General features: G+C 36.4%; 1 long non-coding RNA gene across 1 annotated transcript; it reads left to right on the top strand.

Annotated features, from left to right (window-relative positions):
* The first annotated feature begins 280 nt into the window (after positions 1-280).
* On the top strand, positions 281-12,668 carry LOC127471532 (uncharacterized). Its single transcript, XR_007904684.1, has 4 exons — positions 281-656; positions 6,024-6,190; positions 9,720-9,774; positions 12,411-12,668. It is a non-coding gene; the product is annotated as an uncharacterized LOC127471532 (long non-coding RNA).
* The last annotated feature ends 48,280 nt before the right edge of the window (positions 12,669-60,948 follow it).

The raw sequence follows: 60,948 nt of genomic DNA, 5'->3' as shown, positions 1-60,948 counted from the left end.
ACTCATCACAGCTGGTGATGGCAAGGCTTAATTTGCTCAGAGTAAGCATTTTTCTGTTCTGATAATAAACTACTACTCAGTGGAAGGTATCTGGGAACCTCACTGAGAAGCATGAATTTGAACAGAAGGCAATTTTTATGCCGCTAAATGTGAAATCATAATGTTTTTGCTACTTAAACCAAGCTTATTTCACAGCACAGGAAAAAAAAGAGAGAGAAAACACGAGATACTGAGTCACTGAAGTGAATCAATCTTTAAGAAAGTCTGAGGACTGCTGTTAACTTAAAAAATCTGCCTAAATATTTTCTGTGTAGAACATATTTTTATGTGCCACTGTATAAAATGGTGGCTGTTCTTTCTCAAAACTAGATTTGCTTTTCTTTTAATTACTTGTTTGTGGGGATATTTCAAAAGCCAGCTCTGCAGCACACAAAGATGGGAAGAAAAGCAAGTAAAGGAGGAAAGCTTCTCTCTGGATGTTCTGGAGATGTGCAAGATGCATAACCCGGTTTTTCATACAAAGCACAGAAAAGCCCCAGACCTCCAGAGGGACGAGGAATTGGAAGTTAAAAAGGCTACTTGGTGGTCACCAATAGAAACTAATCACCATTTAATCATCTGCTGATGGTACCTGTGCAGACAGTTTTTGACACAAGGTAAGTTCCTTTGCCTGCCAAAGTGTCTTCTCTTCAGTGAACAGAGTTTAAAGGCATGATTAGCAAAACACTTCAAGAAGGAAGCCTCACATCTCTTCAGAGGAATCTGTTTTGAGAATAATCATCAGAGAATTTACAAAGCCAGCTTTGTCAGAAAGAGAGAGAAAACAGCATTCTAAAAAGTTCTTCCTGTTGAAAGCATTGGGTTTGAGTACCTGGGGTTTTCAGCTTGGTTAAACTGCGCCCTGTGAAAGACACACAGGACTTGGTTTAAAGCAGATTTGCTGCTCTGGCCCTCCATCAGATGGAAGATTTAACTCCTCAGTTGGGAAATGTAGAGCATGACTGTCCCAACACACATAAATTAGTATCAGCAATATCAGCAATGGACAGAACACCTGACCCAGGCTTACGCCAGAACAAAGCTCCTTTCCTGAAAAGGAAGAGGTTTTACTACTGTGAATTGGGAATTCTTTTAGGGTAAATGTGATGAGACAAGCAGTGAGATTCCTTTTCACTTTCAGGAAAATAGCAGTGAGATTCCTGTACATTTTCAGAGAAATAGCAACTTGTAGAAACACTCTGCTCTCCCTGTGCCCTGTTTCTTCTCTGCCTTTAAAACTGCAGATCAGAGAAACACAGATTGAGGTCAGCAGAGCGTAGAAAGTGGCTGCCTGTGGCAGAATTTGGCTCGGAACATGAGATTTCCATTCTCATCTCTTCTGTGGTGGTGAGGAAGGTAGACAGTTGCTAAAGTCTATAATGTTATATGTGGTGGTTTTTAGGGCTTGTTAATAGTTTTGATGTTTTATAAGTGTTTTGAACTAAATGAGATTACAGAAAAAAGTCCATTCTAATTTAATCAAATTAAATGTAATTAGATTTTGTATTAATTTTTTCTATGTCAAATTTATTACCTTTAGGAGGATTTGTAACATAGTATAAATTGTAGCTCATAATAAGAAGTTAGAGAAATAGTGAAATGAGTTTTTATTTTAATAGACTTTACAGTTATGTTAGTGATTAATTTCTCCTTTAAAAAGATTTTTTCCTTTACTTGACAAGTCAATGTTTACGAACATAACTTTTAAATTTAGTTACTGTCACATCACTCTCAAAATCAATACCTGTAGGTTTTTATTATGAACAACATTTGTGCTAATTTTAGTCTTATGACACAGAGAAGAAAAAGAAAATCGAGATTGGTTTGTTTCTTTCTGCTTCGCTAGATGAAGTAGAAATTCTGTCTGTTCCCCAGTGCATTAACCAGCACATGAATTCCATTTGTTAGGAATATCTTCCTTTTGTAGCCAAATTTTCAGAAGACTGGCACAAACCCAGATATAGATCCAGTGAATGCATGAGCATTTTCCCTGTATTTGTGTTGTTAATGGAACAAGTTGCATGTTGCTATTCTATAGATGCTGATCAGCTAAAATGAAGGGATTGTCCTACCCATGATTCCATGAAATCAACCTCAGTTAAAACAGATTAAGGCCATTGCAAAATGCTGCTGATAAAAGCAGCTTGTGTGCTGCTGTTCTCAGTCACAAATGTGACTTTGGTTGGCTGGAGGTGATGTGGTGATCGTTTCAGGCCTTACCTGGGCTGTCCCCCTCCCATTTTTTATGAGTGAAGACCTTTCACCATTCTCCAGATCACCTGCAGAGAACCAGAGCTCCTCCCTTTCATTTCTTCTGCTGCTTCTCCTGCACAATCTGAGAGTGAACCAGATATTAACCATAAACCCCAACATTCCCATTTCCAGCTGACCACTGATTATTTAACTCCAGTCAGGTTATCAGTGGTCACTTTAACTTATTTCTAGAACAGGAAGGAATATTTTTGCTGGTTTTCCTGTGTAAATTTCTTAACTTGCTGTAAAATGCTCTCAAAATTGGATTCATCAACTCTTGCCAGGCCACAAATTACTGCAGATGAATAATAGATGTTCTACGCTGCCAGGTTTGCTTCTTTCCTGCAGGTGAGGCAGCCTCCTGTATTACCAAGTCCTCAGCCTGGCCCTGCTTCCAAGTGGCTGCTCTGTGCAGTCCCTTCAGTTAGTGATGAAAAACAAACAGTCGCCAAGGTACCATAGGTAGCACAAATTCATCATCCATTTCTCCATTTCAGGGACGTCCTGCATTTTTGAAACTATTTTCATTCCTTTTGGAGCCTGGAGACTGCTGAAGTAATAATAGCTTACCCTAGGAGCAGATTTCTTAGTAAACACTATGCCATTGTGAAGAAATAGCTATTATTGCATTCGAAAGGAAACCAAGGAAACAGATTTATTGGGCTTTTTTTGGTTTGATGGTGTGGTGTTTTTTGTTTGTTTGTTTGTTTTCCCAGAATACTTGTCAATTAATTAAAATAAATAGAATTTGGGGGGGATTTTTATCCACCCATTGTGGCACAAATGAGTGTAATTTGCCTTTTATGTGTAACTGTATTGGTATTTAGAGATGTTTTTGTTCTCAACTCGGTGCCTCATAATGCAGCTTGCACCTCTGTACCTCAAAAGCCAAAATTACTATCCCTTGAGAAGAACTTTCACCTGTGTTTTAAAAGTCAGAGATCTTTGCAAGGAGGAAACTCAAAGCTTATTTTGGAACTTATGTCTGTATCTTTCCCTGTAGTTTAAAGTATTCACAGTCAGTAGCAACTGGAGATCTAAGAAAAGCATTTCTATTTTGATACCTCCACAGTTGAACATATCTCTGGGAATTTTATGCGTTTTGGGTACTTATGCTACATATAAAAATAGGTGTAACTGAATCAATATTATGAAAAAAATGACATTTTGTCTATAAATATTAGTGGAAGAGTTTCAATATTTGGTTTCACACTGCTCAAGCTAGTCCATGAAGTCTTAGAAATTAGTGTAGAAGTGACTGATGGCACGTAAAGTAATCAATGCATTTTAGGCATCCATAGTCATATCTGCCTCTTTTCACCTAACTGGGCATCGATGGAATGCACCCCAAGTTTCTTCCCCAAACGAAAATATTGATCTGTAAAGGGAGAGATACTTTAGTCCTGCAGTGACTGAACATTAATGGCTACAATAAATAACTGCTTCTTAGACAATTGCTGTCATTATCAAGTGACAATTTATTGCTGCACGTCTCATTGTGCACTGCAGTTTGAATCCTTCAGGATGCAAAGCTGCTAAATCAAACCTCACTTATCAATAGGTATAATTGAAAAGGCTTCATACAGACTGCAGTTGAAAATCAGCACAATTTGTTAGCAATTAAATGCCAGCTGTCCTTTGGATTTACTGATACAGATACTATTTAGTGGTAATAGCAAAGGTATTATCTCTGGATCAATTCTCCTTGTTTGTTAAATCTGATGATAGTGCCATCATAAGAAAAAAATGCTTGGAAATATAATTTTCTTGGTAAGAAATACAAATGATTTCTGTCTCTTTTCCTTGCAATAAGGTATTCCCAACACAAGCTGCTAAGTAGCTGATATAATCTGTGGATGTATGAGTGAGCAGCTGAAAAGTACTGGCAATGTGGTCTTATATAGGTCTTAATTATAAGATGCCTTTCACACCTCTGATCAGCTGTGAGAATTCTTATATTAAGTCTAATTACTGCAAGTATTCCAAACCAAAGGACCATAATCTCACTAATTCAATAAAATATCTTTCTGTACGAGCAAACTACAAGTGATCTTTTGCAGGGTCTATTAATAGTTACAATAAAGAAGCAGAAAAGGTGTTATAAAAATATAGATAAAAATGGATAAAAAGGTACAGAGAAAGTCACTTCCTTTGCTTGCATGTTGATTATTATGAAAACTTAGGAAAATATATCAGGTGGTCTAAGTGTTGAGAAGTCTAGAGAAACTTGGATTCTTTTGAAGAATCTTCAAGGCTTTTGGATTGTGAAGCCAATATATAAACTTATTTGCTTCCTGTTGATCATGGGGTTTGACTTTATTATTATTTTAGGAGAATATAGGAGACCTATTACAGCTGGAGTTGTGAGTTATTGCAAGGTTATTGCAACACACATATTTTGGATATTTAATGGAGAACCAAAAAGATGAATTAAATTACAGGGCTTCTTGTGAGTTCTTGTCTATCAACTCAGAAAATAATTTTAACCTGTCAGGGAAAAATGAAAACCAGAGTCCTAGTCAACAAGGTGCAAAATTGTTGCTTACTGTCATGGTAAATAAGCTCATTTTGCACTGCTATTTAGGATGACTGGTTTGCATCTGCTATTTAGGATATTGGTTTCAGTGCAAATGAGGCATTTTTCAATTTCAGAAAAAAATCAATTGAGATATATTTTAGTTCTTTTATGCAGACAAAATATATAGGTGGACACATATGCAGTGATCCTGAGTCATAGCTTCCTACTGTGCCCCAACAGGTGACACGGCACTGGAATGGAGAGAGACTTCTACTGAACTTGTTTCTAGGGAAGCAATTTTTTAACAGCAAATGCAGATTTCACAGAGTCAGTTTTGAGTTTCTGGAGTTGTTTCAAGAGGAGGAATTTCCTAACTGAAAAAGCAGATTTCACATAAACAGTGGGAGTTTTGGTTTGTTTGTTTGTTTGTTGAGAATGCATGATTGTTGATATTTGCAGTAGAAATCAAGGAGCTCATTGACCTGATTCCTTCCACCAAGACAGAAAACTCTGAGAGACTGAGTAGGCAGGATATCCCAGCTTGCTCTTTGTCAGCTACCAGGTGGACAATGGAGAATGGAGAATTGTTCCATTAGTAGACCAACCAAATTCAAACGTGTTATTCCACTTCACTAGAAATTCCAATACAACAATCAAAAAAATTTTAATTGACTGGAAATGTAGCCATCCAGCAGCCTGGTTCTATCCCTTGTTTATATTCATGGCATTTGCTTGGCCAGGACTTTTGCTTCTGATTGCTTTTGCATCAAAGCTGGCCTTGGCTCAGTGTCAGAAGTAGAACATGGATTGGCAACTTTTCATAGCAGTCCAAGCTCATACATTTCTCCTTTGCCTAGCCTCATAATCCTTGGTATGTCTGCCTGAGGTTTGTTCCTGGTGCCCCTGTCTCCACAGCACAGGAACAGTTTGGGTGTTAGCAGACAGCAGAACGAACTGATCACAGCTGTCAGGATCCCAGAATACATATTGACAATTTGTGCACTGTTAATCAAATTCATGTATTTCAAACTCTGTTATCTAAATAGAGTTGCCCATCTTGTCCCTAACATTATTGTCCAGGGATTGGATTGTGTCTGGTTATGCATTTAATTGTATTTGAGAATACTCAGGTATGTCTTTTAGAAGGATAGAGCTTAAATGTTTTGATTTTTGATAGAAGTTTTGATTTGATCTCTCATCTCCAACTTTACAGTGTCTTCCTGCTATCAGTACAAAACTTCAAATAACAAAACTTGTGGAAGCACCTGGACTGAAATTCCCCAGGAATATCAAATGTGCTGAGTGATTTAGATCACTGATTCCACCAGTCTCAGAGGAATGTATATTGAGCAATTACAGTGGCCTAATCCCTGCAGCTAAGTAAGATGTTTCTTTGTTTCCTTGTTTCTTTCATGTTTTCTTCTAATACCATTGCAAAAGATAAGCCAGCAGTCTGAAGACATACAGCTTTAGCTTGTATCTCCTCCTGAAGCTAATTTATCCTCTACAAGCTGATCAAATGAAAAGTTCTGATAATTGTGCTATTCCTGCTCTACCTTCACCCTTTGTGACTTGCAATATAACCCTCCTTTCCCAGGGCTTTTGTGACTGTGGAAAGGATATGTCATATTGGCAGGAAGGGACAGCTATGGAAGGATAAACACATGAAGGAATTGCTTCCTACAGTGATTCTTAAAATCCTACTTAACATTTATTGCACGCCTATGTAAAAAGGGGTTTCCATGCTGGTATACTCTGCTGACAGAGACAAGTTTCCCACAGATGAAGTCATGATCTTGTTTCCTTTCTGTGCATCTCTAGAGACACATGACAAACTTTTTACCTTTGGACATGGTGTTAAAGAACATTCTATTGTTAGGAAGAAAACAGATACATGATACCACATTTTTGCTAATGAACAGTTTACTTGCATGTACTAAGGAAAGATTTGCTAACTGGTCTCCTCTCAAAAAAATTTTAATTTGAATCTATTATCTCTTTCTAAGATAATTTCATGTTAGCTCAATATCTACTATCCTTTATTTACAACTTGTGCAATTTTAACACCTACCTTTCTTGTAAGTAGAACTGAAGGATTTTATATTCAATTGGAGTAGGAAAGGCATGTGCTGCAAGATGGGACACTACTGACAGTGACAGAACTGCTGACCTTTCTCCTTCCCTCAGCCTTTGATTTTATCTGCTAACTCAGCTAAGCACCTTTCTAATTAAAGTGACCACAACGGAGGAGAGTTTTTACATTGCTTGATGTGGATATAAATAGCACAACTGCTATGCTGGAACTGAAATTCCTAATTTGCTGCTTCCCTGACCATCCAGTCAAGTTGTGTTTTGAGCTCAAACACACAGCACAGAGAGAATAGATCTGTAACAGAGGCATGAAGAATGAGTGCTGAATGAGTTTCTATCTTCTCTCAATGGCTGTTGAAATCTACCTTGACAGAAACAGCATCAATTTCCATCCTGGGATTTAGAAGTGATTGGGTCTTTGTTGTAAGTGGCCCATTTCTGAAAAAAAAAAAAGTTTAAATAAATAAAAGAGAAAATCCTGCAAGATTTTTCCCAAACTTATGTCTTTTTTACTTTTTTTTTTTTTCATCTGAAAATCAAACACCATTCAGGTGTTTTCAATCTGTAAGTAACAATCTTATACAGAACTGGAGCATGTAACAGTCACACTTAACTACATTACACGCACTTTCTCTAGGAATTACGGTCTGTAATTCTGGCTCCCCACACTTCATCCTCCACCTACCTGTGAGCTGAAGTTATTGTCATGAATAACTGAAGGATAAGCAAGTGAGTTATTGTTCCTTGAGAGCCACTAAGCTTGGATTTTGGTTATTGGGAAGGGCAAAGTACGGCGTGTTCCATCTCTCCCTTGAGAACAGTGAATCTCTGCTGATCATCTAACCTGGTTTCTGCTGAAGTCAGAAGATATTCCTGTAAGCTTCAGTGAAGTAACATAAGATTTCAAATGCATGTTTTCCCCATTTTTTTAAAGGCTTTTAAAGAAATCCTCTGAGCAATTTAAGTAGCTGTCCAGCTTTTGGCTGGAACTGAGTTAGTTTTCTTCCTGGCAGCTGGTACCGTGCTGTGGTTTGGATTTAGGATGAAAAGGTGTGCTTTAGTTGCAGGCAGGGGTTAAACCATGGCAGTAGCAAATTCCACATGCTCCTGTGTTGCCCTTTTCAAAACTAGAACTCCTGAAAATTTCTATTACAAACAGTAATTTTACTAATTGGGGAAATGAAGTACAGCAAAGCTACTTCATCATTTTTCTCAGTCAATAATTAATTTGTTGTTACCACAGACAATGTTAGCGTGTTTAATTTTTAGTAACTCTTTAATTGCTTATGACCCTAAGAATTTTCTCTCTGCTAACAATGTACTGTAGTTTATTTCTGTTTATTTCTGTGTCATTGCTCAGAATGTGTCATTTCCCGTTTTGTAATAGAACTCTATTAATTTATCACTTATTTATACAGAATTATTTTTCTTCATTCTTCATCTCTATTTAGCCGCTGCAAATATATTTTTGTTCCTCTCTTTTCGTATTTTATTCAGCAATTTTATGTAAATGACATGACATTTTTCCTTTTCCTGCATCTGAATTACTGAAGATTTCCTCAAGTGTTTTGGTCCTAAATGTATGTTATGCTTTCTCCATATTTTTGTGCTTATTACTGTGTTCTCTTCAATCACAGTTTTACAGTTCACTTTATTCTTTATCTTTTGTATTATATTTTCCAGCTGCAGTGCTTTTTGCTTCCACTCCTGGTTTTAGACACTATAATTACCATACAGACGTGATGCTATGTTATTAGCTTCCTTTATTATATTATTTTACCTACCTTTAATTCTCATTTTTAGTTTTGGCTCATACTAGTAATGTTCTCCTCCTGTTCCAAGACCTGTAGAGCATATTATGATTCTAGAACATCTCTCCCCAACCTGCTCTGTCTGTTTCTACTTCCCTTCCCCACTGTCGTGTCGTAGCTGATACCATCTTGCTGAATAAATTATCAAGATTGTTCTACAAGATATCTGTCATGTGGTGTGTGACCTCTTTTAAATCTGAGATTTAGCTATGAATTCCATATTAGTCCTACATGAGCTGCTCTGATGTAAATGTATAGGAACTGGTGTCTGGCAGTTTCTTCTGAAGACTTCCCGTCTTTGTTCTGCTTTTCCATCCTTGTATAATTTATCACTTTTAGGACACAGTGACTTTGAAAAGGATGTTTTGCCCCAATTACAGCTTGATTGAAGTCAAGTTCAAATAGATGTTCTCAATACACAATCTTGTAAGGAGACTAGTTATTACATGTTAGGGAATAAACACACATGGACACACGAAAAATGTGCAGGTTTTTCCTCCACCTTTATATTTTCACAATTAATAAATGGTAGAAGTGTCACATTATGATTATGATAATCAATTCAGGATTTTTACCTCATTCAGGAGAAGGTAAAACTGGAAATCTCTTTTAAAACATTCTCTAAATATTTTCTCAAATGTTCTAGATTAAGAGAATATTTGTAATGTTTGGCTTTTTTTAACACCTTAAAGTACATTTTTTAACAGTGAAACAGAAGACCCAGCGGTGACACAGCTTTCAAGGAGAAACATTAATTTTAGTGTTTTCTTTTTCTGTTATGAAAATGGTGCAATAATCTCAGACTTTCCATAACTGTAAGAAACATTAAAAAGTGACAGAGTAAAAATATATTGGAGGAAGATGAGTGAAAAGTAAAGCTTTTCAGTTATCTGGCCTCTCTGGGCTGTTTCTGAGAGCACAATAATCAATCTGATATTTAATCCCATGTGCTGCTCTTTCAAGTGTAAAGTTTCTAAGACATTTCTGCCTCTCTCTGTGTGTCACAGCTCTTCACACAGTTGATGCCAAGAAGGGGTAATGATTAACTTGCCTCCTAATAAGGTTTGTATTTGTTGTGTAACTTCAGTTCCTGCACTAAGTTCTGAATCATGTTGTTAGAGTGAAGCTCTTGCTAGATGGACTTAAATTCAAGCCAGTTTTTGTTTCATAACTGAGAGTAGCACATTTGGAGTCCCTATATATAGTCTGTTCTTGATAGTATGACTGTTATTCATTAAACCCATGGAGATTTCTTAGGTCCAGATTGCCACTCAATGCACAAAATCTCCTCCCTTCACATATAGTCATATATACAAAGGATTAAAATCAATGTTCTCTGGTTTTTATTTGTGACAGTGGGACAAGCACATCAATGCCTCCTCAAATGTAAAACATCTGTTGTCCTATCCTAGGCTTTGGAATTCACAAACGCAAAAGTGAAATACGGAGGGAAGGTCTTATATTTTATTCTGCAAAGGAAGAGTATTTTTAATGTATTTGTGTATAAGAAATAAGTGAAAAATTGGTAACTAAGTAAATTCATGGACTGAGAAAGGATTGAACAGCAATGATTTTTATAAATTTTCATTTGCTTTAAAAATTATACTTTAACCTTTCAACTTAACTGTAGCTTAATCACTTATTTTACATGGGAATTAGTAGGCTCTGAAAATGTCCCAGAAGATGTTTGAAGGCACTCAGGTGCTGCAATGAAAAGCACAATAAGCTGGATACAGGTAAGGACTAAGGCAGAACTATGCAAGTGTTAGTTTATGATCATCCCAATTCCCACCCCCCAGTATCTCTCCTTTCTCTTCATTATTAGATGAAGGCCTTATCCTTTATGAGGTCTCTTTCTGCCCTTTCTGAAGCTTTCAGAGATTTGTTTTTATTACAGGAGCATTTAGAATTTAATTTCTTGTAATTGTGACTCTGTATTAACTGGGTATACTTTATGCACATGAATATGTCTCATTATCCCTGTATCTTTCCCCAGAAGAATTATACAAGGGACAATATTCACTGTGCTCAACTAGGCAAAGCAAACTGGTAATTTCTGTGCCAGTAATTCTGAAAAAATATAAATCCACCACACAGAAAATCCAGTCTTGAACAGGCAAATCTTTTACAGGCAGTTTCACCCAGATTTCTTGGAAGCATTATTCTCTTGATATATCTTGCAGACATATCAAGCAGACAAATCAGTTTGATTTTTAAAAGTGTAGAGTACTGTGTGGGTCTGTGTGCATAGGTCTGACATCCAGGAAGAGAAAAGAATGATAAAGGACAGCTAATTCTTAGTTTGAACAAGTGTTTTTCCATATGTTGAAAGAATATGTTTGATCACAAAGTGAATAATTTACAGAAAACTTTAGAGTTTTTTCAGGGAAAAGGATGTATTTTGGGGAGTTGGGAAAAGAAATCTCTGCATATTATCAGAATGTATTCAAGCCTGAAGAATGACATTTCATACAGTATAAAGCTCTGAAGTGCAGAATTCAACTACGGGAGAGTTTGGTATAGATATGCAAAATGTGGCATTTCACATAAAGAATCAGAAGTGCACCAAAAGATAGAGAAACGTGTGTTTTGTTATAATTATTAGATGGAGCTTGATTAGATAACAAGGTAAGTGGAGATTATAGTAAAAGTGTGGTGTGACATAATGCAAAAATGCCTGTAGTGGTACAGATGTATAAAACTGAGCAGAAGAGTATTCCCAGTTCATAAGAATTTGCATGCAAATTCCAGAAAATATTAGTTAATGTTTAAGGGCAAATACCTGTGGTTTATACAATGCAGCAGAGAAGCAGTGGATGGATTTGCAGGAGCCTCACAAAGAATACAAAGGAAAATAGGAATTAGAATAGAAAGATAATGACTTTTACCACACTTTAAACCAGATTGTGCTGTTCTCCAACACCCACAGTAAAAGAGGAAAACAGCTGGGAGGTGGAGGAACAACAGACTCTGCTGAGTGAAGACTCTTACAATATTTAATTCCTCCACTGCACAGCACCTGCTGTGTTAATGCACACCAGTGTTGTCAATGTGCTGGTGCTGGAGTGCACTGTGTTCACCAACACAGTGGGTGTTTCCTATCTGCAGTATTTGGCAGTAGGCAGGAGATTTCTTGGGCTGGAGAATGTTCTTTTCAAGCTTTCTGTCCTAGTTTCACAACTCTCTTTCAGTCTGCATCTTGCAAGTTCTTTTTTTCCTCACTTCCAGTGCCTTACCATTTTTTTTTAGTTTACTCAGATTTCACAGCTCACACCTAAGTAGTCTTACAGAAAATTGTCACCAAATGTTTTCATTAACAGTATATAGTCTAAATCTCCTTTATACCTGTCCATGACCTTTGTGATCTCACAGGAACATCTTAGATCCTGATGAGCTCTATTGATGAAATCTAGTGGCATTTTTGCCCACCTAAAGTAGCCTGGGCAAAATGTCTTCTCAGTTCAGATGGATAGGTTGGATATTAGGAAACATTTCTTCACTGAAGGGGTGGTCAGGATTGGAAAGGCTGGGAACTGGTGGAGTCACCATCCCTGAAAGTGTCCAGAAATCATGTAGATGTGGTGCTTGGGGATGTGGTTTAGTGGTGGGATTGGCTGTGCTTGGTTAGGAGCTGGGCTGGATGATTATAAAAGGCTTTTCCAACCTTAACAATGCTGATTCAGCATCTCCTTCTGCAGGTTTATGCATCTCTGAATACCCACTGAGTCCCCCAGTGGCTTCCCAAAGACTTGTGCAAATCAGATCTTTCAGTTCATATCAGTTTGTATTTGACCTTTATTCTTCCTTGTCCATTAACTGAATGAGGTAAGTTATTTTTATTGTTTGTTTGGCTTTTTTAAAAAATTTGTGTTAAATTTCAAGGCTGTTTTGCTTCCTCAGAGCCTGAAAGTTACAGAAACAAAAATTTTAGAAACTTGTGCCCAGCAGAAGCACCTTCCCCCCCTCTCTGATTCAGGCTCTTGTTCTCAAAGTAATTAATTACTGGAATATCCAGCAGTGCAGGTTGACATGCTTGTCTCTCTCTCAGAGTAACTTCTACAGGCACAAGCAAACGAAACAAAATGGCCAATGCACAGTAATTAGTCAAGTGTTTAGAGCAATTCTGAATCAGCTGAGTGAGATAGTACCAATGTACCACAGTATTTTTGATCTGTAGCCTGGCAGTGCAAAGCCAAAATAACATTATTGTCAAGTGAGATGAAAAGTTCCTTGATGTTGAAGCAAAATACCTGGTCCAGTGTGTTCAGTCTGTACTTTGAGTCTGTGTAAGGCATCAGGATATAATGAAAGTGGAGCAAAGGCAGTTATGACTTTCTCAATTGATCAAATCATAATAGAACAATAATATCAATCTTTATCAGTCTAGTGATGTCTCTTGTACTTTTATGTTGTGCAAATAGGTTGATAAGGGTACAGTTGCCTAAGAATTACTAAGGAAATGCATGTAAAACTCAGTTTTAGAGACCCAGATTGACCCTTTTTAGATGATAAGAATCAGTGCCATCAATAACCCTTCTTTAAATAGTATTGAATATTTTATGATATAACAGAAATTGGTTGAACATTTCAGCTACATACAGACTATAAAGAAGTCCATATGGAAAGCTTGAAAATGTTTGTCAAGTGCTATAATTCCTTGACTTTCACACTGGAAAAATACTTGAATTAATTTTACAAGGTTAAGATATTCAAAGTCATTTGGGCCCTCAAAAGATTATGAAAATTGAGTTCTATTAGTATACCTAATCTGATCAATACTCATCAGTATCTTTACTTAAGTCAGTAATTACTAAAAAATTTTAGATCAGTAATTTATTTTATCCTAATTTAAAGAGAAGCATGAAAAGTGCAGCACCTGCTACATTTATTACAGCAGTATACAAAATTTTGTTTCTGTCATTTCATGTAACCCCTTTTCCTTCCTGAAGGTTTTTTTTTTTTTTGAAAAGGAAAATGAAAAACCTTTAAAAAAATTCTGCTCAGAACATAAATGGAGTGGCTCATGTCCCATTTCTTTTTCTCCTTTCTTTTGACTCTTCCATAGTAACTAGCGATTCTGAATTTCTGAAAACTGCTCTGCTCCAATTATATCTTGTTAGTACTGAGGAAGGGAGGGAGGGGAAGAGGAATTGCTCATTTTTTGAATCAACACAGATGAACTCCCTGAATTCATTCCAGAGGCTATACCCTTTTTGCAGGGAAACAATGAGAATGACTTTCAGTGACACTACCAACAAGATTTCTGGATTGCTTGGTTGTTTATTTACCAGCTTAATATACAGCAGTTACAGTGGTATTTTCCATCTGTCCAAAGTGTTTTGGGGAGAGAGAGAAAGTGAATCCAATGCTTACTTCCAAGGTAAAAATCGATTTTAACTAGAACCAATGCATTTTATATTGCTGTGCAACTCAAGACTAACTTAGTATTCACGATGCTTTTCTTCATGCAGTACTCATGTGGTGTGTTTTATTTGCAAAGTGTCATGCACAGGAATAAAGGCCCAGAGGAACAGAACCCTTCTACCTCATACAAAAAGTAAATTAGTTTTTCTTAGCATTCTATCTCTTCATCATTTGGAAAACCTGCTGCCAAGTGAAATTTTCTCCTGATGTCCAGTGTATTTTGTAATAAATTTGTAGCTTGTTTAAAAGGCAGCTGCAGTTTGCACATAATCAGCAAACATCTGCAGTAACTCAAAAGGAAAAGGCAAACCATTAGCACTAGACAAAATGATCAGGGAATATCAGGTACAGCAGATGTAAATGTTATTAATAACTGAAAAGCAAGTAAGCCAGGTTGCTTTAGGACACTCAGTAGTGTCCAGGAAAAATAAAGGTTGTTGCCTGTCCTGACACACAGAACAGCTGTTAGAGGGATGCAATAATGTCCACAGGAGAAAGTCGAATGACAGTTCTCAAGATTGATGGAAAATGTTTGGTTTTGCTAACTTCAAACAGTGTAGATGCAATTTTGTATGGTATCCACATTGGTGAACATTGATGAATATTATAATTGTCCTCACGCTGATAACATGTCCCTAAGATCAGAATTTGGCACTCTCATGCTCTTGCTGTAGAAAGAGAACTATTTCCACACACACAGATGACTGTAATATGCATTTTGTTCATTTGTTAAAGTACATAACACCCCAGATATCCAGCTTTTATTAGCTTTTGCATTTTCAAAGTAGTAGACAAAATCTTTGCTTGGACTCTGAATCTGCTTTGGAAAGCCTGTTTATTTTGGTTTTGTTTTTTTCCTTGGAGGTGCAGTAGGTTCTTAGTGAAGTTAAGTGACTTTCCCTGCAGCATAACAGTTGGGAGGGGAGAAAAAGAAAGAATTAAGACAGAGTTTTCTGGTTCCCAATTTCGTGTTATTATCCATCAGACCAAGCCAGCTCTCCTCTCAGCACTCAGCATGTTTCAAAGTGCTTTCCTGGGAGGATACAACTGATACAGAGGGGGAAATGTGACATTTGGGTGCGTGCTGTGTGTGGCCATCAGGTCTATCACACTGTTTCTAACAGAGCCTGAGAGTCACACCAAATCAAAGCAACCATTAAATCACTTAGTAAAATTCACAGGGGAGGTCATCATGTCCACACCGGCTCTTTGTCCTCTTTCCATTCCTCCTACTCAGTAGGCAAACAAATATGGTCTGTGTGAATACACATCACAACAGACTGACAATCAGTGAGCAACCAAAACAAATTACTGACAAAATCCCTCTGACAACTTAGTAGCAAATCTAAACACCACAAACTTTACTATGACAAATATAATAGAGAAAAGAAAATGCTGATTTCATGATGCTACCATAAACTAAAGGAAAATAATTAATTGAAACCCTAAGCAGGAAATTACATCAATTTACCTTCTCTTCTACTGTCCTCATTTTAAAATTCCTTTTGTCTGTCTGTCTTAACTCCATCTCACATAATTTTTCTCATTTTTTTAACATTCTGATGATTTTTCTTTCTTCAAGATCATTTTCTTGTATGCATAGTTATACCCACTCTTCCCATATGCATCAAGATGCCACAGTTATGCCTCTTACTAATTAATCTTCTCTGTTCTGGTTTTAAATTTTAAACACCAAAAGACCTTGGAAGTCTTGAAAATCTTACTACTTAATGGTTCATATTTAACTCATGTTTAATTGCTTTTATCTTGAATGTCAGTCCTTCTGACTGGTTGATCTTCCTTTGGGTTTCATGATCAGTTTGGTTTCATGACGAGTTACAGCATTGCAAATATTTAGTAATATATTTCAAGTTCAAATGAAAATTCAGACGACTAGAAGGTGTTAATAAAGAAAGGAAAACCTAGAACTTCTAGAAGATTTAAGTCACTCTTCTAACCCAAGACTGAGATTTACATTAGGATCTGAAAAGCAAAGTCCACTAGTGACTGACATTTTTCTTTCCTGGAAAAAAAAGTTTTGGAAACTTTTAATTCCCCACTGAAGTGAAAATGGAGCCACTTAATAGTTTTCAGAAAGGGGAAATGTTATTACAAAGTTTCGATTCTTCATTGGTTTATGAGTTTTAGATTCCATATCAAAATATTTTCATTCCACACCACTTTGAATCAAGCAGAACAGGAGCTTAAATGCTGTCACAGACGAGTATGTTAATCGGTCAGTGACAGCTTTTGATTCAGTATTCCAGCCCAGGTCTTTGGAAATGGTTTCAGTAGCTTTCCTGAACAATTGGTTCATTGTATGTAATGGTTTTAGACTAGTGAACCAAATCCTGCCTGCCTTTCTCTTCAGTTTCAGTGGGAGTTTGTAGGCAATGTAACAGAGCTCAGAAAATGGCACACTACTTGAACTAAAGGGAGAATTTTGGGTAGGTGGAATGCAATTATGAGACTGGAATTCATCCAGGTTTCAGGCAGAAGGAGTTGTGAATCTGTCAAGTGGCTATGAAACATGTCTCAAAGTTGTCCCCAAAGTAGAGGGGAAACAGTATAAGACTAAGAATTCTGTTCCCTTTCTCTGCTTTCAGCGTATGGAGGTAAAGGGGAAAAGTGAGAAGCAGCGAGAGCTGCTTTGCAGAACATTCAGAGAAAACCAGAGGGGAGAGCTGAAGATGGGAGAAAATACCAGTGACTGCCACAACATGTATTTTATTTTATTTTCTGCCCCATTCTGTTAGTAGGTGGTACATACAAGCAGGGTGTCTGATGCTCACAAAGGTAATAAAACATCTTGAAGTATGCAGAGTGTGGGGTAGCTTTTTAGAAAATGCAGAGGGAGAGGAAATTAAGGTGCAGAAACCTCATCAAAATCCAATTTTCTGAAGCATTATAATTGTCTAAACAGAACTGTGTGGCTAGTTGTCATTAAATTATGAGAAGTCCTTTATTTACCTCTCCCCACTTGCCTGGAGTCCATAAATCCTGTTCAGTGAAATGCCTTCTCAGGAATCAGGCAGAGATGTGGTTTAAGCTGAGGCTATTTTTTGGTTCTACTCTCTTGTAAGAAATAAGGATAGATTTTTGATGCTTCCAGTCAGTCTCCAAATTGACATAACAGTAATTAGAAGTGATTTTCCTGGTTTCTTTTTCCCCCTTACCAGTTCAGTCTTCCTAGGCAATAACATTCTCTAGAGATTAAAGTGACAGACTGTAGTTAAGTCAGAAACAACACGTCAGAAATAGCTGCTGATTGCTGGATTGGCAGTGTTGGACTCCAAGAAGCCCCACAAAAATATATGTCAGGAAGTGGAAAAACTTTTGTTTTTCAATCAATTTTCTCCCTGGCCCTTCTTTGCTCCGGTGAGGTGGTATTTTGAAAGTCCTGTCTGTTTTCATCTGTATGTTGAAATACCATGTTATTTAAAACGTTTCTGTAATTTTTCCCTTCCTTATTAATTTAAAGTATTTTTCTGAAGTTAAAATTAGTTCAGAGACTGTTAGGAACAGCAGTGCTCTTTTGTTTGGCATTTTTTTGCCTAATAGTATAACATTTCAATAAAAATTATGTACAGGTCAGATACATGTACAGGAAAAATATACGACATTTTCTTAATCAGATTGTCAAGAATATGAGCAAACCCAAAGCATAACTGCAAAATTCAGACATGTGAGAAACAGAGATATTCTTTGGAACCAAAAAAATCCTAAAAGATAAAAAAACCCCTGTTTAATTCCTTAAGCAACTGTAATTAACTTTTGTAATAAATGTTCCTGCTAAATGGCTACACAGGGAAGCATCTTCTCAGAATGGAATATAAAATAATCTTAAGGCAATTACAAAGAAGTTTTTGATTTGCAGAATTTAGTATAATTATGTAATTTTCTTTTGTGTGCAAGCAGGCTTGGCATTGAACTCCCACAACATGATGAGTCATATGGAGCTGGTTATTTCCTTTAGAATAGCAAGAAGCAAGTGAAAATTATCATTTGAATACAACAGCCCATGAGTACAATGCATGAATCTAATTTTACAGTAGAATCAATGGCAAAAGTTCACCCTGATACTTGAAGATGCTGCATCAAAGGTGTTATCTGGAGCACTTGAAGGCCTGACAGGATGTGCAGTGTTAAAATGCTCCTTCCCTGAGATGTGAAAATGCTTTCAATCACCACCTTCAGATGGGTTCACTCCGTTAAAGATTTTGTTTCTTTGCCAGTAAGTTCGTAATGAAGGAGCTGTAAGTGTGTGTTTGACTTTATTATGCACTGTGAAAGGTGAACATATTGTAGACACTTAACAGGTTCCTTATATCAGACTTGTTAGAAATGGAGAGCTTAGTAAGTTAAATGTTGCCCAACTGAATACATGACAGTACATGTGTAGATATATAAATTTGTAGTATATGTAGGCAAAGTAAAAGTGTATCTAGTTAGTGATACACATAATCTGGACTTTAATGACTAAATGTGTAGTCTTGGAATAGAAAATTGCTGATCTCGGTGATATTAGTCCACAAAATAATTTGGATTGCATCCCATTTTTGTTTAGAGCCAAGCAAATACTACTAATTTATTTAGAAATAATCTGCTATTTCTTTTAGTTTTTGAAGTCCTTTTTACTGCTAAATTTATTACTGAAAGATGCTTTATCAGATTCTGAAAACCCAGTGTTCACCAAGAACAGGGATTCAGCTGGAAAGACACACTTTGAGTTAAGCAGTGCCTTTTGTATTTTTCAAGAACTGCAAATACTTTTTTTTACAGTTTTTTGTTTCGTATAAACAATTATTAGAATTAAGTCCCTTTAAAAAACACAATCAGATGTTAGTGGTGCCCAGTGACAGGATGAGTGGTAATGGGAATAAATGATGATACAGGAAATGTTAAACATAAAAAAAGAACTCTTTGGCAGTTAGGGTGGTCTAATAGGTTTGCCCAGACAGGCTGTGAAATATCCATTCTTGAGGTTAATGAAAATGAGACTGGCCCAAGGCCCCTGACATCCCACCCTAGCTGACCCTGATCTGAGCAGGGGGTTGGAGTAGCTGAGCTCAGGAGGTCCCTTCCAATCTCAATGATCCTCTGATAAACATTAATCAATAAAACGGATTACTCACTGTTTTCAGAGAAAGGAATTTCTAATCAATGCACCCTTTTCAAAATGAAATATGCCTCTACTAACACAGTTTTTAGAGTAGGAATCTATATTGGAACTCATTTTTTTTCAGTGCATTCTGACTCTGGCAAGAACTTGTTGTGCCATCTCTCATCATTAAGACATACATGACATGTTCACAGAACCAAACCAAGTGCTTTTTACAGGACATATGCTATGTGACTTGAGACACATTAAAAGATAATTAAGCATATTAAACAATAATTTGATTTATTTCATATTTGTTTTATATGGGGATATAAAAATTGATTCATGCCTAATTCATTTCCAAGGCAATATCTTTTCATGGCACAGATGTTTAGTGAGCACAGTGAGCAGTAACAATGTTGTCTGTGCTGCTCATGTAGTGGCAGAGAAAAACTTGACCAGACAGTCTGTAATCAAAGGATCAATCCCATAAAGAGGACAAATACATTTGTCCCTAAATACTTCTAAAATACGTTGATCAGAAGTTGACCACGACAAGTAATGTGAGGATTGATAAAAACAGTGAAGGACATTTAACTAGGAGAGGAAAAAAATAAACCTAAATTCTGTTCCAAGAAGTTTTTTTCCCAATGATGAACAAAAGTGACTTTTATCATAGGCACAAACATAAATAAGTTATGTTAATTATTCTTTTCTTTTCTATGCATGAGGATGATTGCTTGAATAGATGAAAACTGCACAATAGTCTTAAAGTCAACAAAAATGATCATTTCTTCTTTATCTAAAGCAGGTACAAGTTTATTCTGATTTTACAGATACCAAAGAATTCTAATAATCGAAAATGGAAATATGAAGTTAAATGTGCAATATGTTAAATGCAAAGTTTATAATTAAAAAAAGAAAGTGATATTCTACTTCTAAGGTAAAATATATCCTGATTTAGATGGCTGGTGTGTTGTGAGTAACCCCTTGCTATAAAATATCATTTACAAAACACCACTTAAAACATCTTGTGTGAAGCACCTATTATTAGGAGATTGTTGATTTGTAAAGAGGAGAAGAATATTCAAAGGTAGAGGTGAGATAAAGGATGAAATTTCACTTTTCTAAGCACGGTTTTTAAAGAGGCAAAACAAGCCATGGAAAGTTTTAGCAATTATTATTCTGGAACACCATTATTTTAGGAATTCTTAAGAGAATGAATTTAGAAGTCGGGTTTAGAAATGCAGAGAACTTACAACATGGATGTGAAAAACAAAATGTTGCATTTGAGAGCTTTTCCAATACTGTCTTGGCACAGTGTCAGTCATTCTCAAACATTGTTGCACAGCAATCAAGGTCATCCAGCAAACATCACACTGCAAAGAAAACCTCCCACTGGCTTGGCCTGTGACACTGATGTGATTTGGAGGGAGCCCTGGAATGATTTTCATGGTACCAAGTGACTCAGAGAACAAGGGTCTCTCCCTCACATGGTCCCCAAAGACAATGGTGTAGCTATCCTTGTCCTTCAGTCTTCATTTTGATGTCCTTATTGTTACTTCATTTTTTTAGAAATTCCAGATTTTTTCCTGGGGTGGAACTGTGTTAGGAATCCAGGAAGGCAAAGTGTTATTAAATGGGACATTTAGCTTATGCTGGCTAAAGTTTTGTATTCCACCAGTATTCCGAAAGCAGATTGTGATCTATTGAATTAAATGGAAGATTTATTAAAAATTATGTTATTTGTTTTACAAGAAAGAATGATTGTGTCTGGAGGCTGAGACTGTCGGCTGAGCAAGAATCCAGACTAATTAAGCTGAAAGGAGGGCAGGTCTGAGGTACTTCTGTGTTCCAAGTCCTGGCTTTACCTGGTGTCCAGCTCTTCACACCACCTGAATTGAATCAATGGCTGAGAGTCATAATTCCAGTGGGAATTACCAGACTGCAATTATTATTTGACATTAGCAGTTCTTCACCAGCCCCATAATGATTTACAAAAAGTGCATTCAGATATTAATGTGTACTTCTATAATGGTCAGTTCTGAATAAATTGTATCCATGAAAACTGTTTTTTCAGGGTCAGACTTCGCAACACTTCTTTGTTTTCAATTCCAAAGAGTCAACCTCCAATTTCCCACACTCCTTTTGATAGACAGGAGAACTTATTAACACTTTTTTTCTCCCCCTTTGTCATTCTTTCAGAGATAGTCTGATTTTGAAGGCAGACCCGTGAAGTTTTTCTCATGATAGCTACAGCAGATTGTGTTGAAATATTTTTTTAAAGACTTGTTTACCAACATGATTTTCCTTCAGTGTTTTTCTAAATTAATAAGATCAGTGTTTACTCTCCATCAATCATCTATTTCTATTAGGATGTAAGTGCACTTTTTTATTCATATATATGTATGCTATCATGTAAACTCCCATTTTTAGATCATGGCTGGGTTATGCAGGGCTCTCTGCAGACCTATAACAAAGAAACAACTTTTTACTCCAGAGAATTTACAATATACATGAAAGAAAAGATGAAAAAACAGGGCAAGACAGACCATCACGATTGGAGAAGAAAAGGAAGATAAAATAAAAAATGAACAGAACTAAGCAAAAAAGCAAAAGTCACTGATGTCTCCTGCTAAAACAAGAAATATAAATCTTATGATATCTGATCAAAAATGTTCCTAGGTGCACAGATGTTACAAATAGTAATAATTAATAATATATACTTCATTTATTTCTAATTAACTAATTTCACAGCTTTCTTTACATTTTAGGGAATGAGACTCACTGTCTCTCTCTACTTTTTAGACCATTTTTGATTTCTCTCAGAACTCTGAGTGCTTTTGTCCTCAGGGTCTTTGGCTTATCTGGTCTACTTCTCAGTTTTATCAGTAGTGTCCTCTGTGGACAGTTATTTCATTAAGTATTTTATGCAATAAATAACTGATTTTGAGAACTGATCTTTCCTGCTCTAATTGCAGAGATGCTTAGAAGTAAGTTGTGTTATTTTTGTATTATATGTAGAATATGTCCTTGGTCAGCATTCTACATAATTGTAACTCTATATAATCAAAATTCTAGGCATATTTCTTCCACTAAGAAGAGCTTGACCAAAGCTAGTTTCATCTTCAACAAAAGGTTCCACTTCCCTGTTGTTTCACATTCTGCACTGGAAAATTTTAAATTTGAGTTATTTCTTATTCTCTAGCTGTAGATTTACATCTACAGTCATACATCCTACACATGCAGATTTATGAAATCCTTGCATCTTCAGAGAAAAATACTAAATACACACAAATACACAGAAATTAATTCCTATTTCAAGATTATAATGCTTTTTGGTTTTTGGTGATTTGTCATATTAGACTATCATAGAAATAATAAAACTTTGCATTGTAGTGTTCTCGAATTCCCTCAACACCTGTGTTAAGGGCACACAGTTCTGCTGATGAATGTCCCATTCTTTAAGTAATGATATGTCATTAATCACATTAAGAAATAGACTTAATGAACCATACATTAAAAGTAAGACTGTGTTACTAGCTCTCTTTTTAGTAAAAATTAAATAGTCTATTAATATCTCTGCATTTAAGATAAAGGACCACTGGATATGTTACTGCCATGCTGGGTCCTTTTCCAAAGCAATGCTCCCCATCACAGTGACAGTTCAGTCCTTGCCCTGGACTTTGGAACTCTGACAGAATTCACTCTGGTGTCTGTGACTTTCCTCTGAAGATTGTGTTCCATATTGCACACTGTGCTAATCACAGCCAGGGGATGGGCAAATTACTGAAGCCTAATCCTGATTTATTCTTTCTGTGAATAGAATTAGAAAACTGTTTGGCATTATAGCCTGAAGCAGTCTGGGAATGATATCCACAACTGGAGTTATTTCCTCCAACAGTTATATTGAAATTGTGATTATCAGAAGCTGCATTATTTAAAAAAGAAAGTTACTGCAAGGAAGAGATATAATTAGCATAATCTGTTCTTTAAAAGCTATACCTGCCATTAAAGTTTTAAGAAAATAAAATCTTAGCTGAAATCATCTTTGTATTTTACTAACACTCATTTCCATACCATTTTGTCAAAACAGCACAAACTTGGTGTTGACAAAGTCTGAGATCTCAAAGTTATGTTCAGTTTATGTAATTTTCATCAGTCTCTAAGACTGACTCTGGTTTTCTCAGATTTCATACAAATTTTCCATTTAACTCCCATCATTTTAAAACACTAAGATTCTGCCCTTGTCCTTCTGTTCTCAAGGCTGAACAACCCAGTTCTCTCCAAGAACATTGTGCTCCTGCTTCCTAATGGTCTTGATGGTCTTCTGCTGGACTATCTGTAGTTTATCCACATCTTTCTTGTACTGGCAAGCTCCAGACTGGCCACAGCACTCTTGGTAAAATCTTGCAAGAGCCAAATAGAGGTAATCAATAATTTATCCCAAGTTTTTGGCTATGTCTTTGCTAATACAGCCCAGGATGTATTTGGCCTTTGGTTCAAGAGCAACTTATTACTGATGCATGTTCAACTCCTTGACCACAGGACCCCCAGGTCCTTTCCTCCATGTTGGAAATTTATCCAGGGCCTGATACCTCTCAGATATGCTTCCTTGTTTGTATTTGAATTTTATAATTTTAAAAATGCCAAACATCTACAACATCTATTCGCTTTGAATGGCCATCTAAAAACTATTCCAGAAATTCAAGCCCTAAATTTTTAAAACACTTACTTGTCAACAGGAGAAAAAAAGACAGAAATATCACAATCAATGAGAAAAAAATAGGAACTAAAACCATAAAGGTCACTTTTCACTTTTATCTGCAAAGATCTGTTATCTCAGGTGTAGAAATGCCTAAATTCTTTTATTCATTGAGGTGTCACCTCTCCTTAGGCATGTAAAAATTTCTCCTTTACGTATGTACATTTAATGAGGATTAAATAAAGAGGTTTTTTAAAGTCCTGGACTCTGCAGGAACCAGTACAGGTAGAAACAAGAATTGCTTTAATATTCAGGCTTTTGCTCTGGAGCACAGTAGTAGTAAAAGGGGTGTTGTTCATACACTTTTCGGTGAAACTGTGGAAGGCCAGAATAGGTCACAGATGTGTTAAATGTTGTTCTTTCTTTAAGTTTCTTAACTTTTTACCTAACTGACAGGTCAGGGACTCTACAGGTGAAATCCCATCTGAGGCCATAATTCTTTGCTGGCTCATGTGCTAAGGAAGCACCATGGCATGACAGAGTAGCCAGGGGGCTGTGGCACTGGTGACACTTCTGGTGCATGTCCTTCCCAGACACCCACTGCTGCTGTGGGAGGGAAGTCCATGAGTTGCCAGGGAATCCCTAAGGAAGGGATTCCCCTAAGCAAGTGCAAGATTTGGTTGGTTTTGGGGTTTAAAGGCACATTCCAACTTCTACTTGCCTTCCCTTCAATACACTCAAGCCTTACAGACAAGATTATGTGGTGGGGCAGAACAAGGAAAGACTAATTCAGTGTTCAAAGGGAGGACACGAGCCCTTCACATTCAACTATAAAACTGGGCAAATCATGCCATGATGAAACCTGAGTTTAGAAATCCTTGTTTATCCGAGTATGTTAGGGATGCTATAAAAAGCATATCACCATGGCATCCCAGCTCTTTCCAATTAAAGAAAAGTATTTCTACTATTTACTTAGCAACTTTGACAATAGCCTGCAGCAGCAGTAAAACAACCTGACTGCCTGGCATTTTACAAGATAAATTCTTCACTACGGTCTGTTTTTTCTTGCACTGTTGCTTGCAAAGACTTAAAAAGTTACTGCTTCTTCAACGACTGAGACTGGTATTGTTACACTCATTTGAGCTATGGATCACTAGGTACACTTTGTACCTTCACACGCCAGTTTGAGAAAAATCAATTTTAGTCTTGAAGAGATGAAACTAGTGTTGCAGAAGATCAGTGCACATTTCCAGGTGCTGCAGGGCACTGGCATCCTAACGTGGATTCAACAAAATATGACATAGGTATGGTGCAAAATTGCTTACTCTTATGCTAAGAGACCTTCTGAAAAAAATTACAGAGTAAATCACAATACTGTGGGGAAGTCTAAGGCACAGCAGCTGCAGTAAACACCTCTACATTATTTACAATCTTAGAATTAAAAACATGATTTATGCTACTAACTATAAATTACTATGTTAATAAATGTTATAGGTATAATAGAAAAAAACAGATAATATTTGATATAGAGATTAAAAATAGCATATAAATGATGTTGAAGAAAGAAGCAGTTTGTACTTAATAACGTTTAGAAGTATTTAAAATACTTCTGTCCAGTTGCAGCTTGATTATTACCTAACTTGGAGATAATGTTAAAACAGTTACTCTCAATCTTTTTCTTGATTTACATTTTAAATTTCTGCATCACTTTTATACATCTGCAAAACTTGAGAAAGGATCATTTACTTTCTTTGTCCTGCTCTATTACTACGCAGATAGACAGGTTAATTTCCAAATTCCCTTTTTGTAATTTAGAAGTGGGTGTGCCCTTCACTGTCTGAGGGACTCAGATTGCACTTCCATGGGATATTAACTGTGCTTCCAGTGAGCAGAGACCAGAAATGCTGAGTCCAGATAAGACATTCTGCTGAACTCATATAAATGTTCTCTGCCAGATCATATTTATTAACATTTTTGAAGGAGTAACTTTGTCTCAGAAGAGGTTATGCTAGATCAAGTATCATCTATTTGTAAAAATCTAACTTAATGCTAGGTCAGGTGTTGTCTATTCTCCTGCAGCTGATATAAGTCAGATGTGTTCTGGTCTAAAGGATAAACCAGTATATATATTTCACTGTGCATTCAGGCTAACTTGATGCAGATATGTGCTTCTGTCTGGACTCCTACCAGCTGGAAGCAGTTGCTGCTCCCCCAGCCTTTCTTCCTCTTCCTGTCAATATTCCCTGTAGAAAGTAATCCTTTTTCTAATCTGCTGGATTTTCTTACCTCTGTGCTTCTTAACTAAATGATCCAAGTTAACAAATAGAGCATGCATAGTAGAATTTTGCTAATCAAACTGATTGGAGCTGAAACAGGTTTGGAATTGCTTATTCAAGCAGGTCCACTGGGAGATTAGTGGAGGCAGTAACCTCTAACTACTGCAGCAGGCCCAGGGTGGCAATTATTTCACCAGGGTTGGTCTGGCTGGAGAAGGATGTATGAAAACATCCTTAAATGACAAACAGGGTATAGATCCTATATAAATATAGATTGGAGCTCTCACTCCATTTCCCAGTGGAAGCACTAAATATGCAGCCCACTGCAGGCTCAAGAGCAAAACCAAAAGAACAAAAAGGGACGTTGTGTAAATAGATTTATCCAAGGATTTACTCCTTTTTTTTTTTTTTCTCCAGTACACTTTCCCAGGAAATACTGTTAAACAAGCAGGAATGATATTGCAATACACTCTGCATTCTTCCTGTAACAAATATAGATTTGTGCAGAGAGAGTCAAAACTTGCCTAGTCATACTGGCTTTGTATGTGCTCTGTTCAAAAGAAAAAGGTAGGTGAAAATTCACACTTCTATAGAACAAACTGGATAAAGCATTTATAAAACAAGACTGATTTAAGAAATTCAAAGTATATAAGTGACTCAACTTGATCATAAATCTGATCTTCATTGAAATTTCAGAACAAGCAAGGATGTTTAAAGTGTTGCATTATGAAATATCTGGATTTTTTTCTTACTTTTTCCTTTAAAAAATGCAGCTGGTGATGATGCCAAGGATTTTGTGACAAATGATTTTGACATTTGCACATTTTACTCAGTGTAACTGGACACTTGTAATTTATCATAATGATTTATGAGTAAAAACCTACCAGTGTTTAAATGTTGATATCTTTTCTCTAATTCTGGCAAAGATTTTCTAAACAATAATGTTATCCTTTTGTATTTTAGGGTTCCTATAGCACATAGCATGTTTGCATTTGTTCCTACAAGAAAAATTTCTCAATGACATCACCTTCACTTTATCTTCCTTTTCTTTTTCAAAAATACCTTTGAGCATAAATCATTGATTTGGGGTTTTTTTTACATTCCTAAAACTATGATACTGTAGTTACAGATCATTTTTATCATATTGTCAGGATATGCAGCCTTGCTCAAATTACATTTTACTGAGAGTTAGGTTTCTGTAGACAACATATATACTCAATATATTTCTTTTCACAGCAAAGAAAGTTGAAAGAAGAATCACTTTATCTTGGAGGGGGGTGCTGTTGTTCCATTTTTGTTAACAAGAGATGTATCAGGAACCTGGTTGATAGATTAGGCCACCAGAAAACTAAAGAGGAATTTAGGGCAGTGTAAGACCAAGTCCATTCATGGAAATCACTCTCATGAGGTGGATCAATGGGTTATGTTTTCAAAAAAACAGTGCAGGAATGATGGGTTAAAGCTTTGCTAATATTGTCCATATGTTATAAGCCAGAATCAGTGGACCATTTTAATGCTGTGTTTCCCTGAGGTAAGAACTGTTTCTCGTTGGAATTTGAGCTCTTTTATTTCCATCTTCTTTTACTTAATTAAGAAATCTGCTGTATTTGAAGAGAAAAATTCCTACTTCCTCCATTAGAAATGAATCACCCTGCTCAAAATCAAGTGGAACAATGTAAACATTTCCTGGAAATCCTCATTGTGTTTCTGTGTCATTAACTGTCAAAATATAAAATTTATCTGCTGAAATTATGGCTGTGGAAACCCACTTGTGTGAGCCCTAGCATGTAATTCCAGACTGTTATCATGCTGTTCAAGAATTGTTCTTCACATACATTGGCTTTTCTGTGACCCTGTGACCATATGCTTAAAAGTTTATTTTCAGGAGCTGAATCAGTTGATAAGACTGAGTTGTATTTATATTATCTCCACTGTTACACTTAAAGAAAGCAAACCTCAGTTTTGGAGATTTTCCTAATTAGTCATCACCTTGAATGGAGTGTGCTGGAGGAAGAATGCCTGATCCACAGTCTATTTTTCATTGCTTTCTATTTATTTCATATCTTGAGAGTAATGCTTAGAGTAGCATTACTGCTCATTATCCTGCTTAGGACTAAACTGTTTCCACTAACTGGCAGAATCAGGTTTTTTTGAGAAAAATGTACTTTTCCTCTTAGTTTGCTGTTTCTAAACTCAACATATACATCACATGACATTTTTCTTTTTTTGCAGTTTCTACAATACTATAATTGCTGTACAAAGCTAAAATGATCTGTGCTTTCAATTATAGGTGATTTCACAATTAGTTAATTTATAGAAAATATTTTTGAATATGTCTAAAACAACTTCACTCCCATTCCCTTCCATACCCAGGAAAAGTAAAACCACATTTTTTTCTTTGTTTCTGTTCTTACTGCTTTACAGAAAAATCGGAGTTTTTTCTCCTCTGATTATCCCCTGTATTACTTCAATTTAGGACATCTTTGAAGAAGCTACTCTAAGCAGCTAACATATAAGGAACTGAGAACTCATAAATTAATTAGATAATCTCCTTCCTCGCCTCTGCTTGCTCCAATGAGTGCTCTTTTTAAAAATCTCATCAGCTTGTTTTGACTTGTAGTGGCTATTCAGAAGGATCTATAACTTTTGCTGTTAGTGCCCAACTGTGCAGTCCATATTTGCAATGATTGACTTTTCTTTTGTTGAATCCTGGGGTAAAAGTATCTGAGCACATTTGGATGGTTGTTATTTTAAATATTGACTTAAAAGATGGTAGATCATGGAAGGTTAGAAGTCCAAAAATATGAGTTCAATTTATTTTATTCCAGCTTGGCACCATTCATCACACCTGGTATTTTTCCTGTTCTGTCAACAGCAAATCTATCAGGCATTGAATCAAAACCAAACTGTAACCTGTAGTTACACCTTTACAAGGAGTTTATTAACTTGTCAGAAATTCATTAAAATGATAATTTGTGAGTGTTTTAATGGAATTATTTTGACACATAGACAGAAGAAGCAACAGAAGGAAACAAGAAAACCGTGAGTTAGTTACTTGAACTTAAAAACCTCAGCTGAAATATCAAAAGAAAAAATTGTGTTTATTTTTGCTTCAATACTTGTGACACTTCTCACAGATATATCTTCTTTACCTATGGTGCTATAAAAGACTTTTTTGAGACATGAAATATTGTGAGAAAAACAATGCTGTTACATTAAGCATCTTTATTAATATGGATACTTTGTGATTTAGCTGTGTCTAACTTCAAAACATGCTGTTTTGGAAGACATAGTACAACCAGAATTTAGAATGAATGTGAGAAATAAGTATTTGGGGATGGATATTTCACTGACAATTCAAGTTTAATCCTTATTCAAATTGAATTTCCTTTGAGAAAGCTTAAGGCCATCAATCTATTATCAGACAACAAAACTGACTATTACTCATTTGAGTTGTTATTTTTTTTTATTAAACCTGATAGAAGCATAGAGAATGAATGTGTTTGTAAACCAGCCTGCAAAAACACAGCAGATTGATAGTCATGTTTAATTTGGTAAGAAAGGAGCTTTACTGCAGTTTGTGTTTTCAAATCTTTTTGTTTCTAACACATCTCAGTTCTCATTCCTCTCACCTTTCTTTCGTCAGTCGCTGGTTTCTATTGCTCTGTTATTGTGTGTGTTATGTTCTTTGTTCCTTCTAGTTTTGAGTTAAGGGAGTGGGAAAGCAGTGGTGGTGGTGGATTTACAACTGGCTTAGGTCCCTGTGTCCACCAGCTGCTCTCCATAGACCCCCCCTAATACTACACTTGCCACAAAATTGTTTTCATGGCAAAGTCTTTGAAATCCAAAGGGAAAGTCTAGTGCACATGACCATGGATCCCATGTCTGGCTTGCCTTCAGGAGGATGTGGAGGCAAGCAAAGCAGCAAGACAGAACAGAGTAGACATGGGATTTACTCTGAAGTGAGGGACATCTGCAGGGCTGTTTAATTCAGTACATTAAGTGAAGCCCAGGCTCATACAGACACTATGGATATGGAAGAATGTAATAAGGAGAACATAAACTGCTCTGTGTTTATGTCAAGCCTTAACACAATTACCTGGGGTATCACAGCACTTCAGCTGGGGCAGATTTTGCACAGGGCAGGGAGTCATGTCAGAATCATGTAATGGTTTGGGTTGGAAGGGACATCAAAGATAATCTCATTCTAACCCCTCTGCCACTAGACCAGGTTACTCCAAGCCACATCCAGCCTGACTTTGAACACCTTCAGGGATGGGGAGTCCACAACCTCTGTGGGCAACCTGTGCCAGGGCCTCAGCACCCTTATAGTAAAGAATTTCTTCCTAATATTTAATCTAAATCTACCTTCCTTCAGCTTAAGGCCACTGATGTTTATCAGTCATTTCTTCATTCTCCTCAGGCTTCACTTGCTGACAACTGGTTGGGGTCTGCAGCCTTGCTCATCTCTATTCTGTACCTGTGACAACTTCCTTAGCTCTGAATCTCTATTTTATGTGGACAGTATTGTTTTCCTCCCCTTTCTGCTCTTTAAAATAATATTAATTTGTTTATTTTGCCAAAAAACGGCTTTTGGGGGAACAGCCAGATAAAGTCATAGATACTAATTAAGATAGTCGCACATTAATAGATTGCTTTTCTAGAGGTTTAAAATCTCTGTACATTGTGAAGTTAAAATTAATCCTCTTCCAGTGACATGTAAATGAGGACAGGTATTATTTGGAAAAGAGGAGTAAAACCCATAGCCTCTGTCTCATTAAGTTATTTTGGTACAGAACCATAGTAATCAGTTGTGGCGAGGGGCTGAAACAGATGCCCAGGATTATGATTAAGGATATGTTTATGCATATGTTTTGAAAGAAAACTCCAGAGACCAGGACATGTCAGGATTCTATATCCAGGCAGTTCTTCTGAGCAGGTAGGGTACAAGAATGACATTGTTCACCTCCTTTCTTTTTTATGAACAGTACTTTAAGGAATAAAACTCCACACTAACCAGCAGGAATCCAGCTGATAGGTTTTAGTCTGAATGTGCTCCTCAGTCAAAGCAAAAGCAGCACTTTAGGTACATTCAGTGTTACATTTTTCCCCCAGATAGTTGTATTATTGGGATTTTGCATGAATTTGAAATGTTAAGTATACTAGTGATACAATAACACATAATGATTAATGACCTATCCTAGGAAACGTGTCATGTCAATAAAACTGGTTTTTAATAGCACTGTTGCAATTCCCAGTTGAAAGAATTTCAGGAGTCAGTTAAGACAAAACCTATTTTTCTTTATCAAAATTGCTTAGCAGTTCTGTACCTGAGCATAGAGGATAGAATGGACTCAGTAACTACACAGAGGATTATTGCCACTCTGCTCCCATTCCCTTACTCCTTATCAGGGAAGAGTACAAAAAAAAATACTGCTTGGAGTTCCTTTCCTATACCTCCTGTAAATCCAGTAGCCCAACTAAACTCTATTGCAAAAAAAGGGCTGGAAATATCACTGATTTCAAGCTATCAGAATACAGGAGCCATGTTCCCCAAAACACTAATTGGAATATTAAAAAGGTGTTTGTTTCCTTTGCGTTTTTGTGGTGTGACCAATAGTAGGAGGCTCTGGGTTCCTTTATTACATTTCCCCTACTTTTTGAAATTTTAATTCTTTTCCTTTGGGAAATCTACCCTGTCTGTAAAATCCAGGTGTCTTCTTTCTTTCTCACCTGAAAATGCCAGCAGGCTCATACTCTTGTAAATGTATAATTCTGGCACTGCCACAGCCTGGGGTGAACTGGTGGGGTTCTAAAGCACAGGCCTTAGTTCAAATTGGTGCACTAAGTTGTAATATGCCACATGGATTGTTTTGCTGTGTGTTGTGGGACACCTGTGTGTTCTAGGTTCATGCACGCAAATAAATATTACTGGCCCACCAGTTCAGTACACAAGTCATGTTGGTTTGGTGAACTCCTCCCTTCTGGTGTGTCTTTCACCTGGAAATCAGTCATAGATTTGATTGAAGGTGATGATGTCTTTCACTTATTGCATTATTACAATACTCATTTCTTTAGCCAGAGTTTGTGTCCCCAAGAAGGCAGATGCAGCTTTCTGGGATCAGTTAGACCTGGTAAAAAGAGGATAGTTAATAAAAGTGAAAAGCAAAACAAAAAACTCTAGATCTCTGGAAATGTTGCTGCTGAAAAGCTCCAAAATTATAATACTCAAACTGATTGCATGAAATTTCCAGCTGTTAAAAGCTGAACTTGATTCCTCTTTTAATCACTGTGAACACATAATACATGTATAAAATTAAAGGTCATCCACTCACCCAGGGCCCTACAAACGTGCTTTGACATTAAAAGGTTTACAATTGAAATACACCAGGACTGGAAGGTACCAGCAGAGCCTGTAGGGTTGAACAGAGTAGGGCTGTTTCTGGTCAACTTAATACATTTTATTTGTGTATGGGCACAGCACGACGGGTGTTCCCTAAAGGAGAGGAGCTGGGCATGCTGACCCAGTTGGGAGCTCACCCCACAGTTCCCTGCTGGGGACTGCAGCAGGTCTGACCAACACTCCATGGGGCCAAGCTCAGGGTCAGGTGCAGCAACATCCCAGTGACTGCCAGCCAAACCTGCAGTGCTGAGACAAGTCCGAGGTGAGTCTGGGAAGTCAATCCATGTCTTGGTGCAGGTTTGGATCAATTGGACCCACAGTCATGCACAGCCCCATCTGTGACACAGCTGGTGCCGCAGTTCAGGCTGGAGCCAAGCAGGAGAGTGTCAACTCAAAAGCAGTTCCCAGAGGAAGGGGGGCTCAGCCCTGGCTCAGCCCCCCCAGCAGAGCTGTCTGGGGATGGGGACAGCCCAGAGCTGTGCCACGGCTGAGCAGTCCCTGAGCTCTGGCAGCAGGAGTTCCAGGAACGGGGAAGCTCTCAAGGCCATTACACTTTGATGCATTAATGTTTAGGAGAAATCGGGCTATTTCTCTACTTAGAATGATTTCTTTACCAGCAAAGTGGAGACTCTTTCTTTACATTCCTGTCAAAAAACAATTGGTGTGTCATGTTGCATTATGTCATATCATGTGGGGAAACACAAGCTGACATACTGTAACCGAAAGGTATTTGAACATATTATGTCAGGAACTAGAAGAAGGAATACGTGCTCTTTCTCTCTCTATCTTGGCAGAAGTTCTTGTTTTCCACTCTTGTTTTAATTCCTCTTGATTGCCAATTTAAAAAAAAATGTATCACTGCAAAGACAAGTGTCCAGTTTTTCTGCCTGTACTCAATGCCCCTTTAGTTTTTTCTTCTGTTCTTTGAGGAAACAGAAGAAAGCCACAAAAGCAAAAGAAAACCTACCAGATTAGTAAATTTGCTTACAAAAACCACTTGTGAGACATGACAACATGAAGAAATTAATTAATTTAAAAGAAATCTGAGAATTAAAAAACAAAACAAAACCCAAGGAATCAAAATAAACCAGCGCATAAGAAACCAGAGAAACTTGATGCCAACCATCATCACTTTATGGGATGATACATGTCAAAGTTTGAAACTCAGAGATTGGCAGTATTATTTTTACTTTTTTTTTTTTTTCCCAAGGAGAAATCCAGAGCAATGTGTGCTGCTGTCTCAGTATGATGGTATTAGGAACCAGCCCTAGGCATCCTGTTGCTCTTGATCAATCTGATTACATGTGCCCCTGACCTGCACTGATATCTTATCCATTTTATATACTCATTCATTCATTTAACTGTGTAATTTGTCATGGATGCTTTTCCAGAAGCTGTAAAAAAAAAGGAAATATAAGCTCATTGGTATTCATTCTCCTTTCCCAGTTCTTTCTGGTATTCATTCCCTTTTCTGCAATTGCTACACACTTTCTTCTCTTTTCTGTCTTCCTTCCTTGACTCTGTTCTTTCCTTTCATATCTTGACACATTGCACTTTTCCTTACTTTTGACCTTCCCCCTTTCTTGTTTTTCTCCAATCACCTTATGAACTCCACTCTTTTTCTGTATTATTTTACATTTTTTCTCACAAGTGTTTTCTTCTCTTTTCTTACTCAGGAGTTGAAATTTGCTGGAAAGGACTTTCAAAAAGATGTTGCTTCCCCAGTTTTCCTCTGCTATGATAGGTTATCCAAGATAAGACTGCTTCAGTAGGCATTAATATTTACAGACTTGTTTTATAAATCTGAAGATTGATTTAGTGTGAGAGTAATGCAGGGAAACAGATGAACCATGGAAATGATAAGGTCTACTTTGCTAAGATTCATAAATCTAAAAGCCATGCTGAGGTGAACAGCTTTTAGAAGAGCAACACCTAATGACTGAAAATCATTAAATGTCCAAAGTCTAAAACAAGTTCGAAACTTAACATTCACAGGTACCAAAAATGATCTTTACTGCTTAAATACATTCACCAAACTCTTACAAAATTACATCCTTTCTTTTTAAAATGTATAAAGTACAAAGAGTTCAAGCAACAGTAGTTTTCTTAGGCAGTCAGGTGATAAATGTGCTATTTGCTAACATCACGTATGCATTTTCTTACAAAAGCACAGCATATCTTAAGCTACTCTTGGTAGTCTCATCCTTTTCTTTTTTAAAAATTATGTTGAGGGGTTTTTTTATCACTGAGTGGTTTTGTCTTTTAGATACTAAACCCAAATATTTTTGAAGGTCAAACCATGCAATATAGATTCATTTTCAGCATGGACATGTGAAATTGTAATCAACACATAAGTATTATTAACTTTAACAAAATTTTCATATTACAACAACATGGAAAAAAAGTTTGATGTGCTTTTGAAAAGAAGGACTTTTACCAGTCCTTGCTGCAGAGCTACTATGCTTTTAGACCACCTTGCAGAAAGGAACATTTTTCTGAATAAAATGTGACATTCAGAGGTTGGGCTGTTGTATCCCCTATGCACAATAAGTTATACAGTGGGAGCATTAAGCATAGGATTTAACACATTTACTGCCCTTCTGACAAGGAAAAGGTAGGAACAAGCTAAATGTCTCTCACACAAACTTGGTTTTTAAGAATCAGATACATTCTGCTGACAACTATGAAGTGTTAGGAGAGAAGACACCCGGGAACTGTACCTTGTAATAGTCAAGGACTTTGCTTTCTTTTTGTGTTGTCTATATAGTTTTGTGCTAGAAAAAAATAAGTTGAACTCCAGGGTTAGTCTGGATGTATACTTGTCCAGTCCGTGCACAGATGCTGCCTTTTACCAGCAAATTTCATTTTACTGTAAGACAGGCAGAACAAAGCACTTTCCTTGAACCACTAAACTCTCCAAACTCTATCAGTGAGACATGCCTAACACAACCACATTATTTTTATATTTCCTACACATTGTATTTGTTTTATGTATTGTGTATTTGGACACTTCTCATCAGTTTCAGGCTAAAAGTGTAACTGGTATAACAAAGGCTCGTTATAGGAAAGGAAAAGCAAAGGCAACACACAGTGTGCAATTAAATAATAAACCTGCAAGACAGTCCTGTTTTCAAGAGGTTGCTTATTCTATCAATCATCATGTAAAGTGATGCTTATGCAGCTGCTACAAGTGTCTCATGTGTGTAATATACACATCATAAAAATACACATTTTGGAAAACAAGGAGACACTTATTCAAGCTGGAATAATATAGGAGAAGTCACTGGAGAATTAGAACCCTAAAGACCTGTGTGCTCCTTCCCTCAATTTTGAATAAAATTGTGAAACTGGGCACAAGGTATGAAAAGAACTTGCAGTGGGTACATGTATGCACTGAGTGTTATTTTTCCATATGAACTCGTTTAATTCCAGCAAAATTGCTGCAGAGAATAATAGAAAAATCATATGGTAGACTTGACTGTGGGGTAGAAATGAGTACTGATTCTACTCGAGCACTGAAGGAAATTCAGTGTTAATGAACTATTTTCTTTTATTATACGTTGTTCTCTTAGCAAAATTTGGTACTTCAGTGGTACTTATTTCTTGACAAAAATTTGGTACTTCTATAGTATTTTTTGGCATATAAAACCATGTGCATGCCAGTGCTCCACAGCTGCGGACTCTTTACTGAGAAATGTTGCAACACCCCCAAGCAACATCCTCTAAGCAATTTTTGAGTATTGAGAACTAAGTAAGGAAGCTAAAGACATAAAGCTTGGTAAATTTTTTGGGAAAAAACCACACCCAAACCCCCAAAACCTCTCTAAACTACTGTTTTTTTCTGTATTTGTTTATTCCGGATTAGTTACTCTGATGGCTAAGTTTTAAAAGCAGGAGGTGCAAATGGTGCATATGGACACAGTGATTTTCAAAAGTGTCCTGAACATCACTAAAGAATTAGTGCTACCAGGAGAATTCAACCATATCCAACCACTCCATATTTGGTTGTTTTTTCCTATTGCAAAATCCATGGTGTTTGAAGAGTCAAATTCTCCCCAAAAGATTAATAGAATCCCCTAACATATAGGAAAAAAGGTTTACATTTGATTTTTTTAAAAAGTAATCCAAGAATAAATTGTTTTGATATAGATTTTTTTTCCTGAACCTATATAGTAGCATTTGAATTGTACTCATGGAGACACATTTATAAGAAAAACTATTATCTTTTATTAGATTACATCGTATATCTTGAAAAAGAAGCATTTCAGGCTCACAAATGCTTTCTTGGCCCCTCTGTAGGGATATGGAAAACAATCTTGCTAGAAGGAAGAGAGCTCAAGGGAGAATATAGATGTCCTGTTAATCAGGACATAAAAAAGAAGGAGAAGCTGTGATGTGACAGTGACTGGTGGAAGAAAATCTGGTAAATTTTAGAGAGAAGACTGGGAGATATGACAATTTCGGCAATGTATGTATAATTTATAAATCCAGACTTATTTTATCAATTTCATGTACCACTCTTACTCAGTCTGTATTTAATCTGCCACTTGCTGGCTGCAGCTATGATATAGATCACACACTCTGTGCAAGAACAGATACAAGAGTAATCTAAGAAGAGATAACATGATATGATTTTTCTCAGTAAAGCACTGACTATGCTAAATAGACTGGTTAAACTAAAGGAAACTGATGGTCTCAGGTTTTCTGCTTCTAAATCAGAGCAATGGAAATTGCCTAGTGAGATAACAGATGAGAAAAACCTGTTCTCTGAGCTGGAGAGCTGTTGGAACCAGCCAGAGAAAGCTGGTCCTGAGCAAATGAGAGGAAGTTTCCTGAGAGAGCTTGCAGGCTGATCAGGAGGGCAGTGAGGTTTTAATACCATGGAAGAATTGTCCATGGTATTGTTCAAGGTCTTACAGGGTGATAATGGTGCCAGAGAGAAGGTTTTTATTTCTTGGATTTTTCTTTGCTTGTTTGCTTTTTATTTTGGGAGTTGTAAGTCTAGGTGCTTTCTCCACTAACATGGCATGTATAATAATATAAATTTATAGTCTCCACTTACTTTCTAAGTACTGTACAGTCTCAGAAGATGGAACTGTAAGATGCAGTATTTTGTATTTTGGAGTGGGAGACTAAATCGTTCTCCTAGCTCATGCTGTTCAGATTTTGGTTACTTCCTGTTCATTTTACTGATACAAAGTGCTCAAGTTTGGCTTTCCACTAGTATGTGTTTACCAGTAGCAGTTTGGACCAGCAGCAGTTTGGGACAATAACTTTCCCTTCCTCCTGCCGAGGTATTATGGCCTTAAAGAGCTTTTTAGTGAGGACTAAAGGACTGAGCACAAATTTCTGTTTGTCTTCTTACCCTGTAAAGGGAAAATGTTCAACAGAGCATCCCAACTAAACCAGCAGCTGAAAGGGAAGCAGGGTATCTCCACATCAACACAGGTCAGCATATAGATGCTTGTTTCGTCTGTCTTTTTTATATCTCTTTATAAGGTAAATATTGTCATAAGTTTAAATTCTGTTGTTTGGGGTTTTTTTAACATGTCTATAAGCATTTAGGATCACCAAGGTCCTGTTCCTGTGATCCCAAGTTGATGTTAAAATACAAATATCTTCTAAACACAAATGCAGCACAAGGTGTTCTGACAATAATGTGTGCACTAAGTGCCCAGCCTCACTCTAAAGCAACCATTATTAACTAGGGGGATTCAGATCAGATTCTATGTCTGACTCCTTGATTGCAATGGTCAAACAATTAATGGAAGTACAGGATTTTTTTTTCATCTTGTTATATTTGATAAGACTTTATACATACCAAAACATTCAAAGTATGGATAAAATTACTGCCTTTTTCCCTCTCAGCAGTCTACAACTTCCTTGTGAGGGGAAGAGGAGGGACAGGCATTGAACTCTTCTCTCTGGTGACCAGTGACAGGACCCAAGGGAATGGCCTGAAGCTGTGGCAGAGGAGGTTTAGGTTGGATATTAGGAAAAGGCTGTTTAACCAGAGGGTGGTTGGACACTAGAACAGGCTCTCCAGGACAGTGGTCACAGCACCAAGCCTGACAGAATCCAAGGAGCATTTGGACAGTGCTCTCAGGCACAGAGTGTGACTCTTGGCCCTGTGCAGGACCAGGAGTTGGACTTTGATAATCCTAGTGGGCCCCTTCCAACTCAGAATATTCCATGATTTTTTGATTATAGCTGTGTTGTTGTTTGTATTCAGTCTGCCAGCTTGCCTCAAACAGCCATTCACAAATTAAGAATTATCTGTATGAAAACTCTTCCTTTCTTACAGGATAAAAAGAGATCTCTGTCTTAATCTTTTTACAGGCTTAAATCAGTGTTCCTCAACATGAGGAATACATTTGGTGCAGGTAGCTTGGGGTGCAGCTGCAGGCTGAGCTCTGGGTGGGAGCCTGAGAGAAAAGGCTGTGAAATGTCAACCCTTGGCATAACAAAGGACACAGGGACCTGTGGTACAGCCAGGTGAGGGACACTGGAAGACACAGAAGGAGATGAGGATTCAAGGGAAAAGCAAGACTCTCTTGGACTGTGAGGGGATAAAAGCCCAGGAGTTCCTTGGTTCTGGTCCTCCTTGAAGCCACCAGCTCAAGCTGTTTCTGTGTTATTGCACCATGAATAAATTACTTTGTGGAACAAGACGTCTGGACTCTGCTAAGGGTAATCTGAGGTGGAACCAGTTAGGACAAAAAGATATCAAAAGTCAGTATGTGGAGAAAAAACACCTCAATAAGAATTTTTAAAGAACAGTCTATATTGTGTAGCTGCCATATATGTGTATGTAGGTGACATTTTGTATATACCAGATAATTTTAAAATGCCTGGTGAGTTTGGCCTTAACATTAAGAAATTAAACCACTTTGCTGAAGAGTGAACTAAGTTTTGTTGGAAGTGTTGGATTCACTGGAATTTTTCTGAAATGCATCTTATAAATCTGCAGCTGAACATGTGTCCTCTTCCTACAGTAGATCCCAACTCCCACCTGTGCAAAACACAAAAGATAGAACAGAGAAACAATGTGTTAATTTTGACAGAAGTGTCGAGTTTGTCTTGAATTTTTTTCATTCACCATATAATGTCATTGAAGAAAGAAGAAATATTTAAGAATTGCTTTTTAAAAGCAAATTTTTCTTGCAAATTGAGAGCATTTTTTCAAAAAAATTATTTGCTGTTTTTAGATTTTGTTGTAATATCCACCTTTGTAGTTGCTTTTTTTCTTTTCCTTTTCTTTTCCTTTTCTTTCTTTTTTTTTTTTTTTTGTACCAGAAAGAATAATAGTATCCTTAAATGAAAAAAATTGTTTCTATTAGGGTAATCTTGGCTCATGGATTGTTTTTTTACTCAAAGTAAAATTTCTACTATCTATTTTTTGTTTGTTTATAGTAAAAAGTCTTCCTGTGCAAGGCAAACACTTATGAACATGCATAAACATTTCCTTTGGAAATCAAGGTTTTTAAACCACTTTCAGTGAAATTATACTTACATTGATAGAACAGAAACAGCATACTGCTTGTCTTGCTTAAACAGGGATATAAAACTGCACTTTGGGGCAGCCTTGCTAATTTGTTTCACTTCTGTGCAGTGTCTCTTTAATTTTTTTTCTTGATTTTTTCCAAATTATTCTGGAAGGTGTCTTTGTGTAGATTCCATTCTAATGAAAGTTCGATTTGCATGTTTTAAAAATGTTTTTTTATTTGGAATCTGAAAACTCAACAGAAGAAGTATCAGGCAAAATGCAGGAAGGATTCCTTTCTCTGCTTAGCTAATCCTTGGGGACCCTGTTCCTCAGTACTTGACTTCTCTAATTCTGGAACTTCATTGGACAGGAAAGAAGTAATTTTGGGACATGCATAACTGTGATGTTGGACAAGATCCCTGAAATTCCTGCCATTCTTAATCACAGTTAGCAAAGATGTCCTCAACAGTTGCAAAAGTAAAGTACATAGTAGCAGTACAGTCCAAGGACTCCCTACTCATATGTCATATATCCATCCTCACCTTTTTATTTCTTCTTATCAGTGTGTTAATCTGAAACACAGCTGCATTCTTTTAGCTGTTTTTAATATGGAACTCTATAAACCAATATATATTTATGATACCTCTTTTCTGACATTATAAATGTCAGAAATTGAATTTCAATTTCTGTATTTTCTATATCTATAATAAAAACAGGTAGGTGATTATTATTGTGTCTTCCCACTAGAGGTGTAAATTTAAGACAGATGAAGACAGTTTCCTGGTTTTGACTTGGAAATCTGGCTTTGATTTAAGTAAAAAAAAAAAAAAAAATCTTTATGAGAATGTAGGGAGTCTTGGCTGCCTGCAGTCATGTCCATTTTGATCTGATATTGTGCCTGTTATTTCCTTGGACCACCTCACTGGGACAGAGATGCCAAGCAATAACAGCTCCATACAGGCATTTTTCCATAATAAGGTGAGTGGCATCATTTGCAGCTGGGAGACCCATCACACTGAGGTCTTCAAAGCACTGATGCCTCATGTCTTTTTAACAGTGAAGTGCACCTGTTGGCTCTGCTGTGCCAAATATGACTCTGAATGGTGGAGGGAAGGAAGGCATGGAAAACAGGACAATTCCTCCTTGTCAGAAGAGGCTATACTGCAGCTGGCAGCATGGGCCACTTATTCTATATCTAACAGGGAAATCCCTGATTATGATAGGAGAGGGAAAATTAAACCACCCAAGACAGAGACTGTGGCCTCACTCTGAGAAATTGGCTGGTCTTGGTAAGAAGACACAGAGTGGAGGAGGAACGACATTGTTCAGTCCAGGTGGTGCTATGAAAAGTTAGAATACCTGAGTTGTACATACTCAGGCATCTACAGGTCTGGAAGGTCTGTCTCCTCCTTCTGTGTTAGGATTTGGCTTTCCCTTTCCTTTCATCATGACCAAGATCTTCTAAGCAAAGTATCTTTTTTCCTGAACAAAATTAGAATACACTGCAGTGTTTAACATCAGGTCACCACCAGATCTTGACAGTAGCCCAAGATGATATATACTTAGAAATCACATGACTCAGTTCTCAATAGATGCTTGACAGGTGCTTTAGGCAAATGTTGCTTTAGCTACCAAAAATTCTGTTTGAAAGAGTCTTTGGCCTAAGGGATATGTAAGCCTGTACATCGACATATTTCAATTCAATATAGAGCAGATGCATTGCTTAGGACATTTTATGTCCTATTCTATTATATATTTGTCCATTTATATTAACTCTTGGAATCTGAGAAATGGGAGAACGTCCTGTGTATTTCTTGAGCTGCCCTCCTTGTATCTGTTACTCATCTCCTGCCAGTACCTCTCTTGCAAATATTTCCCAATCTCTCTTTTGAGGCCGAATTCTTCTAAGCAAAATACCTCCTTTCTGCTTTTTCTACCAGGTAGTCTTTCTGAGTGCAGCTGTGTCTCAAATGGAGCCTTTGTGCTGATTTTGAGGCAATGGTATCCTCTTACATAAAGCATCAACATCATACAGGGAATACCAGTAGGGATCAAGAGTAGTTAGTCAACTAGAGAAATACCATCTGGAGATAAAGGGAAGAGTCTAGCTAGTTCTTGTCCACAGTAACCACATACCCTCTGTTCCATTTGTTCTAGTGCTCAGCCATCTGGAAATAAGAGCGTGGAGAAAGATACTTTTTCACTTATTTGCAACTTTCATTTTACACCTTGGGCTTTCTAATAATAAACCTAAATTAAAGTAAAATATCTGCAAAGAAAATTACATATTCAAGAACCTCTTGAGAACATCTAGTCCAAACCCCTGCTTAAGCAGAGTTAGACAGAGCAGGTTGCCCAGGATTGTGTCCAGTCAGGGTTTGAGTGTCTCTCAGATTCATTAAGGAGGTGTCTCTTGCTGCTGTAACACGATTGAACAGCTGTTACAACCAAAAAGCAATTACTGGTGCAGCAGTACATGGTTTGCTTAACAAGGGCCTTCCCCTTTTTCCTAATGACTGCTGGAACAGAGGAAGGATTTAGGAGGAACAGAAGGAACAGAATTGGACTCGTTAAGTAATTACAAGTTTTTTAGTTCTATCTCATGTAGTGGCTGCACAATGTGGAACCTGATGATGGAACAAGTTCTCAGAAAAGATTTAGGTAAATCTTCAGTCTGACAATAAGTAGTCAATGTAAAATCTTCCCCTGAAAAATCCCAGTGGGAATTCAACTATTAAACAAACACCAAGCACTGCAACATTTGGCATGGAGGAGCAGATGTCCATTACTGCTCCAAAAGCCGCATGTGAAGTGGCACTTGTTATTGGATATATAACTGTGTATTTTTTGGTAGGGGAACTGGGTACATATTTTCTTTTATTACAGATAGATCTTAATATTGAAGTTAAATTTAGGTCTTTGCATATTTAACAATCTTGTGTGTTTTAAAATGCAAATAATAACATTTAAAACATTCTGAATTTACTTCAGCACTAAGATATTTATATTTCAAACCTAGGATAGTTTACAGGTTCTTAGATTAACTTTGCAGACAGCTTGTAAGTGAGTAGGGGTAACTTATGTGGTCTGGTGACATGTTTTTGACAATCTGTTGCCAGAATATCTATCTGCCAATAAATTTATCAGTAGGGTTTTTTTATTAAAGAGAAAATTAATAGCAGGTTTTGTTTCCCTTTTCTACTTAAGGAATGATATAGATTGACAGGTGGCTTATTTTGTTGTTGTATTTCTTCCCTATGTGTTTGTGGTGGTTTTTTGTTTGTTTGGGTTTTTTTTTCACTGCAGTATTTGCAGCTTGATTTGAAATACCTGAAGGAATAAATTCCTTTTTCAGTGACGAGGATTAAAAGAAAGCACCAAGGTATTACTATAGTCAGGCAACATTACTTAGTGTCCTATATTAAGCATTACCTGAAAGTTAAGATTTGCATGTTCCATGTTAATTATCCCACCTATAATTATACCCCCTTACCACAATACCCTAATGAAAGTGCTATTTATATTAGTAAAGCATTACACTCATAAGAACAACTCATCACACTGGGTTTCATTCTACATAAAAACCCCATAACATGAACAATGAAAAAGAATAGCTCTACCTGAAGCAGAAAGCTCGTGTGTCTGGCAGCTTATGGAAACACAGCACATCCACAATCATATTTGACTGCAGACTGAGGGGCATATCATACCTCAGTCAACCTCTTTTTCTCCCTCAGGGATCTTTATTCTCTTTATCTACTCATTAGCATGTAAAATTAACACTGTTCTTGAGAATATTAGTGATCAGAATTTTAGTAATGCTCCTATCAATGATAATCTCACTGCATTTTCCAAGACAATTAAAGAGACAGTAGAATTATATTGTAAGAGTCCTGTGACATCCATATTTCTCAAATACTTGTCCTCTGCACTTTTGCATGAGACTTTTAAAAATAGCCCAAACTATTGCACTTCAGAGAGATAAATTTATTTATGCTTTTTCTTATTACAGTTACTGTAATAGTTGACACTTATCAGTAATATTTAATCATGGTGTAGAGTTGATTCAGAGTGACTTATCTGAAACATCCTAGCCTATCTCTTTAAAATAAATCTGTCATATGTTCATAAACAAATATAGAGGTCACATAATGTTAGTTGTCAAGGCTGACTATTCCCTGACTTTTATTTTAAAGCATAGAGAGACCGAGCTTAATAAGAGAACAGAACTGATGCATTTAAACTACATGCTTTTCGTCCTTTGATAATTTAAAAATCCTGACTGCTTAATTTGACAATAAATTAAGCACCAGTGTTAAAACTAGATTTTCATTGAGACTGAAGGAACAATGTCCCTGTTAGGAAGAAACGACTGCAATGAAGAGGTCTGGTTTATTCATCTTCATCTTAATTGAGCTAAATGACTATGGATTTAGATTGAAACCTGTCTATTCCTAGCAAAGATCAGTATCAACAAATGATGGGATTTTTTGGTACCTACAGAAAAACAAATTAATTTGCCTATTTCCCTTTTCATTTTCTCCTTTGCCTACCACTAGGCTGACGTGTCTTACCCATGCTGTCCTAAGTCCTTGGTGGTGAGAAGGGATCAGACTTTGTGCAAAATGGAGGGACACTGGATGCTGCTTTCTGACAACTGAGGAGACATTAGATAGGCAGCTTAGAAACCTTTTCATTCCAACTCTTTTTTTGGCAGTTACCTTCCAGCAGGATGATAATGTCAAAGACAGCCACTGGAATAATGCAGAGAGATGACAGCTTGTGAGATGGAAATGCAAGCAGGCTGTGAACATCACTCTCTTCTATTGTCCCCCCATAAAAAGTCTGTGGCCAGGCTCTGAAAAGAAAAAAAGAGATTTATATAAAAATATTATTTATATATATATACATGTATGCATATATAACATGAAGTATAATATCTCAAGCGATTTTTAATACTCAGAATTAATTTCTTAATAGGAAAGTAAAATTATATAATAATGTACTTTACTAAAGCTGTTCCATGGCAGTGAGCATGATTAAGAAAGAGTAGTTTTCATCCTATAAATTATATTTTTAAATTAAATTTTAATAACTCAGTAATACTGTCATTCATGTTTCCTATAATTTTAATAAGTAAATTGGTTACCTTTCTAATCTTTTCATAAACTGAATTTCTATCCTATGACAAAATTGAAAGTAGTGCTTTTCCCAAATTACCCACTTATAAAAATTCAAGGGAAATTCCTAGCAGATTTAGTTTTCACTTCACATTTAATCTTCCCATTTGTGTTTATAGAGGTTTTCTCTGGTTCTTGTTTCTAAAATGTACCTCCTGGTGAACATTCGTTACTGCTGAACCCATATAAGTAGACATTTATTGACACTGTTAAAATAAACTTAGTCCCTACAAAAGAGAGCTTGATTATACATTTTAATATGTCTATTTATCTTTGTATTTCTGTCAGAGTCAGTAAACAACTTGAATAGCTCTCTTTTATAGGCTGTAATGACTCGAGTGGAAGAGCTTGGCAATTATTTAATTAATTCCATTAAATATTAGTGCCTATGGTTGTCAAGATATTTATGATCACCGGAAACAATCCCGGAGTTGGTTGTTGGACTAAATGTGTAAGACGTGCTGATTCAGTTCACTCATCTTTTGGACCTCACGCATATTGGAATTCATTCCTCTCTTAAAAATCAGTGCCTTTCCCTGAAAAATAATATGTGTTTTATTTCATATTTTGCCACGTGGTATGAAGAGGAGTTTGTGTCTTTTCCTGCCTACCTTCTTTTTAAAACAGAATTCCATACAGTCTGGAGTAGGTGTTCTATGTGCATCCTTTAACTGTATTTAGGAGAGCAAGCACAGTACCACAATTAGAAGAGATATTTCCTGGTGTGGGACACTGTTAGATTATCCCAGTTTCAGAGGAAATACGGACAACCATAACTTTCTGAAGTACCCATTCCACCCCAGACTGGTGTGCATTAGGTACAGCTCGTTGTCCCCTGAGCAGAAATATCACCAGAGGCAGAGTTTGTAACAAACTGTATTCACCTACTGTTACATTTTCTTGGTCTTTAGTTTCTATTTATGTCAAATAGCGTTTCATCGAGGAGCTCTCATTTGTACAGAATTAACTTCTAAAAGAAGGAACCTGAGCTGACAGAATGTAAAAAAATCAGCAGAATATTGTTCTCAGGCCTGGAGTCTCACTGCCATCAGTTATCCTCTGACTTACACAGCACTAGTGTTTAGTTCTACAGAATAACAAGATACACTTTCATTTATTTGTATTAATGGATAGGAACTTACTATCTATAATTGTAATTTTTTGAACTTTTGTCCAGAAAAAAATCCATACAAAATCATGTACATGGATTAAATTGCATACCTTGCATGTGAGCTGTACACAAGGAGTAAATGCTAGAATAAAATGTTCTCTTAAACATCCAGTGGTTATTTTTTGCTAATGCTGCTATGGTACAGTCCTTCCCTGAAAGAATGTCATGCAAACACTACAAATCTCCTTTGGAAATCCACAAAACTTTGAAAAGGGTGTGAGATAGATAATTTTTACCCCATGGCATTCAAAAGACAGAAAGTGGAGCAGAATAAAACTCTCAGCTGTTCAAAAAGTGGCTGCATACAGTTCCAAACACATCTTGTAAGCTCAAATTTTGCTAATCCTAAAGAAAAACATTTAAACAAAGTTCAAAGAAAAATACTGGAAAAAGTTCAGCAGAAATGGTGTCACTGGAATGTGTACAATTTTTTGGACATTACATAACAAAGGATAAATTTGTGCTGGCAGAAGATTGGGTGGAAAGAGCAGATCAGCTGTTTCATTTACTAATTTCAGTTAATTTGATTTTGTAAAGTACGGATTGATTAAGAAGATTGCAACAGTCTAAATATTATATGCTTCTTGGATCTTTAAATTTTCATAGCTGCCAATAAATCTCACATTTTATCAACAGATAGTTGTTTTAGAGATCCTTCCAGTGATATATTCTTTTGGAAAGTGATTTTAGATTGTTAAGAATCTATGACCAACTGCACCAAAACAGTTTTAGGAAAGGGTGTTTCTTTTTCTAGGCCAACTAGTTAGTCTGTTTTTATCTTTCCTTCTAGGTTTGCAAACACAATTTAGTCTCTCTGCCAGATCACCCCTTGACCTTCTGCTGAGAATGACATTAGTAACACCAATTCTGGTGATAGTTTGTGATGTGGATATTTATCCACTAAAGCTCTGGACCAAACCCATCAACTCATTTCACACAGGGGACAAAACAGCCATTGGGCAGCACTGACTTTCAGCCTTTACTGTCTGGGGTCAGAAGGGAAGAAATGACCTTTACATGAACAACACTATGGCCTGTCAGAGCCATTGTAGTGAACACTCATTTAAGATAATACTCTAAAACTGATGAGGATACACCATAATCACTAATCAAAGAATAGCTTTAATGCCTCAAAAATGTGGAGCAAATTACAGCCATCAGAATAAATTACAACTGATTTTGAGCACTCATTGAAGGAAAAGTTCAGGGGCCATGACAGAAAGAGACCTTGGGACGGGTTGATGCATCATCTATACAGTCTGTTAGGTCATGTCTTGGCTTTATATTTGCAAAGGGTTCAAAATACCTATTAAACATTTATAATTTATTATTTTTTTTATAGTTCTATGCCACCCTTCGCACTGATTGACTTATTTTAAAAATGGTATGTTTTGTTCAATATTGTGTGGCATGTGATTAGTGTATGTGAGTGTGAACACATTATATCCACATATATATATGTATACAAACATACTGGGTATATATATTGAGAGAGAATGTGGTTATTAGGTTTTTTTGCTGTTATACCATTGTTTGCATGACTTTTTCCCCTACTACTTCCACTGAGCCTTCCTAAGATAAGACCCTGAGGCAAAATATCTACAGGTTTATCTGCCATTTTGACATTCCAAATAATTCAGGAGGAATACCAGACTGTTTCTCCCATTTTCTTTTCTTACTTCCCTTCCTCCTTCCTTGCAGTTTTGTAGCCTTTATTCATAATATTAACCTTTGTTTTTTTACCCTTTTGATTTTAATCATCTCATCCTTTTGTCGAGGCAGTTAAATCGATGCTAAACAGCCTTAATTCACAGGTTGCTTCCACTCCTGTTGCTGCGAGCAAAACTCAGCTGCAGTTAGTTATGGTGTTGTAAAACTTGTGACACCAGTTACCTGCAACATAGTAGTAGGTGCTTATGACATCCTGAGTATTAATGCTTCCAGCCAATCTGGAAAAGCTGCCATGTACAAGAAAATAAAACACTGATGGTGTTCTGTGAATGAATCAGGGTTTTCAATGATGGTGTTTAGGGGTTTTTTTGTGGGGGTTTTTGTTTGTTTGTTTGTTTTGTTGTGGGTTTTTTTAATATATGTGTTTTAAAGTGGTACAAAAAATTTTATGCAAAAAGAACTCCAGAAAAATCTTAATTAATTCTCAAATAGTCAGGGACATGCATCAAATCTGTATATTAAAAATCTGGCATTAAAATAGTAAAAAATTAAAACTGAGCTTCATTATTAGTTTTCCACTGACTTTTCCAGCAACAAGACTGGGAGCAGAGCAGCATCCAAGACAGGAGAAACAACGTCACTTCATCTCTGGAAAGTGCACATGTGACTGAGGGAATTACCTGCACAGACAGTATGCTAATAAAGTGTCTTGGACTATATTAAATTGGACTGGCTATCAACTGGTTCCTGAAGGAAGAAAGTTTGGTATGTGAAGCTGTTATCTGTGGAAGACTTTTTTTCATTTAACAAGTAATTCACTGCAATTAAAATAAAAATGAAATGGCTTTCACTGTAGTATCCTCAGAGAGTTTACCAAACCAATATTCTAACTATGTGAAGGCAGAGTAATTTTTCATCCATCAGGTATTTATGGAAATATGTCTATTCTTTCCCAAAGTAAAAAATGATACATTTTTTTAATTACATTTTCTAAGCAGGAAGATTTTTCGTAATAGAAAATTTTACATAGTGCATAATTTATGGATTCTGGGAACAGGTGATTAAAATTATGTCCTCAGTAGAGGTGGTCCAAAGGAACCCTTGACATGCATTAAGATCACTTTTATTTACAATATATTTTTGATTTTATACAGATGTATGTTCACATGGAATTTTCACAGGACGAGAAAGAACAACACTGTCTGGGTCTATTTGTGTTTATAAGTCTATTCTGTGTTTACAGAGCAGTTTATTTTATGTTCTGCTTTTTAAAAAAAAAATCAATATGGGCTGTTTTGAAAACAAGAAAACTGTAATTAAAGGCATTGATGGATAGTTACATTAACAGCTCGTCAACAGCTAATCCGAGACCATCTGTTCTTCAGTGGTCTGAAAAGGTTAACAGCATATGGATGCCTCTACTTGCCACATACTATAACTTACACTTGCCAGGCTGAGGGAATGGTGTTATAGTGCAGGGCTTCTGGCAAAGCACGTTGTGCTGAAGTTCAATTCGTGCTGCCAGAAGTGGCCACATAGGACACAGTTTTTCCAGGCAGGCACATCATTAACTAGTGTAATTATTATTACTTTTACTTTTTTGGCAATGCGGTTTAGGCAGACTCAATCAGCAAGTGTGTGTATGTCAAGCTGAGAGACAGTTAATAGGTGTTATTGAGGTTTTGGACTTTTTATTGGTGAGAACTGTGGATTTAAAAAACAAAACAAAACAAAATCAAACAAACAAAAAATCGCCCAGCCCCCCCCAAAAAAAAACAAAAAAGGAAAGGTTTCAGCAATTTCCCAGAAAACACTGAATATCTTTAGAAAAACTCTGAAGTTGATAAATGAACAGTGCATTACTTATCTTCTACTCAAAATGGATTTTTAAAAATTATTCCGTGTATAATAAATTTTCAATATATTGTAGTCTCTGGGGCAGACCTGTTGTGTTTGTGTGGAGCTGCGGTGTTTGGGTGGAGCCTGGCACAATGGATTGTGGTTCCCAATCAACCCATGATTAGCAGTTCCTGTGAGGTGTTAAAATCAGGGCTACAGCTGTGCCTCTGTCCAGCTCCAGGCTCTGACCTGTAGGCAGCCTCTTCGCTGGGGGTGGTGTGAGAAGAAATGACCATGCAAGTTATCTTCTCCGTTTGTTCTTTCCCTCTTTATCATCAGCGTGGTTTTCGTCACAGGGGAGAGAAAAGAGACATGGAAGAGGTAATGGTAGTTTTGTCCTTTTGTGTGTGTGTGTATACATATATAGTGTTTAGTTCTTTAATGATATAGTTCTTAAACTATAGTTAACAGGTCATGAACTCTGCAGGGGAAAATTAAATTGTGTCCGTTAAAATATCATGGGAAAAGGTTTCTCATTTTTGTGAGTATATGGATCGTGGGATAGCCATAAAGGAAACTGAATTGAGAAGAAGGTAAACTATGGTAAATGCAGGAATATGGATTAAAGAAGCAATTGAGAAGTTATCACCCACGTTATTTATTCTCCCACAGCAAAGATATCTTCATAGCAGAGAGCTTGGTCTTCTTTCTACCACGCTGAAGATAAGTGGTTGTGGGAGAGCATGGGTTATTTCTCTCAACTGGGTAAAACACTTGAGGGCTTTTGTTTGGCTGAGTTTACGTATTTGACTCTAATGTAGGCAGATTCACTGGAAGGTAGAAAATCTGTTTAAGAAGCTGAAGAGGTGAACTGTGTTGCAGTGACTCTGCTTTTAACAGTGTGTAAGAGCTAGCTAAAATGTGTCAAGAATATGCTGCACTTCTGTAGGACTCTTCATCCTCTGCAGTAAAAGCACGAACCTGTCACAGCATTTGTATACCTGAGTTAATCAATCTACATCACTTATGGAGTCTGAAATGTGGGCTTAGCCTGCATTTTAGTTATGTAAGGAATGGGTTTCTGCCTGCACCAGTGTTACATTCTCAGTAGAGCTGTCTCTGAGGGCAAAAAAACCAACAAGGTAACTTCTCACAGGGTAGCAAATGGCATATTTTCTAATGTATTATCACAGAATGAAGTAGAGTAAAAATCGTTTAACAATGAATCATCAAAAATGTCTCTGATCAATTTAAAAAAAAAATCACTAAAGTATTTCTGAGCGGTTGAGCAACCTCTAGAGCAAGACATAACACTTGCAACTGTGAAAAGAACTAAGTGAACAGGGATTATAAATTAGAGAACTTTATTCATAATAGTATCATAATAGGAACAAGCAGAAGAATAGTATTACTCTATCAAATACGTATCTGGATTCCTATGAAAGGCATGAGAAAGAAATTGAGAAATATATACAGTGAGAAAGAGGAACTGAAGGTCTTAGCACAGGATCAAGCTTATGATGTAATACTTGGATTATTACATTGTAATGTATGGATACTTGAAGGAATAATTCCCATAGTATAGATCTTAAATAATATTTGAATTTGACAGGGGTATAGCTTGCCAAAAAAACCCAAACCAACCAACCAGGTTTTTAGTTCAGTTTAATTGCCACAACATATATAGATAAAAGACAGACTACGTAGGAAAATACGGTGGTGGAATATCACTTGGGAAGATGGATCATGAAACAATAGAGTTTGTGCTCTTCAGGAAAGAATGGAAGGCAATGAAATAATGGATTTCAATAAACTTGGGTAAATCACGGGTTGTGCTTCATGTGAACCTAGAATGGGTGAAAGAAGGTTAGAGAGACTGCAAGGAAACACGGCTTTTATTTAATTTTTCATTCTTTTAATGAAGGAAGAGGAAAATAAAGAGAGACAGAAAGTGTAATAGGAGTCCAATTTGGATAAATTAGGAGTTGTTAAATCATCTTAAAAATGTAGTACAGAAGAATTGAGGTTAGTGAGAATGAATATATAAATGCAGAAATAGGAAGGTGAGTGTACAAAATGAGATGCAGCTATGTAAAAGTATTCAGACATTATTTCTGTCTGCTACCAGTAAGGAAAAACAAATTTTTTTTAATCTCAGTGAAAATAAGAAGTTACGGAGCAAGAACTTTCAGGCAGTACAAATGTTTGATATGTTTTTCCTTGACGAAAAAGGCCAACTGTGATTTCCTGAATGAAGCAGTTAATTCAGAACATATCAGAATTGGGGTGTATGTTTTCAAGACTGTTGGACCACATTAAATTAATCCTGAATCAATCTCACGGCCATTCATGATGATCTTAGAGGTGCTGGAGGACAGGTGAGGCTGTGGAAGACTGAAAGTGGCATCTGCGAATTTTGAAAACATAAGAGCAGGAGAATTACAGGTGAGGGAGCCTAATTTCTATTTTGGGAAAAACAATGAGCTAAACATACTACTTTTGAACACCTGCAAGTTAACAACTATCAACAAGAGTTTGTCCAGAACAAATCTTATAAAGCCAATCTAATTTTTTTTCTGTGGCAGGATAACAAGGCTTTGCATAGAAGAGAAGCAGTGGATGCATAATCTTGATTTAAAGAAAAATCTTTTGAGACTTTTATAACATTTTCCAAACTAGTCTAGGGAAGTTAACCCAAAGTTTATGTGTAAATGGTTAGAAAAGAGCACTCAAAAAGCATTTATCTCTATTTTACTTTCATTTTGTAGATTGTATCAAGGAATTTTCCTTAGGAATCTGAGCTGTGATCTGTTTCTACCAAATTTGTTCATAAATGATTAGGATGATGGAAAAGATAATGTGCTTGCCAGATTTTGATAATCTGAGAAAGATTGCAGTGGGGATAGGAGCAATATTTAATTCTTGAGGTAAATGCCTGAAAGAATAAAAAAAACCACAAAAATGCCCTCTTGCATAGACAGTGATGATGGGCTGCAAGAATACAAAATGAGGAAGAGTTGTCCAGCAGGAGTTCTTCTAGAAATTATTTGGGGAATATTTTGGTTCACAAATATTTTGTATCAATGACTTAGTGCTATTTCATGGAAGTAGCTACACTGAGATTCTCAAGCAGACCTGGCCCTGTACCAACAGGCCTCTTGAAGAGGCACACCTCACCTAGTGCAAGATCATTTTATTTGCTCCTTTTTCCTTACAATGTTCTTGTTGTAATCTCCAAGCAAATATGTCCCAATGAAAGTGCCCAGGGTGCACAACTGAAGTAGGTGGAAGGGCTTCTTACAATTAAAACTTAGGAAGGTTGTCCTGTACCTTCTCAGTCCCCTTTCATACCCATGAACAGACATATGTGCTGGTTGCCTGGCTTTAATTGCCAAGTATCATCATATTTTGATTCTGATGCCTTAGGTTTACTGCACTGTAGGTCCTCTGATATATTTTGAAGTAAACTCTGCTATTGATACATTATTAAGTGGATATGGGGTTAGTACATCCTTAGAGTAAAATTTTTCCAAGGGTTATAATTGCTTCAGTGAGAGGCAGGTTCTGTTTGATTCTAGACATACTGAAGATAAATATTTTGCAGACTGAATTTCCAAGTACTCTCCAGTACCTTACGTGACCATGCTGAAAGTTCCGTTTACATCTACTGCATCAAGAGAAAGATGTGTACTGGTATCACTGTACATAAGGCACTATTATATTTTGTCCAGTCTTCTAGGAGGGGGAAAAGGAAATAATATGGTTCCAGTGATAAATCCTTCATGTCTCAACTGGAAACTAAAACACAGCTTGTCAGCTTCCCCACAAAAAGTTTATTTGGTCATGAGAAAGTTCAGGAAATCTGGGATGTATTTGGACCTTAAATGTGGGTGCAGTGCCTTGTGAGTGACATTTGGAGTAGTACTGCTGTGTCTTGTCATTGTAACTGAAATCCTTGACAACCTTGTTGCCTGGACCCCAAAATGCTAGGTTTAGTCTCCTTTCCGAAGGATTTGCCATATTTTATTTTTAAAATACATAGATATTTTTGTATAATTAATGATTTAAATGACCAGGGAATGTAAACCTCGATGTTCAGCATTTGTATTGTAAAACCAAGCTGTTGTGTGTGTGTGTGTTTGCTTGTTTCTTTTGTTTGTTTGGTCTTGTTTTGGTTTGGTTTTTTTGGTCCTCTCTCTTTTTTTAACCACAAATAAGGTTATTGTCTCTATGCAAGTTCTCCCTATTCAATTCTGAGGGAAGTTCAGATCTGGATTTTACATACTTTGAAAATCATATTAAAGATAGTCTTCATATATTTAGGGACTTGCATTTTCCTCATGAATGCAAATTCTTAACAATTTTCTTACAAAGAGCAGTGTCTTTTTCATAGGTTAACATTATCAAAGTTACTCTATAGTTTAATTACAGTTTTGTGTAAGGTTTAAAAGAAATAGTCTTGCAGGGCCTTCTGCTCCAAAAATTGAAATTTACATTATCTGTATCTGAAGTATACAGCAGTATTTGGATATTATACATTTTGTCTTAACTTGAAATGCTACATGAATGCCTTTAGCATTGCAGCAGAACAACCTAATGTAGAAATATGTCCTGGCCTATGAAAGTCTTTATAACCACTTTGATTTAAATATGTTCATCATAATTATAGCAAACTAACCTTCCAGCCTTCTTGCAGGTATCTCTAATTTATAAGCCTTGGGCCCATTTTTTCATTTGGACTTTTTAAGGTTGTTTGATTTACTTTTTTTTTTTTTAATAAATTGGTCATCTTCATATCTTAATAAAACAAAAATTGAATTATATGCACTACTAAACAAGCATGACAGAACTTTAGCCAGCAGATGTAAAGTGTGAAAACCCGTGGGAAAATCCTATTCATTTTAGGTTCCACTTGAGAACGCTGCAGTGCACTGGAAATGGTTTCAGTCTTAACAGTACTGAAAAAGATAGAAGCTGGGGAACAATGGAAATCAATGATTTGAACCTAATTAAAAAGACCTGATAAAAATTCTAGAGAGCCAGATGGCAAAGTCAATTTCTCAGTATAATATCTGTGCCGACAAAGAATATGATTAGCTGTTGACATTCTGCAGGGGTAGAATGATCTTATCAGCAGGATGTCAAAGTATTTCTTTAACAGTATTACACTGTGCCTTTATAACTATTGCACACCTGAGTTCATGTAAATCATTTTTCTTCCAAGAAGTATGAGACAGAATGTTTTTTTTCTCAGATGTCGTAGTACAAAACTCACAAGTTGGATATTTTGATAAAAGCTTTAGACTTTGACTGCTGAAGGCTAGACACATATATGATTTGAACATTAAATCAGTCCAGTTATAGCTGTTGGAAACATGAGCACTTTTGTGAGTATTTATATCTATATTTGTGTTCACAGTTTCCAGGTAGTTCTGTTCAATTAGGAATAAATTCTGGAAAAGGATGTTCCCTATACATATGTGTAGTCAAGCATATATTTCTGTGCCTTAGCTGAGATGTTCAGTTTTTGTACAAAATGCTTAAAAAGACAAAATGAATAAATGATGTGATGGCCCCATAGCTAAGTCATGCTGAAGGAAAGGTTTCCATGATCTTCTACCTGTAATAGAGGTTTTCATGTTAATTTATTGCTGTATTCAGAGATCTAGAATGAATGCCAGTGCTAGTAGGATCATGAGCTATTGAATTTTGGTTTAAAAAAATGGTCACCTGAGTGTTATTGATGTTAGGTTTTGGGAAAACACGACTTGGAAAGCTTTTTTTATTACCGAATTATCCAAGCAGTAGCTGATTCACTGCTGGACATTCCAAATCCCAGGGGCGCTGATGACTGGCACGAGCATAAACTGTTGTTTCCTTGCAATAACTCATGTCTATATGCTCAAGACTACAGTTGCAGCACATGTGAACAAAATTAGGAGAAGAAGCATTTAGTAATTGAATATATTTCCATATGTTAAGTGGCTAGGATTTCAAGGGCTGGTGATAATTTCAGCTGGGATTTTTGACTGATGCTGTTTCAGTCTAGATACTGGACAGTGGGGCTCACTGGTATTTGTGGCCAGGCTACATTTCACATTCTTTCTGTTTTCCCTGTGCTTGGTGACTAATCTTTCATTGTGCAGAGCAGCTTAGACATGCCAAATTTAACTTTTCTGAGTTGTTGCTAAATATATGTCTGTATGTGGCTTTCTTATTTTTTTCCATCCATAAAAAGAAGCAATCTGCATTAACTGCCTGTATTTCATGCATTACTGTTTTTCATTACATGCATCAAACTGGTATCCATTTTTATGTTTATAAATATTAGTGTTTCTAACATAACCATTACACATTTAGTCTTTTGAATTAAGATAATATAAAATATAAATTACAGTTCTTCGAAAAAGCCTCAATAACTGGTATTGGATGTCATGTGATTCAGGAAGATAAGTTATAAATTTTAAGAACTGATGAATCTTCCTTAAACTACAGTAATTAAAGTAGCTTTAAAAATCTGGTCTATGGATAAAACAGATGATAGAAATGTACACAAGTAAAACACAAGACTCGCTGACAAGGTTTGTCTGGCATGTAGCAAAGCCTACAGTGCAGTGGGAACAGTTCTGAGTAATTGAGCATTGAAATCTTCCTTCTTTATAGTTTTCAGATAAAATCAAAAGCAGAACTGCTGACTAGCAGTAATATTCTGATCCCAGCTTCAAAATCTAAAGTAACCTAAACGATTCCATTTCACTTCCATGTTCTGATTCCAGTTTCTTCTAAACACCCTCTGCACCCTTTGAATATGTCTCCTCTATAAATTTTAAAAGACTGGCTAAAAATAGGATGTGGCTCGTGGCAGTTATTGACTTGTGCCCTTTATTGAGACATTAGACCTCATTATGCTAATGTCAGAATTTATCTCTGTCCATGTTGAACATTTAAACAGGACTAACACTTCTTATTAAGTGATAATTGATGAGGTGACATAGAGGAGGAGTCTCCCTTAAACAAGATGTAGCTTGGGATAATCACAGTTCCAATAACTGATCACCAACTGATTATTGTGTATAAGAGCTGTCACTAATACATTAGTGTATAGAAAAATACAGTTCCTATTTTCACAGTGTAAAAGTTCATTTTAATTACAGTCCTTTCTCTGTCCTCAAGACCTGAAATCTCCCTACTGTGGAAATACTAAGTGTGGCAGCATTTACCTACTACCTGATAATTTTCTTAATTAAAAGTGAAACAAATATGTTCTGTAATAAACACTATACATATATTTCCTTCATGATATAGTTCAATAAGGTATTTCATAACTGATTAGATTCAATCTAATCTTCCAGGATTTTGAAAGCTAAGTTTTTGTTTTTAATCTGTATTTTTGTACTGTATAGATATCAAGATAATATTTGTAATACAAATTACTTATTCAGTTTGTATTTTTGAAGTTGAAATTGTAATAATCATTCAGTCCTTGGAGTGAAAGTAGTTTTTCAACCATTTTTTCTTTACCCTTGTGTTCCCCAATCACTTTGTGTGTATGGTTTTTCTAGATCTGCATTTCTTGACACTGTAGTTCTGTTTTATTGTACAGCACATCTGCAACACTGCTGGGAGTATATCTGATTATCTCATTACTGGATCAAAGCTTTAGTCTCTTGGGTCACAACTTTGCTTAATGTTCTCGTGCATACCCCTCCAGACTTACACTAAAAACAGCACTTTGTGCTCATAAAAGCAATTGCTCAGGACATAAGCAGCCAGAAAAGTAAAAAATGAAGCAGTCCAAGAAGTACTTGAGGCTTTTGAGTTAAAAAAAAAAAAAAAAGAAAAAAAAAAAGTGGTTTGTGGTATCAGATTTTCATTGGATCTACTTACCAGGTTGTTCTGTCATTTATTATTTTAGGAAGTGAAAACATGGGGAAAATGGAGCTTAAAGTTGAAGACTGTACTTTTAAAAATATAATTTATGATCCATGGAAAGAGAAGCAAGAACAGTTTGATTTTTCATATGCTGGTCTTTCTTTTACCTACATTAGATGAAAATGGCATTATTTTATGAAATGTGACAGCTTCATATTATGAAGCTATGATAGAATATAAGGAGAAAAAAAAAAAAGGCTCTTGTTTCCTGTTAAATGGGAAAACTTTCCTAACTTTTCACACTCAATCAGTTGCCAGCAGAGGAGCAATCCATTCTTGAGATTTCCTGACAATAGGTAGGCAGGCACAGAGTCTGTATGAGATCCAGCAATCATAATACACAACTGAGGCATCTAGGGTTTTAAGGCCTGGTATGATGTAGTGTCCTCTATTAAATGCTTCTAATAAAATTATGACTGTAATCTTTGTGTTCCAGAAGAGTGCAACATTCAAATGTTATGTTATGGGAGCTACACAGAACTCCAAATGAGAACTAGAGTACAGGTATAACTTGTGTTAGGGTGTGTGATATAGTCATACATCTAACAACAAAACAGTTGTACATCTCTTGGCAATTCTAATAAAAAGATGTCAATAAAATGTCAATAACAACGAAGATGTCAATAAAAATGGTCTATAAGTTATAGGTGCTGTCTTCTGAGGAAAACTGGGCCATCGTTGAAATTTGATATAACCTTCTGAGAATCTGCCTGATGGGAAGATCAGAAAAATACCCATTTTCCACCTCAAGGCAGGAGGTGGAAGGGGCACGAGAGGCAAGAGTTTTGCAGATCCTCTAGCAAAGAAGATTTTAAGGCTTAAATAACTGCAGTGTGAACTTATTGCCACATGTAATATTGCCTCTTGATTTATCACCTTGGAAACAGCCTGAAGTCTTTGTTTTGTGTAGTAGCTCTTTGTTTCGTGATTTAAAAGCAGTGGATGAGTGAAACATAGATCTAATAAGATTTAACTCTTCCGTGGTAAGAACGTATAATCAGATATTAATTGCATATTTCTGGCCATGATTTTTGAAGTAGAGAAGCCTTCCGTTGTGGATTAACACAGTTCTTATCATTGTATCGAGTTTCATCTTCATACCAGTAAATTTGTTCTTCTGGCCTTTTGGGAGCTTTTTGCACAGAGTTTTTTTTACTGACCTACCAAGTTCTTATACAGTAATTTGACAGAAGCAGTGAAACTTTTTTTTCCTTTTTTTTTCCTCCAGCTGGTGTCTATTTTCTATCTAGCATAAGCACTAATGGTATCTCTTTATAGCTAGAATGCTTGTTCCCTTGGGAGAAAAAACTGTCCAGATCTTTCCACCTAAGATGCTAATTTATTTCTAGAGCAACATTAAGGTACTTCTTGTTTACTACAAAGATTTTTATACAGATGGGTGGCTGCAGTAGCTAAGAGGGTATAAACTGCATAGATCTCAAACTCAATGCATGTTAATATTCTGTAATCAGTAGATTCTTCAGACTACAGGAACTGTGAAATGGCCACTGAGCAGGCTTTCACTGGATTATTTCTTACTTTCCCATTATATTTCTGCTTGTTGGGGGGGGGGGTTTGGTGGCTTTTTTAAAAAAGTTTTTTACCACCTTTAGTACTGGAGAATGAACAGAGATGATATAAGTGCTTCTATTTTATACTTCTAAAAACTAATCCCCAACTCTCAGTTGTGTAGAGTTTGGCATTGCACAGTGGTTTCAGCCCATGTCATATTTTGCTTCTGGCACATGGAAAAATGAAATCTTAAATTTCTTTTCTTTTTTTTTTTTCTTTTATAATGTCACCATCTCTGATAAGGATAATTGAGTAATAATTTTAGAACATGTAAAATGCCATTGCTGGATCTTCTGAAAGTAAATTGTTTCCAAATATCACCATTCTCTTAGTGTTATATGATGTACTGTATTGCTGCTACTCTTCTATACCATATTTGAATGTTTTGAAACTTACTGAAGAAAGTGGTGCATACTTGAGAATCCATCCAATAGAATGTTAAAAACAAATTAGTAAGAAAATTCCTGCCAAGTCTTTTCAAAGAGAACAAACTTGCCTTAGTTGGTTGCCCAGAAGTTGGACAGTGAAAGTTCGTATGCAAGACATATGAAGTAGAAGTGAGACCCCTCAGACAGACACTGGAAGAAGAAATATTTGGAAATAAGATGACTATGTATTTATGTGTCTGTTAAGAATTTATTCAAGGCCTTCTAGAATTGTAGGATTTTAATTAAAAAAATACTAGAACTTGCAGAAAGAGTAGAAGAAAAACAGACATATGAACTGCTCTAAAGGAATGAAGAACATACTGAATTTTTATAAGGAAGTAATGTGAAAATGACATGATGAGCAACTGGTTCTTCAAACCTGTGTTTTGTTTGTTTTCAGAATGTTTCACAGAATAAGCTTCACACAGTTTCCTCCTGTTTTTTTTTTCTCTGAAAGGGAACTTAATGTTGACAAATCCAAACAAGGAACTGAATTGTTAAAAATAGCTCTAGTTTAGTTCTTTTGAAAGGAACACAGGTTTTCAGAAATTCCTTAGAGTCCATTCTCTCTCTCAAACTCTTTTAAAGGGTTTGAAGTTTTGTGATTTGGTTATTATCCTGCAAAAGGCATCTTTGGTTGAAGGAGCTTGTGCAGTCTGCATGTTAAGATGTAGCACCAAACATGAGCATTTCGTCTACTGGTATAATGAGTATAAAGCAGATGTGAAAACTGCTTGAATTATGCAACCTAATTGTAGGATGGTTTTAGATTATTTTGTTTCCACTTGTGAGTCATTCACAAATCAATCTCAGATTCCACTAGAACACTAATGATTAGCTGGTATAAGGTAAATGATGTTAACCAACAGCTTTCACTTATGATTTCTTGCTAAGTGTTCATAATGGCCTCTATTCAATTCTTATGTTATTCTACCTTTTCTTATATGATTGACAATCCAGGAAATAGCTAAAAAAAGTGTGTGTAAACCAGAAAAAAATCTTGAATAGCTAAACAGCTGTAGGGAGCTATCATCTTTGCAGCAGAGCT

This window comes from Manacus candei, unplaced genomic scaffold (assembly GCF_025592945.1).
Source record: "Manacus candei isolate 608988 ecotype Guabito, Panama unplaced genomic scaffold, ASM2559294v1 h1tg000003l, whole genome shotgun sequence".
Taxonomy (NCBI): Eukaryota; Metazoa; Chordata; class Aves; order Passeriformes; family Pipridae; genus Manacus; species Manacus candei.
The sequence above is the reverse complement of the archived record's forward strand: the minus strand, read 5'-3'. Positions and strand labels throughout refer to the sequence as shown.